The sequence below is a fragment of the Trichoderma evansii genome (genome assembly GCF_050947405.1).
Source record: "Trichoderma evansii strain SZMC 28006 chromosome Unknown GGI43scaffold_5, whole genome shotgun sequence".
Lineage (NCBI taxonomy): Eukaryota > Fungi > Ascomycota > Sordariomycetes > Hypocreales > Hypocreaceae > Trichoderma > Trichoderma evansii.
The window spans coordinates 509959-576171 of record NW_028145201.1 but is presented as its reverse complement, the minus strand read 5'-3'; the positions used below and the strand labels follow the sequence as shown (position 1 = coordinate 576171).

The 66213-nt window shown below is 49.6% G+C and overlaps 16 protein-coding genes across 16 annotated transcripts in view; 5 read left to right on the top strand and 11 right to left on the bottom strand.

Annotated features, from left to right (window-relative positions):
* Positions 1 to 619, bottom strand: part of GGI43DRAFT_399517 (mitochondrial 37S ribosomal protein uS12m) — an 896-nt gene extending 277 nt beyond the window's left edge. The window contains exon 1 of the mRNA XM_083205348.1: positions 23 to 619. Coding sequence (XP_083062583.1) covers positions 23 to 514 — 492 coding nt within the window. The 5' untranslated portion in view covers positions 515 to 619. The remainder of the gene's footprint in view (positions 1 to 22) is intronic.
* A 144-nt stretch (positions 620 to 763) lies between these two features.
* Positions 764 to 2767, top strand: GGI43DRAFT_399516 (acyl-CoA dehydrogenase). Its single transcript, XM_083205347.1, has 3 exons — positions 764 to 1257; positions 1328 to 2503; positions 2569 to 2767. The coding sequence occupies exons 1-3, from the start codon at positions 1151 to 1153 to the stop codon at positions 2612 to 2614; spliced, it is 1329 nt and encodes a 442-aa protein (XP_083062582.1). The 5' UTR covers positions 764 to 1150; the 3' UTR covers positions 2615 to 2767.
* Positions 2768 to 4824: 2057 nt separating this feature from the next.
* Positions 4825 to 6286, bottom strand: GGI43DRAFT_309636 (uncharacterized protein). Its single transcript, XM_083201672.1, has one exon. It carries the CDS (start codon positions 6216 to 6218, stop codon positions 5172 to 5174), a length of 1047 nt encoding a protein of 348 aa, XP_083062581.1. The 5' UTR covers positions 6219 to 6286; the 3' UTR covers positions 4825 to 5171.
* Positions 6287 to 10334: 4048 nt separating this feature from the next.
* On the bottom strand, positions 10335 to 11984 carry GGI43DRAFT_309605 (Mdm33 family-domain-containing protein). Its single transcript, XM_083201670.1, has one exon. The coding sequence runs from the start codon at positions 11843 to 11845 to the stop codon at positions 10535 to 10537; it is 1311 nt and encodes a 436-aa protein (XP_083062580.1). The 5' UTR covers positions 11846 to 11984; the 3' UTR covers positions 10335 to 10534.
* Positions 11985 to 12772: 788 nt separating this feature from the next.
* Positions 12773 to 14199, top strand: GGI43DRAFT_309643 (HAD-like domain-containing protein). Its single transcript, XM_083201673.1, has 3 exons — positions 12773 to 13552; positions 13616 to 13758; positions 13821 to 14199. The coding sequence occupies exons 1-3, from the start codon at positions 13071 to 13073 to the stop codon at positions 13952 to 13954; spliced, it is 759 nt and encodes a 252-aa protein (XP_083062579.1). The 5' UTR covers positions 12773 to 13070; the 3' UTR covers positions 13955 to 14199.
* Position 14200: 1 nt separating this feature from the next.
* Positions 14201 to 16077, bottom strand: GGI43DRAFT_309623 (major facilitator superfamily domain-containing protein). The gene is made up of 2 exons (XM_083201671.1): positions 15455 to 16077; positions 14201 to 15375 (listed from the first exon to the last, which is right to left on the bottom strand). Exons 1-2 carry the CDS (start codon positions 15865 to 15867, stop codon positions 14286 to 14288), a joined length of 1503 nt encoding a protein of 500 aa, XP_083062578.1. The 5' UTR covers positions 15868 to 16077; the 3' UTR covers positions 14201 to 14285.
* Positions 16078 to 16367: 290 nt separating this feature from the next.
* Positions 16368 to 17359, top strand: GGI43DRAFT_309724 (uncharacterized protein). The gene is made up of 2 exons (XM_083201674.1): positions 16368 to 17178; positions 17236 to 17359. The coding sequence occupies exons 1-2, from the start codon at positions 16868 to 16870 to the stop codon at positions 17342 to 17344; spliced, it is 420 nt and encodes a 139-aa protein (XP_083062577.1). The 5' UTR covers positions 16368 to 16867; the 3' UTR covers positions 17345 to 17359.
* Positions 17360 to 17373: 14 nt separating this feature from the next.
* On the bottom strand, positions 17374 to 20507 carry GGI43DRAFT_421520 (dolichyl-P-Man:Man(5)GlcNAc(2)-PP-dolichol alpha-1,3-mannosyltransferase; the record flags this gene model as incomplete). Its single annotated transcript, XM_083207967.1, has 8 exons — positions 17374 to 18279; positions 18333 to 18577; positions 18685 to 18825; positions 18967 to 19054; positions 19350 to 20017; positions 20095 to 20192; positions 20262 to 20399; positions 20479 to 20507. 8 exons carry the CDS (start codon positions 20505 to 20507, stop codon positions 17374 to 17376), a joined length of 2313 nt encoding a protein of 770 aa, XP_083062576.1.
* Positions 20508 to 23676: 3169 nt separating this feature from the next.
* Positions 23677 to 23902, bottom strand: GGI43DRAFT_399503 (uncharacterized protein). The gene has a single exon (XM_083205346.1). It carries the CDS (start codon positions 23882 to 23884, stop codon positions 23699 to 23701), a length of 186 nt encoding a protein of 61 aa, XP_083062575.1. The 5' UTR covers positions 23885 to 23902; the 3' UTR covers positions 23677 to 23698.
* A 764-nt stretch (positions 23903 to 24666) lies between these two features.
* Positions 24667 to 25319, bottom strand: GGI43DRAFT_309483 (uncharacterized protein). The gene has a single exon (XM_083201669.1). The coding sequence runs from the start codon at positions 25161 to 25163 to the stop codon at positions 24834 to 24836; it is 330 nt and encodes a 109-aa protein (XP_083062574.1). The 5' UTR covers positions 25164 to 25319; the 3' UTR covers positions 24667 to 24833.
* A 1335-nt stretch (positions 25320 to 26654) lies between these two features.
* Positions 26655 to 30110, top strand: GGI43DRAFT_309474 (uncharacterized protein). The gene has a single exon (XM_083201668.1). It carries the CDS (start codon positions 27183 to 27185, stop codon positions 29538 to 29540), a length of 2358 nt encoding a protein of 785 aa, XP_083062573.1. The 5' UTR covers positions 26655 to 27182; the 3' UTR covers positions 29541 to 30110.
* Positions 30111 to 30588: 478 nt separating this feature from the next.
* GGI43DRAFT_399486 (HET domain-containing protein) lies at positions 30589 to 33069 on the bottom strand. Its single transcript, XM_083205345.1, has one exon. The coding sequence runs from the start codon at positions 32712 to 32714 to the stop codon at positions 30681 to 30683; it is 2034 nt and encodes a 677-aa protein (XP_083062572.1). The 5' UTR covers positions 32715 to 33069; the 3' UTR covers positions 30589 to 30680.
* On the top strand, positions 33070 to 33972 carry GGI43DRAFT_399485 (thioredoxin-like protein). The gene is made up of 3 exons (XM_083205344.1): positions 33070 to 33404; positions 33478 to 33582; positions 33651 to 33972. The coding sequence occupies exons 1-3, from the start codon at positions 33292 to 33294 to the stop codon at positions 33847 to 33849; spliced, it is 417 nt and encodes a 138-aa protein (XP_083062571.1). The 5' UTR covers positions 33070 to 33291; the 3' UTR covers positions 33850 to 33972.
* Positions 33973 to 36458: 2486 nt separating this feature from the next.
* Positions 36459 to 46248, bottom strand: GGI43DRAFT_399484 (uncharacterized protein). The gene has a single exon (XM_083205343.1). It carries the CDS (start codon positions 46145 to 46147, stop codon positions 36845 to 36847), a length of 9303 nt encoding a protein of 3100 aa, XP_083062570.1. The 5' UTR covers positions 46148 to 46248; the 3' UTR covers positions 36459 to 36844.
* Positions 46249 to 60611: 14363 nt separating this feature from the next.
* Positions 60612 to 61948, bottom strand: GGI43DRAFT_399478 (lysine amidinotransferase). The gene has a single exon (XM_083205342.1). The coding sequence runs from the start codon at positions 61745 to 61747 to the stop codon at positions 60689 to 60691; it is 1059 nt and encodes a 352-aa protein (XP_083062569.1). The 5' UTR covers positions 61748 to 61948; the 3' UTR covers positions 60612 to 60688.
* A 1967-nt stretch (positions 61949 to 63915) lies between these two features.
* GGI43DRAFT_381724 (putative aminotransferase) lies at positions 63916 to 65331 on the bottom strand (the record flags this gene model as incomplete). Its single annotated transcript, XM_083203157.1, has 1 exon — positions 63916 to 65331. One exon carries the CDS (start codon positions 65329 to 65331, stop codon positions 63916 to 63918), a length of 1416 nt encoding a protein of 471 aa, XP_083062568.1.
* Positions 65332 to 66213: the final 882 nt, after the last annotated feature.

Below are 66213 nucleotides of genomic sequence, written 5' to 3'. Positions count from 1 at the left end.
AAAGGGAAATAATGAAGCATACCAGATCCAATGCTCCTCTAACCAAGTGATATCTCACACCGGGACAATCCTGCGCTCTTCCTCCTCTCACAAGCACCACACTGTGCTGCTGGATGTTATGTCCCTCACCAGGGATATACGCCGTAACAACCGCACCAGACGAGAGCTTCACACGGGCCGTCTTTCGTTCTCCAGAGTTGGGCTTCTTTGGCCTCACAACACCGACACGCAGACAGACACCCTTGAGAGCCGGGCAGTGCGTGTTGGACAGCGCGGGGGAGACGGCGTGGCGTGCTCGCTTGCCCTTTCGAATGCCGCGCAGGACTTGGTTGAGGGTGGCTTGAGGGGCGGGAGTCGTTGAGAAGGCGGCGGCAGCGGTGCGGAATGGCGAGAGGATTGATGATGATTGAGGTTGGAGGAGTCGAGAGATGGGCGATATTGAGGCTGATGGGGCGGCTGTGAGGGATTGCCGGATGGCCGGGGAGAAGAAACTGCGGAGGATTGAGGCGACCATGGTGGGCAACGCAATTGGACTGTCGTGAACAGTCCTGACGTTATGCGATGCTGCGATAGATAGTCGCTCTATATCAATATCTCAAGGCCCATCACCAAATCTTCTAACAAGGCAAGTGGGCTGGCCGAGAGAACAGTCACGTGATATCAAAATTCTCGGAGCCGCAGATCTGCCGCCTTCCGAACTCGAGCTGCTCTCTGGACGGACTTTTCTCTCCAGCATGTGATAGTAAAGACCCCGCCATAGATAGGAGCTCCCCATCTCCGGCTAAATCCCGGCTTCCCTTCCCTCGGAATCTCCCCACGTAATCAGTCAATTATCTGCCTTTGTTTCTTACTGTATTTTTTTCGTTTCGGCCCCGCAGGACCAGGCCGGCGGTCCAAGGTCCAGCGGTAAAATGGTTACCCTCGGCTTGATGTGACACTCCACCGGGATAAGAACGCCTGGGGTAGGAAACAAAAGTGTGAAAGACCGACGACAGACCAAGGCTAAGAAATAAAGGGATTGAATTGTGATCCTCCATTTTTTACTCTTCTTCTTCATTTATTTTTTCTCTCTTCGCGCGGTTCTGCTTCTTTGTTACAGCTCGGCTTCTCTTTGTCTTCCGCTTAGAGCTCCTTCACAAGCTACAACATCATGTCATCATCATTTACACGAGCTCTCCGCCCTGCTCTCAGCAGTGGCCGGACCCTCGCCCAGCGAGCCGCAGCTGGCATTGCCCGTCCAGCCATCCGAAGCAATGTGTAAGAACTCATTCAACACAATCTATACATCTACATCTATACAACATCACAGCTAACATGGCCTCAACAGCCCCCTCCGTCACCTCTCCACCACAATCGCCAGACAATCCCCCATCGACATCTCCGACATCCCCCCCACGCCAATCACCCACCTCTCCGAAATCGAAGCCGCCATGACCGAGTCCGTCTCCAAATTCGCCACAGACGTCGTCCTCCCCAAGGCCCGCGAGATGGACGAGGCCGAGGCCATGGACCCCGCCCTGGTCGAGCAGCTCTTTGAGCAGGGCCTCATGGGCATCGAGATCCCCGAGGACTACGGCGGCGCAGGCATGAACTTTACCTCGGCCATCATCGCCATCGAGGAGCTCGCCCGCGCTGATCCCAGTGTAAGTGTCATGGTCGATGTGCACAACACGCTGTGCAACACCGCCATCATGAAATGGGGCTCCGAGCACGTCAAGCGCACCTACTTGCCCCGTCTGGCCACCGACACCGTCGCCTCCTTCTGCCTGTCTGAGCCCGTGTCTGGTTCAGACGCCTTCGCCATGGCCGCCCGCGCCACCGAGACCGCCGACGGCTTCGTCCTCAACGGCTCCAAGATGTGGATCACAAACTCCATGGAGGCCGGCGTCTTCCTCGTCTTTGCCAACCTCGACCCGTCCAAGGGCTACAAGGGCATCACCGCCTTCATCGTCGAGAAGGGCACCGAGGGCTTCTCCATCGCCAAGAAGGAGAAGAAGCTCGGCATCCGCGCCAGCAGCACCTGCGTGCTCAACTTTGACGATGTCCACATCCCCAAGGAGAACATCCTCGGTGAGCGCGGCCAGGGTTACAAGTACGCCATCAGCATCCTCAACGAGGGCCGTATCGGTATTGCCGCCCAGATGACCGGTCTCGCTCTCGGTGCCTGGGAGAACGCCGTCAAGTACTGCTGGAACGACCGCAAGCAGTTCGGCTCTCTCATCGGTGAGTTCCAGGGCATGCAGCACCAGTTCGCTCAGGCCTACACCGAGATTGCCGCCGCTCGTGCTCTGGTCTTCAACGCTGCTCGCAAGAAGGAGGCCGGCGAGGACTTCATCAGGGATGCTGCCATGGCCAAGCTGTACGCTTCTCAGGTTGCCGGCCGTGTAAGTGGCCTTGGCGTTGAGTGGATGGGCGGCATGGGTTTCGTCCGTGAGGGTCTCGCCGAGAAGTTCTTCCGTGACAGCAAGATTGGTGCCATTTACGAGGGAACCAGCAACATTCAGTAAGTTTTCCTTTTTAGCATGAAAAAGATTTTGTAAGATTACATGAGGCTAACATGAGATACAGGCTCAACACCATTGCCAAGCTGCTGCAAAAGGAGTACACCAACTAAAAGAACGGCAAAAACTAATGATGAGAAAAGAAATAAATGAATAAAAAAAAGTAATAAAAGATAGAACGAGAAGGGGTCCTCTATTTTGTAAATATCCTCATATAGATGCCACTCTTACTTTGTACTGTGCAAATATAGCGTCCATTCTCTATACACTCTTTCGAGTTATTTTAAGGGTCCTTGCAGTATTAATTTGGGTATATTCGCACTACCTACTAGGTTGTTCTAATGTCAGGAAACTAGAACCTACACAGTCAAGTTCTGCTGCAATCTAAACATGAGGTAGCTGTAAGCCCCTTTTGGAATAATATCACCTCTGCCAATGCAGAGATGCTTGATTGCGGAGGTGGTTATTTGGTATAAGAGAACAGCAGGAAGAAGAATAGATAAAAGATGGCGTAAATAAAAGGAAAAGGGGGTAGTGACAGGCTCTAAAGCAGTATCAGGAGCTTAAACGTAAAGAAAATATTATAATAGCAGTACTAGATATGTTAATTTAATGTTATATAGAATAAGGATAACACACACACACACACATATATATATATATCTAGCACTGAAAGAAGCTTTCCTAGTCACTTTCGTCAGCGCATGTTGTATAGGAATTATTCTATTCCTGCATTAAGACTTACCTATCTTGAAAAGAAAACACTAAGGATTCCAAGGCCGAAAGAGATGAATGGTTCTGGAACTTGCTGGGTCCACGTATGTACAAGATGCCAAATATGAGATGGTAAAGTGATGGGTAGTTTGTTCGCTCAGATATAACTTTGCAAGCCAGTTGAAAAGTATAATAAGGCGAAGAAACATAAGCAGGAAGCTCTGTTGACTTGCCCATATTTATAGTTATGACAAGTCAAAGGCTGTGGCTCTTAATTGTGCAGCTGGGACAGCTCATAATCGGTCTGACTAGAGGAATCAGTCGATAGTAATACAGCATCTAGTAAGTCAAAGGCTCAGAGACATCGCCAGGGCCAGATAGGGATATATTTCATGCTAGCAGTGGTAGTGTCTCAATTCAGCATGGTTATGATTGGATCCCTTGGGCAACTAAAACCACGCTTTGTTGGCACTTGTGCAAGAGGGCAACGTCATGGTATTTTACCATAATATCAAATTCTCTATTAATAAGTCTGTCTGTATACCTTCTTACGCTGAAAACATCCCCTTTTCTTTTCAATCCCCGCTTTCACATAACAAACTAAAAGCAAGCATATAAAATCAACCGCGACAATCTTTTCAAAAGAAAGTACAGAGAAAAGATATATCCCCAATCCTCCCAAAAGAGATTTGCTTTTTAATAAAAAAAAACAGTCGCTGCTTTAAAAAAGTTGTAGAAGAAACGAATGGCAAAAGGCGCACAAACCGTAGCCTAGAAAGTGGGGGGGTTGTTGATATTATGCCCCCTTCCCAAAAAACAAAGATACTCAAAGCTCGCCAATTTTTCTCTCTCTCTGCCCCATCCTCCAGGTATCACCAATTGACTATCGTATCGTCTCGCAGTCGTAGCTAGTAAAGGAAAAAGTCCACCAGACGCATTTGCCGCGCCATATCCTGCTGGTTGCCCAAATAGCTAGGAGAAAGTGTTACCTTTTATAGAACATCCGTAACCATTAATTGCATCATCGTAGCAGGCTGATCTTGGTCAGCTTCGGTCATTTCTTCTTCCTACTCCAAATCTGCCGTATAACTAAATCCACGGAACTCTTCTTGCATAGCTTGAGACAGCACTGTAGTAGTAACATTGTTAGTAAGCGTAATAGCAAAGAGAAGGGAGTATAAAGTTTGGACTTACCAGACTGAACTGGTGTGAGAACGGGAGTAACGCTCGTAAACTCAGAGTCAAAGTTGCTTGTATCCGTGGCGCTCTTAATCTGCGGCAGGAAAGGTGGCTGCACCCTCTTGTGGTAGATGTCATCCCAGTTGATGTTGCGGAAGAAGGGCTGGCTCATGATTTCCTGGGCATCCGTGGGTCCACTTCCAAGACGCTGGTCAGGCTCTCGGGTGAGGAGTTTCTGCAGAATGGACACCGAATCCCTGGGCATGTGGATGGGGTACAGAGGCTCATCGGCGAGAATGGCATCGTAGATTTCGTCTTCGTCTTCACCTCGGAACGGAGACTGTTGCAAAAGCATCTGGTAGATCAAGACGCCAAATGCCCACCAGTCGACGGCACGGCCGTACTTCTTGTCCAGGAGAATCTAAATTTGTCAATGTAAGCATTTGCCTTGCTAGGAAGAAAAGAATAGAGGCAAGGATCATCTTTGCCTCCATCAGATTTGGTTTGCATACCTCTGGAGCCATAAACTCGGGAGTTCCACAGAAAGTGCTCGTCGTTGATCCGTACCACATGTCCTCTTTGCAGAGACCGTAATCGGCAATCTTGATGTGTCCATCAAGCGTCAACATGATGTTGTCGAGCTTCAGATCACGGTAAATGACACCGTTCTCATGGAAATACTTAAGAGCCAAGCAAACTTCGGCGGCATAAAACCTAGAAAAGATTCGTGTTAGTTCACTCATTCAAAAAAAAACAAAATTGCACTCTGAGTTTGACTTACTGTGCTCGTTTAGTGCCAAACTGGCCGCGCTGAATATGAAGCATAAGATCACCACCGCTGATATACTCCATGACAAAGTAAACACGGGTTTCCGTCTGGAAACAGGCGTGCAAGTTGGTCAAGAATGGATGCCTTTCCCGGTTGGCGATGAGGAAGACTCTCTTCTCCGACTTGATGCTTTCCACCTCGTCGTTTTCAATGATGAACTCCTTCTTGAGTACCTTGATGGCAAACAATCGTCGAGATCGCTTGGTCTCCGCCAACATGACCTTTCCAAAGTTACCCTTTCCAAGAACAGCAAGGAAGTTGAAGTGATCAAGACCAATACGCGCTCCGGTACCAGGGTCGGTAGCAGATGGCAGAGCCTTACGCTGAGCACCTCCGGGCCCTGTGGCAGCTCCCGAGGAAGCAGCCGAAGGAGCAGGGGATTGCGGCTTGGGAGCAGCGGGCTGTTGCTGGTACTGGGGCTGGCTTGGCTGCGGTGGCAGTGCCTGCTGTGGAGGAGGCTGTTGAGGAGGCAGCTGGGGAGGAGGCATCGTCTGCTGCTGCTGCTGCTGCTGCTGCTGCTGCTGTTGAGGTGGAGGTCGTGGCTGAGCAGCCTGCTGGGCAGCAGCGAATCCTTGGTCTACATTGGCATAATCGGCCGGGTTATACTTGTGGTGCGCTGGAGTCTGAGGGCCGCCGCCATATTGTCCTCCTTGAGCATAAGGATCCTGCGGTGCCGAGTCATATCCAGTACGATTCTGAGCGGCGGCCATGGCTGCAGAAGCTGCAGCGGCAGCAGAAAGATCGGAAGGCGCGCGGCCTGGATGGTCTGGCCGCTGAGGCGATGTCTGGTTGGCATACATAAGTCGGGCTGCCTCGGTGGCTTCAGCAGAGGGAGTTCCAGGAGTCGAGCCTGCTCCAGCGCTCGAGAAAGAACCCGACGAAGCGTGGCCGGTAATTGGGCTCTTGCTGGGGCCAGATCGCAGCGTCTTTTCTGACATGCGCTGCTTCTGAACTCTCATGCCCTCGAGAATTTGGTTGGCCACAGCCATGGACATGCCACAGAAATCGGGGACCAAGTGAACACACTGGGCGTGACATGTGAGGCCACATTCTATAAAACAGGTCAGATAAATATGCTTTGAAAGTGAAGAAAAAGTGAATATGACGAGCACGGCGACTTACCTGAGCATTTTCTGCAGTTCTTCTTTCCGAATGGAAGTATGTAACCGCAGTGGCAGCACCAATTAGCCGTGACGTTGGAGAATGGCTGGAACCTGTGCGGAATGCGGTGGTTGATCTTCTCTTCGTCCGGATCGGTTTCGGCGTTGCTCTTGCTGATACACTTGGTGACGACGCTGGGATAGCATTTGTTGTGGCAGGTATACTTGCAGTCTTCGCACTGCATACCAGCAGAGTACTTGAGGAAATCTCCGCAAAGCGCACAGCGCATGATGTTGTAGAACTGGTGCTGGACAAACTTGTGGCCATACATCTCGTGGACTTCCTCCTTGCGCTGTCGAACAGCGCCTTGTCGTCCAAGACCAAGATTCGCCTGTCTCTGTCGGTTTTCCTTGACGAAGCTAAACTCGAGCTGGATCTGTCCAGCGGGCTCAAGGTTGAACCATCCGTCAACGGGACCGGTAACGACCTGCGGCTGAGGGCCCGGATCGCCAAACGGCGCACCTCCTTGACCCTGGCCGCCGCCGGGAGTTTGGGGTGCTCCTCCAAAAGAGCCAGAAGTTGGGCTCATTGGGAATTGAGAACCAGGTCCAGAGCTGCCCATTCTGTCAGCAGACACCCAGCCGGAGCTGTTCATCTCGGCCTCGATCCTCTTGCGACGCATCTCCTCGACAATATCCGATATCCGGACCCACAGCATGGCGATGGGCATGGGGTGCTCGGTGGGCTTGTCGTAGATGGTAAGTTCAATCTCGTTGGCCTTGTCAACATCAATGTTGTGATATTCAGCTTCCCAACGGTCATTTCTCGACGTCCTCGTTCGGGCCATTACAGTGTCCTCGACCTTAACGGCAACGAAAGTTTCTGGGCCTCGAGCAAATCTCCCGGTAGTAGCGTGATCCACGTCCTTGATGGCCACGACACGGATGGAAAGTTGACCGCTTAGGGGCTTGCGGAGGTTGGGAGTGTTGATGGAGTCGTCTGGTGGTAAACTAGTTAGCACGAGGAAACTTGGGTAGAAGGCTCATGAAGTTTCATGTAACAAATGGGCGAAGAATGTGATTATCGCTCTTTGTCATGCGTTACTTACCATCTTGGGCGTCGCTAGAGTCCATGTCAACATGCAGTTCCTCGTATCTCTTCAATGCCTGCTTCAAGAGAAGAATCTTCTGCTTGCTTTCAACTCTACGAGCAGCGGCATCGGCTTTGCTCTTTCGGTCACCCTCCATGCCATAAAGCTGAACCATTTTCTCAACGCCCTTGAGATATTGCTCTTCGACGTTGAGCTTAAACTGGATCTGCGACAGCATGTGCTGGATTCGAGGGCCAAGGTAAGGGGTATCATATTTGATCAAGTCTATGAGCGGGGGAATCAGGTTAGCAAGAGGTTGCTATCTTGTAGGCATGAGGGGAAGATCCAGATGAGGAGAACGCCGGACAGGGGGGCTAAGAGCGAAGGCGGTGGGCTTCATCACGGTAGACATACCTAGCTTGGTGAAGTTGGGACGAGTTTTGGAGGCTGCTCCAGGGCCAGGAGCACCAAACTGGGGATTTGGCGGCTGCAAATCGCTGGGAGGGCCATCTCGACTCGTCGAGCCGTAGCCTTGGTCTCCAAAAGACGACGAGTCCTTTGGCGGCGGAGCAGGAGGGCCATCGTCGCCGCCCAAAGACATGCCCTCGACGCCCTGGCCGACCCTTCGCATCTGGATGTCTCGCAGCTTCTCCTCAAAGAACTGCAGGTTTCGGCGGCCATCGCGCATCTGGGAGTCGAGTCGGGAGCGGACGGCCTCGTTGTTGGTCTGTGAACGCATGGCATTGGCGGCGTTGATCAGAGCCTTCTCCCGCTCAATCTTCTTGGTGATGTTCTGGATTGCCTCGTCCTCATTCATGGTGCCGGTGGTGGGAGCGCGTTGCGTACGCGCAAGACGGTCTTTTGAGTGGTGGAGGTGAGGAGGAGGGAAGGGTTGAAGAAGCCGAAGCTAGATGAGGGGAGGTGAGGAGACGAGCAGAGCTGGCGGAGAGAGAAAAAAACAAGCGGCTCCACGAGTAACGGCTCCACGAGCGTGGCCAGAGAGGCGGGCGATAAGAAGCTGCTGGCGATGCCCGGGAGGCAAAAGGCTGGGGGCGTCTCTGGCGGTGGGAAGAGGGGAGTGCAATAAAATAATAAGAGCCTGTCCGTAGCCAAGAGGTGGTGTTTTGGGGTTGGTGGATGTCGTCAGTGATGGGGGGGGGAGAGTCGCTAGGCCTGTGGCGGGGTTTATTGTTGAATATCGGGTGTTTTGCAGACAAGTAATACAGGCGCTGTAGGTTTAGGGGGCACACGCCCACACTAGCACTAAAGCGCGGCCGTCTCCAGGGCTCTAAAGCCCAGCTCCGATCCTCCAGAGCCAGCCACATGCCACCTGCCACCCACACAGCATCGATGCTGTTAGTACTTTTGCTTTTTTTACGTAGGGATGCGATGCAGTCACAGCGTGGGGTGAGTAGATTTTCAGGATTTGCTGCCGGGATCGTCGTGCAGCTTCTGGGGACTAGGCTAGTGTCCTCCGAGGTCTGTTGATACTGGTGCCTAGTCGGTATGCTACGGGGTATTACTGCATGAATTACGGGAGCTGGAGATGCTGTCAACAGATAAACACCGCTGCAACAGCTTTTAGGCTGGCAGATGGTTAGTAAGAACCTGCCCGTCTTAATCTCACAAGCTTTTGTAGATACGGAGCTCTTGCTCAGTGCTCAATAAGCAGTGAGTCGGAGTTTATGCGTGATTCCACATCATGGATCGTCAGGCGGTGACATCTGCCGCCATATGGACCTACCCTGTATAAGAAACAGGGAGCTGCAATTTCTCTTTATACGAGATTGTTCTGGACGATTCTACAGCAGCTGTAGCCAAGACAGCGAAATTTGTATTCTTTACGTTTCTGATTGGTTGCTAAGCAAATGTTTGGTACTGGGTGGCCTGTTTATACCGTTGTCCAACACCGTATTCGGCTTCATGAGATGATGCTAAACTACATGTACATATACGCAACTCGAAACCATGCCCTGCTCATCAATCTTTACTAATAGATATCACACGGCTATTAAATCCATACGGATGAAAGCCATTCAATACTCGTATTACCTGTATCAATATTAACAGATGGCCAAGTCGGCATCCCATCCTATCCCATCTTCCCAAAGAAGACAACATCTCGTATAAACACGTGCAGCATAAACCACCCACATTCCACACTCACCCATTCCATCTTTCCCCGTGGCTCCCGTCAATAACCCTTACATTCTCCCTCGAACCCAGCCCTAATCAACAGCCGAGACGGGGAGCAAGGGAATCTCGGCTCGTGAGAGACAATAAAGCTTGACTCAAAAGTTTATTTACCCGCTACAACCTCCGGGCCATCGCAAGCAACCAACAAGCAGGCTCCAAACCGGTGGGGGTTGCATTAGACGAGGCCTTTTCCTGTGCGACTGGTTAGCAAGAGCAAGCCTCCTCGGCTCCAGTACCGAATGAAAAGTCCTAGCTTCACATCTTGCCTCGATACTTTGAACAGGTAGCAAAGTCCTAGATCGTAGGGACCCTCCCTTGCAAGGTTGCTAGGGCATGGTTGTACCGGCTGGCTGGAGTGACGTTGCTCCATGGGCCTGTGTGTTTTTTACTTGCTACCTTGTTAATATTAGTGGATTCATTTGATTCAACGCGAGATCCGGAGATCAAGAAATGTGGCTGTGGCTGGAGAATGGCTGTGGCAAGCTCGGGCTTGGTTATGCCGTCGGTGAGCGTAATGAGCATCATCTTTCAAAATAGATGTGGCATTGATGTAGTCTCTGCCACCGCCACCTCCTGAGGCTTGGACAAGCTTCAACTTATGGGTGAAAGAATGAAATGGCTTTGTTGAAATGGTGAACACAGTAAACACAGTGAAACAAAACAAAGTCTAGAAGAGCTCCTCAGGGTCTCAATAGCATTAGACAAAACTCCCCAATCTGAATCATATGTAATATACATAAACTAACTAAAAAAGTAATAATTGTTCTGCCCCGGCATTTTCATTCATCGTGTTATATGCGTCTAATGTTTCTCCTTGTATATCCCTCAAGGTCCAATATGGTACTGTTTAGCTAGTGTCTATATTACATCATAGTCGAATCGTTACAATACATACACGCACGTCTATGTCGCCCTCTCATCAAATCATTTTCGTCCAAACAGCGCGCCCATGCTCCAAGTGATCGCTATGCCAGTGATGAGGCCCTCCAGAACCAGGGCCGATGCGTCTCGCATGCGCAGTTCCAGAGGGCGCACGCTAATCAGGTCCTCGAACCCGGCCTTCCACACCTCGGGGTCGGTGATGAGGGCCTTCCATTGTAAAAAGAGTTGCTTGCATTCTTCAAAGTTGCGGATCCAGGCACCGGAGATGGCAAAGCGCCAAGCCTCCTTGATGCGTTCCACGTTGAAGAGCCTTTCAGCGTCCCGGTCTGGGGTCCTGGCGGCCACGGTGGCGGCGGCCTCGGCCATGACATGTAGGTCAGCCTTGATGAGGGCCATCTCGGCCTGGACCTTTTCTAGGACTCGCTCTTCTTCGGCTACGACGCCCTTGATGAGTCTCTTTCTCCTCCAGGGCTCGGCAACGAATTGGAAGACGACAAAGAGGACAAAATTCATGCCCATCAGGCCCCAGGTGCCCCACGTTGAGGCCCTGCGGATCCGGTCGCTCCAAATCTGCTCTTCATGATACCGTTTCAGAATGCCAGCATTGAGCCTCTGACTGAGCTTCTGCTCGTCTGATTCGGCCTCGGTCAGGTTTTCCTGTGCTGAGACGACCTCGCCCTCTAGGACGTGGTCTGTGCGGTATAATTCTGTGAAGCGTTCTAGATCCAATGGTGTCCATGTGTCCTTGCGGGCGAGCAGCGTAGTCACCTCCCTCTGGGTCGACGCTCGCTTGTTATTCGATGTCTTGTATGCTAGTCTTGCTGACCGGACTCGGGCTTGGGCCGAGGCCAAATCACGCTCCATCTGCTCGTTGTCCATCTTGATGGTTTCGATGCTTGTGTATCCGGTGATCTCGTTGAGCTTCTGCGAGGCATTGAGAATCCTTGACTGCATATTATCCATGACATCGCTAAACTTTTTATTCAAGGCACTTCTTCGTTCCTCTGATATGGATGGCAGCTCCAGCCAGCTCGGCTTGGTCCACGAAGCGGCCGGCTCGGCATTCTCACTTTTCGCAGCGGTTGAGGCCGGCTCGTCGACCTTGGGTTCGGCGACTTTGGGTTCGGATTGAGGCGGGCTGACGGGATTCTCAGCATTGTCTGATGGCGGCTTGGAGGAATAGAAGCGTGCAGGATAGGCAATGGCCTGGATCTGGCATCGGACGCAGGCCGTCGAGGGCCATCGGGCTGCGGCTGTGATGCCGCCGCTTTTCGGTGCTGGCCGCGGCCTCACAGCGGCGAGCTCCAGCCCTATCCTGCCATGCCTCCAGACTGCGCGGCCAAAGGGCTGCATCTCTGCCAGCGCAGGGCCAGACAGCCTCTGCACTGCGGGCGGATGCTGTTGTCAAGGGCCTGAACCGCCGGGCCTGTGCAAAGCGAGCAGCAGCGTCTCGGGGGCTGCGTTTTGCGATGTCGAGGCACAATGGCTACAGTAGATCCAGGTTGTCTCAGCTTGGCCCTGTTTCGTTTGGCACCCGAAGCCGTTGGTCACCTGTAGAGGGAAAAAATAAGCCGGGTCACGCCAGTAGTGCCAATTGACAGCAAAGCCGCCAGCTAGCAAGTGTGAGCGATAATGTACCCGAACCTCCACATTTTTTCACAAAAAAAGAGAGGAAAAAAAGAGCTTCCCCGTCGGTTGAGCCCGGGTCATTGGGCCGATCTCGACGGCATCTTAGTCTCCAGCTACGAGGATTTTTCTAGACGTAGACCGCCTTTGCCAAAATTCGCGCGCTGGCAGAGAGCGGTGCCCGCATCGCATCAGAGCGGCTTAGTGAATACAACATGCGGGTGCCAAAAGTACGGCCGAGGATACTTATATTGGGAGTCACATAGATGTACAATTTGATATAAACATTGACACCATACAGCAATTGGATCTAATTTTACACTTTGCCTCCAATTCTCTGCGAGGCTTGCTGTGGCTGACTTTAGAAAAGTCGACGCTTCATTGTCCTCGGCAAAACGAGACACCACCGCAGTCCAGATTCCAGTCTAACAGCCGCTGAGGCGCCGGTTCTAGTGCTGTGGCGGGGCATGCCGGCCCCTGTTCCCAGGCCGCTGTGGCGGGGCATCTCAGCGAGGTGAAGCCGCCAACGAAAGCGCTTGGGTGACGACACGCCGGTTTCTGGCTCCCTGATCGGCGCCGTGCCAGGCCAGGAGGGATTTTACTCAATGCTTGGCGATTGCGAATCTTTTCCCAATTCAATTCGTGTAATTGGCTACTATTTTCTTCTTTTCCATTCTATCTAAATCTTTAATTAATTAACATTTGGGCATCCAGCCATCTTTTTCATAAGCACTTCTCATTTCGTCTCGTTATCTTATCGCAGTCCCTGGATATTCGGCCTCTCCGTTGTCGCAACTGGATCTTGATCGCCATCGACTTTTGCCCCTCCATCAATCTGCCCCTCCAACAATCTTAATCTTTTTTTTTCCTCGCCCATCTCGAAGAGATACTTTTTTTTTTTTGATACCCTTCAACGCTCAGCGTAACATTTTCAACAGCAACTTCAGTCAAGATGGGATCCGTCGCAAACGACACACCGGCCATGGCCACCAACCCCAAGTTCATCTTCTTCACCGACTTCGACGGCACCATCACCACCGCCGATTCCAATGACTACATGACCGACAACCTGGGCTACGGCGCCGAGAAGCGCAAGCAGGGCAACGCCGACACGCTCTACGGCAGAGTCAACTTCCGCGACTCGTTCCGCGACATGCTGGACAGCATCACCACGCCCTTTGACGAGTGCATCGATATCCTGCTGCAGAACATCAAGCTCGACCCTGGCTTCAGGGATTTCTACAACTGGGCGCAGGACAACAATGTGCCGATTGTGATTCTCAGCGGAGGCATGGAGCCCGTCATCAGGGCGCTGCTGGACAAGCTGCTGGGCAAGGGTTGGGATATCCAGATTGTCAGCAACTTTGTTCGAGCCCGAGAGGGTAAGAGCCTCAACGACAAGGGCGGCTGGGAGATTATCTTCCGCGACGACAGGTAAGCCTTTACACTCTCCGTTACTTTTTCTCTTGATCTTGGCGCACTAACACAACTGCGCAGCATCCACGGCCATGACAAGTCGATTGAGATCCGAAAATACTCTAGCCTTCCCAACAGACCAACCATGTTCTACGCTGGTGACGGTGTCTCAGATCTTTCTGCCGCCAAGGAGACGGATCTGCTATTCGCAAAGGCCGGAAAGGGTAAGCAAGCTCGCTACCCTTGATGTTCTCTTATTGTAATGCTGACTTGATGTGTGCAACAGACCTGGTTACTTGGTGCGAAAACGAAAAGGTCCCCTTTGTTACATTCAACGACTGGACAAGCATCACACAAACAGTCAAGGATATTGCTGCTGGCAAGACTACTGCCCAAGAAGAGGCCAAGGGTCGCATTTAATTTACGATTTACATGACTATGATACACAAAAAGGGGATTATTAGAGACTCACTTGAATAATTGTGGTAAAGAGGCGGGTTAATGGATAATGATAGATCTTGAGACAGTTATTGGGTACCCTCTGGAGAGGTATAGATTTATCTCGAGATATAAAGGCAAAGGGCTGGCTTAGATTCTCTATAGATGCAAAACGGATAGACGAACAAAGCACATTAGACGATTTTTTCTCTTTTCGATTCACGCTATACTTTTCCTTTTCCTATAAATAAAACCAGACCACTAACGCCATTTATATATGATTTTCCCACGCAAATATCCAATAACTCATCAATCACTGCTTCTTCTTCGAATCTGCCGGAATGCCATACCAGCACAACAACATTACCACAAACAACGCAATGACAATCGGGTGAAGCACCCAGGTGCCAACAGCCTGAGCCAACAAACCCGTCACAAACGGCCATACCGCACCGCCCAAGCTGCCAAAAGCACTAATGGCACCCATCCCGCTCAGTGTATCACGATGAGACAAGCCTCTCATGAAAACCGCCGCCGCGCAGGGATAGATAGGCCCCAGGAGCAGTCCAACAATGGATACAGCAACGGCATCTCCCACAACATTGGGCACAAACCATACCAGGAGCTGGAAGGCAATTGCTCCGACGACGAGGCCATACACAAAGACCTTTTCGCCGATTCGCTGGGCCGGGGCTGAAAGGAAGAAGCGGCCGAGCGTGATGCCAGCCCAGAAACCGGCCGAAACGTAACCCACGGATGATGGATCTCCTCCACGAGAGTTGATCAAGAAGGAAATCACCCAGCCAGAGATGGACACTTCGGCACCCTGGTAGGCGAAGATGAAGGTCGACCCGAGAAGGACAATGCGAAGCTTCACAGCAGCAAACATGCCCAAAAAGGTCGAGTTATCAGGTCTCGCTTCCCTCTCCCTCGCCGCCGGACTCTGTTCCTTCTCAAACCCCCAAAACGCCCACAGACCCAGTGCCATTGTCAAGAACGACATGCCCAACGTCAAAGTATAATAATGATTCCACGCCGTATGCGCAACCGTCACCAGCGCCGTGGCAATCAGCGGGCCCGAAGTGCCGCCAATGCCATAACTTCCGTGCAGGAATCCCAGCATGAGCGTGCTGTTCTGCAGGCTGCCGCAAAAGATGTTGCCCATGGCGACGTTGACGGCGATACCGAAGCCGACGAAGAAGAAGGCCGCGACGTCGACGCCAAAGGGCGCGGCGGCGACGATGGGGATGTAGGCGCATGCCATGAGCATCTGGCCGAGGCCGATGAGCTTTGCGCGACCAAGTTTGGCGCGCAGGGAGTCGAGGGCGAAGGCGGCGAAGACGAAGCCGAGGGCTTGGCCGACGAAGATGAGGGAGACGACGGCGTAGCCAATGTCATAGTGTCTGAGAATGTTAGTTTTTTGATCTTTTTCACTGAAGTGTATACTATTGGTGTAAGTGAAAAGAAAGAATAGAGACTCACTTCTCCATATACGGAATCAAAGCACCAGCAGCGCTGTCACTCAACGCATTTCCGAAATTCGACAGGCAAACAGACAGCAATCGGAACCGATTCATGTGCGGTTCCCAAACGCTGGGCACAACTTCTGCGGCCTCGATCTCGAGCACAGGACTGGCCGGGCGGCTTCTCTCAAGATCCGTATCGAGCAATACATCTTCTGTCCGGGGAGTGACTACACCGCCAGAAGCATAGCTATCATCTCGGGGCAGCGATGGCCTTCTCTCGTTGGAGGGTTCTTCTTGGCCTTGGTAAGAGTATGTTCTTTGGTAGGCCTTTTCTGGTGCTGTGAGTGGTCTGAGGGGTGGTCTAGACGGCTCGGTTGGAGAGGGCTGGGATTCAATCTCCACAAGGTTACGCAGGAGGATTGCGTCCATTGTGGGAGAATAGACGTTGTCAATACAAAGTTAATTCGCCAATTGGTAGCAGCAAATTTCAGAGTCAAGTTTTAACTACAAGCGTAACGATACTGTTGAATGAATCATGAATCCAAAGATGAAAGAGAAGACCTGCTTGAATTTTTATATGAGATTCAGGACAGCTCGGCAAAGCTCCGCTACGCTCCATCCCGCCCAGGAACCTAAACATTCCCGTTACCCAAGGCCCAATTTTCCAGGTCTCGTGGACCGATAAGCTTGGACTAGTGGAATATCCAGTTCCGGCTGATGAATAATTAACCATATTGGCATTCGGGAAATGGTGCTTTAATAAGAGAAAAGGTAGAATATGCGGGTCGAGACGATATCGGCTCGTGCCCTCCGTGAGCCGGATCGGCCATGTGAGAGGTTGCTGCTTGTTTAGCCCGCTGAGATCCTAGTATAGAAATTCTCCGCCGACCACTTCCCCACCAAAATGTCCCCGGTGTAGGAGGACGGCTTACACGGGTGGCTTGAGTCTCTAGTTGTGGTGGGTGTGCGTGATCTGGACGAGATTGGCGGTTCACCTGCAGCCATGTTCGGCTGAGCTGTTAGCTCTATCAGCTGGTGAGTCAAGGATTGATAAACGCCAAAATGCCAATTACGCAATAAAAGCCAATCCTGTGAGCAAAAAGGCAGGTTTGCCCGGTATTTCTCCCATTGGGGCGATTAAAAGGATTTCGTATTGAGTAGGTAATTGTCTCTGCCAGCTTATATGGACCCTGAAATCGGTCTCGCCCAATAGGGAAATTCCGCGGCGGATAAAGATGCCCCAAATCCAAAGCGCCCAAAATTTTTGTCCTTATCGCGGGAATCTGCTGTCTTATCGTACATGTTGCCCCTCCATCCCAGCCCCGGTTTATTTCCATCCACCAAATCTAGAAACAATTTTTGATATCAGAGCTGTCAGCTGCCAGCAAGAGATTAGGAAAAAGATCCGCCGAATCGAATTGCAGCCGCCATGGGTAAACCGAAGCGCAACGTCCTCGCCGCCGCGCAAGAGGCGCTTTCTCCACCGGTCGAATTAGAGCCTACTCAGGTCATTGTGCGTGTGGTGAAGCCCGAAGGAAACAACCTGTATACCTGCGAGATGCCAAACAAGAAGCCCGTGGTTCTCGAGCTCGCCCAGCGATTCCGCAACACCATCTGGATCAAGCGCGGCGGATATGTCTTGGCCGAGGGTTATCCCGTGGGAACTCAGGATAGCAGAGCAATTGGAGAAATTATAAATGTCGTACGTGACGAGAAGCTATGGCGAAAGCAGGCGTACTGGTATGAGATGAACTTTTCTATTTCGATATTATACAATGTATTAATGAGATATTCTAGGCCGAAAGAGTTTACCAAAGTAGTCGAGGAATTCAGCGACGAGGAGAGTGATTCCAACGTCGGAAAAATGCCGCCCAGCGACGACGAAGAGGAAGAAGAAGAAGAGTGAATTAGCACGTCTATTGCGACAAACCACGATTACAACTGCTTTGGCTTTGCTGTTCCTTTGGGTTTGTACAAAGTTGGGCTCGTTTTAGAACCAACAAACGCCATGGCAACCGTAATGGCCAAAACACTCACGGCGACGCTTGAACTGAGAGGGGTGCTGGGGAAAACATTCCACGCCCACTCCTGCGCCAACCACAGCGGCACCACGACCAAGAGGTTTGGGCAGGCTGTCCACAAGAGAAAAGGAGTTGTCCATGCCAAATACGCATAAAACTGGTAATGCAGAGACCTGGCAAACAGCAGACCAATCACATTGGCCGACAGGATGGTAGTAAGGACATATCTGGGCGTGACGACGTTGTTGGAGATTTTGGCCTCTTCCTTCTCCGTAAAGGGCGACTGGAATTGGACGACGTAGGTTATGATTCTAAGGAGAGTTTGTTCTTGGAGCTTCAACCACCGAGCCACGATGAAGACTAGGAGGGTGATGACATGGAATGATAGTAGGGTGATGGAGAAGCCCCGGCTGAGGAACGTCTCCTCGCCCATCATGCGCCAATTGACTGTCCATTCAAACTTGAACTGTCTTGATAGCTCGAAAGCTCGGCCTAGATAGCCGGCCCAATTTGTCGTGAGGAATGGAATAGCAAGAACGATTTGAACCTGTGCCATTAGCCATACCAAGCGTAGTGCTCCTTTGAATCCACGGCCGAGGAATAGGATGATGATTACAGCTGGTAGGACAAGGAGTAGTGACATCTTGACTCCCAGACCGAGAGTGTATGCAAGAGCACCGAGAGTCCAAGCCCTGTTCTGGAAACTGTAGATACAGAGCCATAAGAAGAGGGCAGCAAAACAGTCGTTGAAGCATCTCAGAACGAAAACGCTGTGTAGACGTTTTGACAGAATCAAGAGTGGAAAGATGTAGGGTGGAACCTGTACCGCTTGTGTTAGTGAATTGTATCTTTTCATCATGAATTAAAACTCACCTTGGCCTTCCAGTAGCTCAACATGACCACGCCCAGCGTAGCCATATACAAGACCGCAAACAGCTGCTGCGCCAGAAAGATGTCCGTTCCCTTGTTAGTCAGATGATACAACCCTGTATAAATATACACATGAGCAGCCGGATACACCAACGGCCCTGTACCGCCCTCCATCTTGGGATAATCTCGCTCTCCATTGACAAACTGCGTGACTTGCTCCATGTACGCTGTCCAGTCAATCTCAGTATCTAAGATTCCAGTGTCAGCAATAAACAAAAAAAAAAAAAAATGATGACATTTCCTTTTGTAGTTCATTCTTCTTTTCTACAGTGGATCGCATAGAGATTTGACTAACATGGTACTTTCCAGATAACAAGCCCGCAAAGCACAGCATCTGCGAGAAAGAGTCCCAGGGGGATGAGTTTCGACAGCGCACTCCGGCCGTTGGCCACGTCGGATGCGAATTTGATGAGAGAAGCCATGGTTGGCAGGCAAGCTTGAAGCCCTCTGTTTACCGAATAAATGAGTGTTCAAGGTAACCTCTGTAAATTTTTACTTGGCCCCTCGGCGATCGTGACGCATATCGTAGAGTTTTCTCTCTTAAAGACACGTGAAAGCGCCCTTGTTGTGTTTTAACCTGGCGCCATGTGCAACGTGTGAAAAAGTTGGGTGTGAAGCAAGGCCCCGGAAATTGCATAGACCCGCTTATCTGCCTCAAGGACCGCCTTATACCTTCAGTATCATGGAATGCGGCATGAGACATCACCTCAACATAATACTTGTTAAAATGGGATAGTAAAGTAAGAATAGAGACATTTAAATATCGGGTAATAAACTAAACAACTCAGCAATTCAAAATGCCTTCAGCCCTTCCTCTTAATTCTTCCTCTTCTGAATCTCTTCCACCAACTCCACAACCCTCTCAGCACATCCATACGATCCCTGATATCCCCAGCCGGCATGTCCATAGTTATGCACAATACTCGTCCCGTCGCTCAAAGGCTCCTCTTCAATCCTCACTCCTCCCTTTCTATAAGGCCGCAACCCAACGCCATGTCTAATAATGCTCAGTCCCTCAACGCCTTTCCCGCCTGTCAACTCAGGCGCAACCTGCACAGCCCTCTTCATAATTCGAATCGCAATATTCGGATCCGGCGTAGACTCCCAGTTACCCATATCGTATGTTCCTCCCAAAATGGTCCCTCCACCAGCAGCACGCTGCATGATGTAAGCCATTTCCGCCTCGCCGTCATCAGTCCCCGAAGTGGCAACCATAGGAGTGCATTCGTTCCGCACGACAACTACCTGGCCGCGAGCAGGAATCATAGCCTTATCCTCTACACCACCGAGTTTGAAAGATCCCAGGGCAGTGGCGTTGATGATAATGTTCGGCGGTTGGCCTGTGTGGCTTAGCACCCTTGCATCCCAAATATCCGACAAGACAGCTCTCTTGAAGACGACGCCGTTCTTGACACACTGGCCAACAAGCCATGGTAGATAAATAGCCGTGTTAATGCAAACGCTTGTGAATTCGCATCCCGAATCGTGGTCTGGAATGACTTCCTCTTGGCTCAGCTCGCGATAATCCGGAAGCACTGACTTGAACCAGGGATTCGCGTGGAATAGCGGATCAGAAGGATGAAAGCCTGGCGCTATCTCATCTATCTGCCTTCTATAAACACGAGCTTCTATAACGTGAAACAGGAAACAAGTCAGAAATAAGTTATCAAAAGAGAGAAGGGTTAGAAAGACAGGGCGTCAATACTCTGGAAGTGAATTCCAGCTTCGGGAACCTCTTCCGTCAAACGCTTCAACTCTGGCCAAGTGCGGCGTTCCCATCTGCTATTCTCATCGTCGGCCATTCTATTAAACGTTTAGTCGAGTTATGTCCGAGTAAACAAAAAGTATTGAGAAGATGTGAGCTGGACGCACGGTAACACATTGGCTCCAGCCCAAGGAGAGGCATATTCAATGTCATAGTCGCCGGGCATGTGCTTCGCGACCACAGTAATCTTATTGGCCGTGTTTCTCGAAAGTAGGAGCGCCGAAGTGAGGCCACTCACGCCAGCTCTATAAGAAACATATTGTTTGTTAATAAATATGCACAAGGTGGCAGTTGAATGACTTGAGAGTTGATGTATAATCTCACCCTGCAACGACAATTACATTCGCCGCCATAATTAAAGAATCACACAATGAATAGTATAATGTTGATTTGATTTATATCATATCTGAGCAACAAAAAGCTTTAATATCTCGAAACCCTCATGGTAGATATATTTTCTTGTATTCCCCATACAGAGGCAAGGTAGAGTAGTAGTCTGAGCGATTGCGGAGCCGGCGTGACTACGGCCGTTGTCTCCCCGCACTCGTCGAGCCATCGACATGTTTCAATTATTTTAGTCAATATTAGCAATCTGCACAAACTAGAATGTAAATTTTACGTCAAAAATTTGGAGCATTTGGAGCATTTGGCTCCTGGTTTTGTTAGGTCGTGGTAGTGGGAATGAAGCTTCTCTACAAAGTGCATCCGATTTTTGCGTGTAAGTGGACAGCGAATGGTTGCCGTCGATGCAAACGTGGTTTTAGCGGATGCTACTCCTCTTCGTTCTGAGTTCCTTTTTATGGAAAATATTGATAAGAATAGATGAAACAATAAATAAGCAACAGGATGAAAATTCCTACCGCCGTCGGAATTCTAGGTTCAGCCCAACAAATCCTTCCAGCCGTTCCGAGAAGAAGGATTGATCCTGGATCCTTGCATCCCGGGGCACTCTTCCAGATTGCCGCCCTGATGCTAGAACAGATATGGAGAGTCCTTTGATTAGTGAGCTTATTCCGTTTGCAAGCTGTTATCGGGCACCAGCATCTCGACGCAGCAAGATGGAGTTTGTTGCTGAGGGCAGCAGTGACTTCCAGTGTTACAGCCAACCAATTCACGGATCGATGACGCTGTCATGGCAATTAATTTCAACATCCAATTCTGATTGATGGCTTTGCCTTCAATTTGAGGGAATAGCCATTTGCTCAACAGTGCAGCTTATTAACTACTAGTGACATCGTCGATACGGCAAGCACAGATACTTTGTGGCCTCCATTGGGTCTGCTGGGTCGTTGATCCTCTCACTGGTGGCCAACAAAGATAACTTCATAACAGGGAGGTGTAGGACGAAGCCCCTTCAAGAAATCAGATCGTTTCACGAAGCTGTTACACACTCATTATACGCACATGCGCCAATTACATTTGCGGCACACGACGTCCGTTGAAGCAGTCACAAAGCCGATACAGGCTGACACCCCCTTCCGGAATAGAACAGAATTTCCTCTTGGGATTTGAGATTGCCATCATGGAAACAAGATGAAGGAAAAAAGGGGGCAATACTTAACAGATGGTGAATCACCCACGGCTTCTTCCCGTCTCCCGCGTGCTGCAAGACGGGCCTTAGCCTGGCCGGATGGTTGATGTGGCGTCGTCGAGACACAGTTGAGATTAAGTCTGGCCCTAATAAAAAGTCCCATCCCGTCCACGTGGTCATCTATCATCCGCTGAGAAGGTTGCAAGATAGAAATTTTCTTCTCTCCCTGCAAGCCGGGTAGGGAGCATGCAGATTGAATGCTACTCGCCTGAAATTCCCGTATTGTTTGCTGTTCACATCCATGCTTATTAGCGCCAAGGGTGCCCAAAAAAGGCGAGGGACATCGCATCACCGACGCTTGTGCAACGTACTCGTACTTGCGGCAAGTTGCGATAATAACAAATGACAATGGGATGCAGCCGTGTTGGGATGCGGAGGAGAAGTACCTCCATGTACTTTGCGTCTGCATGTGTACCGCTACCACGAGCGTTTGTTGGCCACCTTTGGGGCTAAGCAAATCTCCCGCCTGGACGTTTAACTGGTTACACGACGTTGGGATGACGGGGGCAATTGCATTTACGGCCATTTTGTGGTGGCACTGGCCATCTTCCCGAGCTGCCGCAGCATACAGTAGTCGCAGTAGTATATGAAATCTCGGCCTGGCGACTCAAGGATTGGAGGAGAGCAGCTTGGTTAGGTTGCTTGCATGCTGCTTATCCAAAGCAGGCAAGTAGTGGCTTGCGAAAGCTGCACTCATAGGATAGCTCATAGGATAGCTCATAGGATAGCTCACAGGATGGATATGCACATCGACATTATCAGAATTCTTCGACTTCCGAGCACGGAGGCAAGGTGTAGAGGAAGCGACGCGATGCTTGCTGGGTAGAAGGGCTTGTCACCTACTAGGCACAACATGACACGGGCAGGGCATGTCCAACGTGTCGTCGCACAGCTCAGCACGGAGCAATGCAATGAGGGGAGTTACAGCACCAATGCAGCGATAACTTGTCGCCTGCAAACTCGGAACGTACGTGGACGAGGCTCCCAGGCATTTGCTGTATCGGGTCAAAGTAGTATCGAGTTGTTGCTGTCGGCCGAAGTAACAGAATAGAAACAGACATATCGACGTTGAGCATCATCATAGATGGTAAATATGGATCATGTTCCAAAAGACAAATACACATAGACAACATATGGACTAGCACGTTCTGCAGGGCTCGCTCAGCCTGCGTGGCGAGCCGTCTCAGCTCTCTATCAAGATCCAAGACCAGGCTCGGCCGCGATGACGTCTCTGGCTGGATGCAAAGTCTGGCTGAGGGATTGAGCGTCCGTCGATGAAGCTTGTTTGGGTTGCAAGGCCCGAGAGCTTTATCAAGCCTGAAGGGCCGATCTTGCCAGGTTGCCATCAGGTCATGACGCAAAGACGCCCAAGATATCGAGCAGCAGGGGAAACTTGAACGGCAATCCTTGTCCAAAAAGGAAGCATGCCCTTAACGCTCTCTGTGTGGGTTGGATGGGCGATGGCAAGCTCTCCCGGCCGGAACCTGTTTTCCTTTTCCTTGGTCTAGCTGATGAGTGGGCACTTAGCGTGGGGCGGCCTGTCGCGGGTATATTCTAGTCTCTGGGCGACTCCCAACTGCTCAACGGCATTGTACATGCAAGGTACAAGGACTGGATGGTGATCAGAAGGATCGGCCACAATCGGTGACATTTCCTCGAGGTAATCGATACCTCTTCCAAGCTGGTCTCCCTCTCCTTCCACCTCTCCTTTTGCCTCTTTTTTCTCCTATTTGTTTAGCTTAGATCGGAGAAGTAGCCTCGGGTAGCTATCTCAGTATCGCAGGTAACAACAGCCATCTGACGAATACGAAGTCTACTGCGGGGGCAATTCCTGGTTCCTCAGTGATACGAAGGCACGCGCATAAAGAAGAGACAGACTGGGCATCTCGCAATATCTCCCATGCATGTACATGTAGTCATGCCGTAGCGCACGCAAAGGCCATAGCGAGATATCTAAACCAATATGGAGGTGCGGCGACCGTGCTGGCGATGAGCGGACAGACCACCGGCTTGCATGGAGGCTTGACGACAATGACTAGGGGTTTGCTCCATTGCGGCGTCGAGGTTTGTTTTATCTGGATTCGCAGGCCTGTAGCGTGTACTAGGCAGTAATAGCTCGCCTTCGTCAGCGGGTGGCATTGGAGTTGACACCGTCTGTCAGTCAAACCCCAGAATCACTCAATTAGCCCCAATCCATCGATAGAGCCGAATCAAAGGCGTCAGGGTGATTGCGGCGGTGATATTAATGCGACTTGCCTGAATGCGCGCACGCACACGATACATGATGTATTGAGCATGTAGGCAGCTGCATCTCGGCGTCTGATGATCGGGATGGCGTCGAGATCGGGCTATTATGATGAGTGCGGTACTCTGCGATACCTGGCGTCCCCACTCGGCCAGTACCTGTTCGTCTGGCCTCGACGAGGCCAGACGTCAGTCGAGCCACCAAAGAATGGAACGGATTGAGAGGTGGAGCAAGACCAGACAAGAACATGTCTCATTTGGGGATCGGGACAAGCTATGCCATGTCTCACAAGCGGAGCCAATAGCGGGACGTTGGACAGCGGCACGCCGTCCAATAGTCGTACTTCGAAGCTCGTTCAAAGCAGAACAGCGGACGGCGAATTTGCAGCAGCAAAGCTCCCAGCGGCGGCGCTCAAATTTTTGTGCCGACGCAACACGACCTTGCACGAGACAAGAAGAAGCCTGTGATGTGGTGTGTACGCAATATGAAGGGGGCTGGATCATGGCATGAGACCAGCGCGGAACACGGACTAAGGAGCTGCCGGGTTGATTTTCCGAGCAACTGCACCATCGCCAGTGCTGGGTGCTCCCGCATGTACCCAGTCTATTTGATAGCTTCAATCAACCACATCACCTTACCTCACTTCACTTCGCTCGGAACCAGTGTGGCTGCGCGGTGGCAAGCCTTATGCTGTCCACGGGACTGCTCCTCCATCATGCCCGCAACTTGTACATGTACGCTTCACACCTTTTCTCTTTTTCTCCCAAGCGAGAGCCAAGCGGGCGTCGCTGTGAATGGACAGCTCCAGGCCATATGATTTCTTTTTTTACCTATTCATGCATGCTAGTGGCAGAAATACTCGGCTTGCCGGAGCCATTCGCAGGGCAAGGCCCGGGCATGACCGGCTGTTATTAGCCACTTGCGTTTGGTGGTGACAGGCCAGGCTGGATAGGTACGAATACTTTTGAGACTTGGCAAGGAGCCTGAATGGTGGGCTGGAACTCGACGCGCCACGATGTAGATCAAAGTAAGTAGTGCCTGTACTGGAAGGTAGATATTATTAGGAGCAAAGCACAGCCTGAAGTGATGATGCGGTGAAAACAGAACAGCCAACAACAGGCTGCCTAATAATATCCAAGACGCAATTGATGCTGCTGTTGGGCTAAAAGGCATCAAAATGGAATACGAGCCCAACTGGAGCTGGTCTGGAAGCCTGTCAAAAGTCGCTGCGGCCGCAACGGTCGAGCCACAAAGGCTGCGCGGGTAGGGCAGAAAACTGCACTATAAAATAGCACTGACCCTTCGACCCCCTCTAAGCCCCGGAGCTTTTGGGGTTCTAGGGGGCGATAGGGACAGCACGATAGCTGGGGGTCAAGAGTCGGGGCCTGGCCCGGGCCTATTGTTACGAGCAACAGGGGATTTGGTGTTTGCCTCGCAGCAGTCGAGCAGCCCCTGTCACCCCGCCACATGTCATTGTCTTCTTTTTTTCTCTTTTCTGTCGTTCATTTTCTAATCTGTCCCACTATGAGTGTGGAATACGATGCGCTATTTGGAGCGTATTCATAGTAGAGTCCCGAGTGCTGTGTAAGTAGCTGTACATGTTCCTTTACATGCTAAGAGACGGAAAACCCGACTTCTAGCGGGCTTCTGATTCAGCGGAACTAGCAAGTGACTCAAGCCCGCAACTACGAGACAATTGAATACTTGATACTCCAAATGAGAAAAAAGAGCAATGCAACATTGAAAATGCTACAGGTAACATCAAATATCATCGCTAGCCGCCGCTTCCCAGCACGTGCAGCGCAGATGCACCTAGGCGTCTGTACATGGTACAAGTCGAGTATAGAGCGCTGTAGGCAGTCAGCAGGATCACAGTACATGTCGTGCAGTCTAGGTATATGCAGCAAGCGAGGTACATGTGCGCCAATGCGCTCGTGGCCGGCTGTTGATTGCAGCGCTAATAAAGGATTGACTGGATTGATGGAAATTGCCAGCATCGTGCAGTTTGATGCCAGTACTTGGCCGCAGCATGAATCACCGCCAGCCAGCTTGTACAAGTAATGGAAGTTATGCTGCGCCAGCTGCCGACTTGGCACTGCACAGCGCATACGCACACGCAGACACACACGCAGACACACACGCGGCATGGACAGCGAATACTTGTCTCTTGTACTTGCGCCTCCATGTACACGTGTGGTCGAATGTATGTACTGCAGTACAGCCACCGCCTGTATGCTGCCAAGTACTGTGCTGGTACGGAGTACCAACGCTGGGAAATAGCGCGGTGGGAATGAATGGCGCTGGGGAACGAACCCCATAAGACCATCTCCATCAACCTGGGATGAATCGCTGCCATCTCACGTGCAAGTGCTTTGCTTCTATTCTTATGTATGCACTCGTACTAGTAGCGCTCTGCCGACTTGCCCAACTGGGACCCTCGACTCCGAGTTTTCGTCCAGTGGCGCTAAAACAGGCCCCGGCAGCAAACCAGCGCACAGGCCGGCGGGTGCCACTGCGTACTCCAGGCCCAGGCCATGTACCTGTACCTGGCCCTCTAGCGGCCGGAACAGCGCCCACAGGGACCCTCTGCAAGTGTGTGCCATCCGCTAAATTACGTCGCTGCCACCCACTCTCCTCCCTGCTTTTTTGCTTTTTTTTCAACCCTACCATTTCACATCTTTTTCTTATTTCTTGGTCCCAGTTAATTCTTGCTTGTGCAAAGATGCTGGCCAGGTGCAAAACAATAGTCTGACATTTTCCAGCAAACGAAAAGGAAAAAAACCCACTCATCTTTTCTTCTTTTCATCTCAACTTCATAGTTTCTTAGCCATTAGAGGGAGACGGGCTTCTCTCTTACATACCTAGCTGCGGCGGGTCCGGGATCTCATCTCATTCCAATTCCTCCATCGTCGAATACCACTTGTATTCGTATTAGCCATTCACAGTCACAACAGCCCTGGTCTGTTCTCTTCACAAGTCGCCGCATCTCCACGCCCTCGGTCGACGCGCCTCGCCTCGTGGCATGTGTTTCGCAACCAGACCCCTTACTGCTTCATGCGCATCTGCCGGCGGAGACTTAAACGACCATCATGCTGCTCAACGCCTCACTGGATCTGCACTTAGGGATTAAGACGACTCGCCAGTAAAGCAAAAGGGGGGCATTTCACCCTCGCGGTGAAGCAGCTAGCAAGAATGGCCCTGTGGCCGTTTCGCACCAGGGGCAACGACAAACGCTCTAGCGGCACTGGCGCGGCCCTCTCCGCTGCCGAACACGCTGGAGCACGCAATGCGGCCAGGTCGGCTGCCTCCAGGCCCAGCCGCGATGCTGCCCCGAGATATAGCTTCTCGCCCGATCGCCCAGATGCCATCCAAGTCGGCCGAGCCAATCGGGCGAACCACAACGACCCTCTGACCGAGGGGAGCGCCAATGCGCCAATCCACTCCATGGAAAACCGAGTTCCAACATTACACCACAAACGAAGCGGCAACCAGCCCTCGCGGAGGAAGAGCAGCAAACGGAAGAGGCAGGATCCCACCAGAGAGGCTGAGATCAGGGCCATGACCGTGTTCACCCCAGCACGAGCAACCACCGACACATTGGCCACTGCTCGCAGCGCTAAGCATGACAACAAGCGAGCAAAGACTCTGGGCATTCCCCCCAGAGCACCGTGGGATAGCCCTACTTCCGACGCATCGTTGCCGATGCCCATCCCAATCAACTCCCGCCTCTCGACCGATTCCAATTACTCGTCATACCGAGTAACCGCCCTCGATGCCCTGGCACCGAGGCCGACCCTGAAATATCAGGGCAGCACACGACTGATTCCGTCGCACGCTTCCGTGCCTACACGATCCGAGTCCCAGAAGAAGAGGCTCGATGCCTTCGACGAGGAGACGATCAGAGCGCATAAGCGCATCGATGACCTGGCTGATGATTTCAACGCCGGCGAGCTGCGTGAGCTCATGGAAAGAGACACTAGACGGCGGGAGAGGAACCGGCAACGCGAGCGAGAAAAGGCCGAGAAGAGGCTAGCACGCAAGGCCGAGAAGCAGAGGAGGGAAGAAGAAAATGCGAGGCAAACAGGAACACCGCCGCCAGAAAATCTTGATCGCGGTGTCATGGGGCGAGAGGTTGGTCTAGGCATAGATCCCCCGTCTACTGTAGTGACATCCTCCAAGCAGCGCGTTTCTCCAGAACCAATGTCTGACGTAGAGGAATATTCACAGAAACCTAATAAGGGCAAGCTAAGAGAATCTCCGGAACCTTTGCAGACGTTTCACAGAATCGATACCGCACCGCGCGAAGCAGAGCCGTCCATAACTTTTGGAAAACAACCCCTGGCTTCTCGCAAGTCAGAGGAGCGTGTTCCAGCTGTTCCACCCGCTGTTAAACTCGAAGGCAACTTTGTGCCAAAGACATCGACATCCGGGTCGACTTTTGATTCGGACAAGGAAAAGACATCTTCTGCCATGGAAGATGACAGCACAACGCGTAAAGATTCCGAGTCCAGCAACAAGTCTAACCGTATCTCTTTCTCTACCTTGCTTAGATGGGGAAAGAGTCGCCGCTCGCCTGGCGGCGGGCCATCCTCGTTCGCAAACACTTCGCGTGAAGAAATGTCTGCAGTACAGGCGCAAGCTAGAAGCACCACCGACTCGCCTGTTCCGTCATTTACAGGCAACTACCTATCCAAACCGGGCTCCGGCCCACCGAAGCGAATGCGATCTCGCTTCCGAGAAGACCTACCAGAACTCCCATTATCACCACCCGAATCCCGCGTTCAGTCGCCCGAAGCAAACGCCTCGCTACCCAGCGTGGCAGAGTACAGATCTGCCAGCGCAGAACCCAGTACCAATCCTCCAACTCTACGAGACGATACACCAACTTCAGGCCATCGTTCAATAGACATTCCTCAAAATCGTGCGTCCCGAGACATGTACGGTAGCAACTCAGCCGAGCCACACCTTTCAATGTCTTTAGCATCTGTCGATTCGGAAGGATCTTGGCTTTCAGGAAGAGTTAACAGCCAGCGAAGCAAGCGGATGTCATCTATCCGCGACAGGGCCCGATCTCGACAACAAGATCACGAACGCAGGGCGGATTCTCCCAGTAATAGCGCTCACGACGATCTTGAAATTACCGAAGACGACTACATGTCACGCCTCAGCCCTGACCCACACACTCTACACTTCAACACTCGCCTTTCAGGCGAGGGCCGTCCAAGCAGCGATGAGGACGAGCTAATGCGTGAAGGAGAGGTCAGGTGGGGTGCCGTTGGCGCCCAAGCGCAGTTTGTTTCACACAACAACAACCGCGATACTATCCGCAGCCGCGAAGGCCTGCTCAATATCGACTCGGGAGATGAGGAAGACTTAGAGCCTCCCATTTCTCCCATTTCTCAGATTGCTCCGAGCATTGAGAAGGCCGATTTGCAGCGTGCCTCGAGCGTGCGTGTAAATCGCCCGTCAAGCGTAAAGTTGCTGAAGATTCAGCCGCGGACATCTACCGATGAGGCAAGGAAGAGCCAAGAGAACCAGAACAGTGTATAAGTTTAACCCATGATTGATACTACGATTACAATAGTCGAGAGAGCCCCCGAACATAAAAAAAACGAAGAAAAGGAAAATTAAAAGGAGCATTTTTCGTGGTCTATAGCCGCGATGGTGCTTTATTGACGAATTTCCTTTGTTTTAGCCAACCGAAACTGACCCGAGTCACTCATTTATTTCATTATCACTCTCCTTAACATGATGACGGAAAATCGACACAAAAGCCACAAAAAGCTATAAAAAAATCGAAACTAATACCTACAAGGTATACGAATAACAAAAAGCGAAAAAGAAACAAAGAATATCGCAAAAATAACGACTAAATCGGGAGGCTCTTTTGACTTTGTAACACTGGAATCTAATGCGGCGGACCACGCCCCTTTTGGACTTTGCTCTCTCTCGGCAAACGTCTTTGTTGTATATTACAAACTTTTGACGAACATGATTGGCGTTGGATTGATTGATTTTCTTTTTGATTCCCCAGAGTAAATTTTTACTCTTATTTTGTTACAGGCACATATACCAGATTTGATACCCACTCTGTGAAAGGAGTCTTGACCTCTTTCGGAGCTTGTCTTGTGTGTTTCAGGGAGGAGAAGGTTGCATCGTACCGGAATTCTTTTTCGGTATCTGGGCGAAGGGGATGGATGATCATTTAAAAAGAAAAAGAGGACGATTTTTGAGAGGCATGGGTGATCTTTTTGCTTTTTGCTTATTCTTCTGGCTTGAGGCTGAAGTTAGAGTGAGAGAAGAGATTTTGTTCTTGATTTAATCGTTGGTGAAGGAGGGGAAAACCTGATTTCAAAAAGAAAAGAAAAAAGAGAGTTTTAACTTATAGAGGCTTCATTCTGTGGCGCAGGGTTTGATATTATTTGCTCTTTTATCAAATTCTTTTGCCCTGCATCTTTGGAATCTGGAGATTTCAGAGTTTGACAGAGTTTGACAGAGTTTGACAGAGTTTGTATATAGTTTAATGTCATTGTTGATCATATGGCAACAGAAGAAGGGTGAAAAGTAACACGGTGAAATAATATTGTTGTGCCTTAATTCTGAACTTTCCTCTTTCCGCTTTGTGTCTAAGTGTTATATCCAAACGTACATCTACATGTATATATATATTCCCAAGACGTCTCACTGCGTCTATTCAAGTGTAATCGTAGTCCCACCATCTCCAGCGTCTTTAATCACTTCTCCCTTCATAATTCCCGGAACCACCGCCGGTCCAATAACTTGATATCTCAACGCCTTTCCCTCCTCCTTCTTCGGCCTCATCATAAGTGGCATCCGACACCCAAACAAGATCCAAATCTCATCACCAATTCGAATCTCACTCGTTCTTGCCATGCTGCCCACGCGCGCACCCTCAGTACCAAATAGCACCACGGCATTGCTCTCTACATGCAACGGGTGACACTCCTCGCGCACGTCTGCCGGGATGATATTCGTGGGCGTGTATCCACCGCGGATGATGTCGCCCGTCGAGATGACCTGATGAGCCTTTTGAGCGGCGGTGATGAGGCTGCGGATGAGGTGGACGCGGCGCTGAGGATCGGGCTTGTTGAGCTTCCACATGTTTTTGTAGCGTTTGGGGCTGAGCCAGGGGAACATTAAGGATGTGACGTCGTCTCTTTCATATAAAGGAGTTGAGGCATCTGCATCGGGCCATGTTTTGCGGCAGAAGGATTCCATTTGGTCCAGCCATTCGGTGATGGGGGCCCAGCCACGGCCGTCGCCGCTGATATGTTCGATGTGCTTTATGGCATCGACTTTGATGCCTTGTGCGTGAAGAAAGAGAGTTTCCAAGTCGATAGAGACAATGCGAGGAATTGTGAGCTTGTCGCCGCATGCTCTGCTCGCGTTGACGGAGCTCCAGCAGACGTCAGCGTGAGGCATCCAGCTGGGAAACCCTTCACGGGAGATGTAGCTGCCCCTGGAGTTGCTTTTATTGAAGCAAAGGAAGCTTAGGCTTTTGTAGCGGTGGATGAAGTGGTGGAAGACTTGGGCGTAGACCCAAACAGGGGAGGCATCGTAGTTGATTTCGAGACCAGGGCCTTGGGCTATGTCTGTCGCGAGACCGAGAATACCGTAGAGTCGATCACGAGGATCGGTCATCCTGACACTGCAAGATTGGAGAAAGAGATTAAGGAGGGAGCAGGCGAGCAGACCTCTGGTGATTTTGAAGCCGTTGGGGTTAGATGGAGATTGGCTGTCTGATGAAGGCGATGGTGTCGAAGAAGATGATGATAGCGATAATGTGTAGGCTTCCTGGGCGTCTCGTCCTTCGCGCAGGTTAATTCTCGCCTGGATGACACCTCCACCAAAAATCTCCGGTGTAGCATCAGCAGTGGTATTCCCATCAATATACCGCGAAAGCACAAACTCAGGCCCGCCCAGCCTCGTGCGCTGCGACTTGACCAAATTGACCTTTTGCTGGAACTCCAACAGCTGTTCCCCAGAAAAGACATCTCGGTGACAATATATATCCACTTTGGCCGCAAGAATGAGCTCCTGCTGAATCCACAACCTGCGCCAGTACTCGTTCCGAAAGATGTCCGCCACGGGATACCAATACGACGGGTCATGAAAGTCATCCAGCTCTACCCCCTTGCCGAGATTCTCCAGGTCGTCAAAGACGGGGGTTTTTGGTTGGACGTTGTGGTCGAGCCAGGCGCAGACGACGTTGGCGCGCGTGTAGATTTGGTGCATGAGCTGGATCTGGTAGCCCTTTTCGACAATGTCCTTTTGGTTGATGCAGATGGCGTCGTTCCAGATGAGGCGGGAGCGGTCTTGGTGGCGGAGGTCGTCAAGGGCTTTTCTGAGATTGCGGCCGACGGTGAATGAGTATATGGATTCATCTGGCTGATCCTCATTGTTTTCAGTGTTGTTGCTGTTGTTGTTGTTGACGTGGATGAAGATATCGTACGAGGGCTTAGGGGGTCCCCAGCAGTAGCTCAAGGCCTCATATTCGGGATTGTCGTTGAGCGAGACGGTGAGTAGTTTGATGGCTATGCGACTGCCGGGTTTTCCTGGTAGCAGTTCTACCAGTCTTATTTGTTGCTTTAAGTGTTCTAGAGGCTGGTAGTGATGAAATTTAGTGATCTTTTTGGCCTTTTTGATGTGGTTTGGCTGAGATGAGGCTGTCGCCGGTGAGCGGCGCTTTTTCACTGCGGTCATGGCGTATTTCACAGATTCAAATTAGTGGTTCGATGGTAGTATACAATATGGAACAAAATTCAGATTTCGCCAATGATGACACATGGTATGTCTAGAAAGTCAAAGTCAACAGCAAGCATAATCTGTAACAGATCCAATGATATATATAGCTTCATGGCCCCTGTCGGTGTTGCAGCCTTGCAAGGCCTCCAAAATAGGCCGGCGGCTGAAGGAACGCTGACTGCGCCACTACCGGCATGGGTGCAGCCAATAAGCATGAAAATAAATCGATGGCTACAGAAGATTTCACAATATGACGGAAGCATATTACAGAATAGCTCTTTTTGATATGTTAATAGCTCTGGTGTTGTGAGTAAGTTGGATGAGGACCTTAGTCATGAGGTCAATTAAGCCGTGGCTGGCCTCGGTGCATTTTATCGATACAGCGATGCCGGCTTACCTCATATAGCGACCCAGAATATTTTACTCATCTAGATCGCCGCTAACAATTCAAACACAGCTTCATCTTATAAATCACCATATTCAGCGCTCTCTCACTCATTATATACAGGTATTAAGTGACGTTAATTCTATAAAAATGCTGTCAACACGCACATTCCGCCCGGCCCTCTCAATCGCCCGCCAAGGCGTCGCATCCCAGCGTCTCTTCCACGCCAGCCGCGCCGCTCAAGCCATTCACTACGTCAAGACGTGAGTTGCGCCTCCCTTGGGAATTCACTCCAGCTATACGAACAAAACACATGCTAATAGAATAAAAATGAAGTGCTGAGGAGTATAAGCAAGTCATCAAGGCGCAAGACAAGGTTATCGTGGACTGCTTCGCGACCTGGTGCGGACCATGCAAGGCCATTGCTCCCATCCTGGAACAGTGCGTTTAACTACCTATTATAGAAAATGAAAATTATCAAGTCACTAATGAAAGATGTAAAAATACAGAGCCTCTGAACAAGCAGAGTTCAAGGACAAGGTCCACTTTGTCAAGTTTGACGTGGATGAGCTGCCAGAGCTGAGCCAGGAGCTGGGCATCCGTGCCATGCCGACGTTTTTGTTCTACAAGAATGGACAAAAGGTTGACGAGATGGTTGGCGCGAACCCGCCTATGCTGCTGCAGAATTTGAAGAAACTCAATGTCTAGAGATTAAGAATGCATTAAAACGATAATGGAGGCAGTTTAGATGTGTGTACAATATGATGACTATGCTAGAACTGGTATACAGAAGGATACGCTTGGATGAATCAATATAAGCGGAATTCCAAATTTTGTGGATCCCATCTCTCTTCGTGTCATAGTACATGTGGTATCTTGCTTTTCAAGCTTTTTTTAGAGCCTTATAAATACACGTCCTTTTGCAGGATAGGCATATGTCGCGCATTTAGCGGATACGTTTAATACATGGACAGTACATATGTCATCCCATATGAGCTCTCATCACTCTAAAGTGTTCTCTCCCTCATCATTTCATCAACAAGACCTTGAAGAGTATTATACCAAGATAAAACACAAATGATATGCAGAAATACTATAAATAGTCTCCCAGAATCTTCACTTTGCAGAGTTATCAAAAAAAAGAGAGAAAAAGACGCGTTATCGTTACATTTATAACGCGGAATATGGCCCCGAGCCTGACATCCTAAGTACCACCACTCTCCCTAAACGACCCCCTAGAGCTAGAGCTGAGTCTGTTAACGGCACCTGTAGCGACGTAGAAGATGGTGTATAATGATGCCATACAGCTCGCCTGACAGGCCGGTAATCGGGCGGAAGCCACAATATATTATGTCTATTCCAGGTGATCCAACATTATCTGTGCTTAGGCTATAGCTAACATGGTTTGCCTTCTCGAAATCATTAGCAATGAGTCGGCGTTGATCTTGATCCTGAACCTGATCTGAAGCCTGATCTGAAGCTCGAGATAGAATTTGAGCTATCATCGTAGACTGATTTTTACTTCGATATTCTATTCCTAAATTAAAAGAGCTGATTTCGGTATGTAGGTATAAGGCCGTATCATCGAAGGATATAGTATATATTGCGGTGTTAACCTTAATTGTTTGAAGCGGGATGCCCGCCGTCGTATCCCAGATCTTAATAGTCTTATCGCTTAATAAAGCCAAGGTCTTCAGCGCCGAAATAACCAGCGCACTCTCAGCGGCGAAAATCACTGCGAGATTCCTTGAAACACAGCCCCCCAGCCCCCACACGGCCACACATTACTTCTTAGACAGCCAAGCAGTGGTGTCAGGCCTGCTAAAAGATAACCCCAGACCATTCGTAGGAGAAATTCCTAGCATTCAAGGACCTAGCGAAGAAGGCCGCCCAGAAAAGCTGCTAAACTTTTGCGGTATGGGTACACGGACAAAAGAATATAGAGAGAAACGAGGCAGCTAATGCCCTTGCAAAGTAACATTGGCTCTAAACTAACTGCTCCCTCTGCAAAGCCAGCCTTCACACACCTGTTACATATCAACAGGCATCAGAGGCTTAATGATAACTACCACGGCTGCAAGCTCCCCCGGCTAAACAGCCCTGGGGAACTCCAGCTTCCCCGCCCCACGCTGCACCGGCTGCTCGTCAAAGGTGCACTCCCGTATGAAGGGCTGGTCCCAGCTAGCCCGGCCCCGAGCCCACCCCCGAGGAACCAACCCACAGACCCACTAACGCCGGAACCCCCGGGGCCGGAATCACCCAGCTGACGGAGGAGCCTGACGACCAACCAGCAGCAAACCAACATTGAACCCATTACAGGGACTGGAAACCCTATAATACCAGTTACAGAAGGGCAAGCCTCCCGAGCTAGCTACCACGTCAGGGTAGCAAGCCAACCCCCAAAGGAACACAGGGACCCGAAGCCCCAGAGCAGGCCGCTACGTCTGGGCACACAGCAGCCGGCACGACAACCGATAGAGAGATACAGGGACCGAAGCCCTCGAGCTGACTGCTGCAGCAGAGCTTACAGCAGCCGGTAAGCCAAAACGTTCAACTCACTTAGGGGCCCGAGGGACCCCGGGCCCTGAAGCATCAACCATTGCGGCGTCCGCTACAGGCAGGTTTCCCCTGCTACCCTACACTATCCGACCAAGTCAGAGGCGTAAGGCCCATCCGGAAACGAATTTCCAAGTAACCTCCGTACGGTTAGTACCCTGGGACACAACTTTCAGAAGGGTTTGGCAGAGGTTACGTACCGACCGCTAGCGAGGCCGGAGCCTACAAGCCTGTTCAGAAGGACGCAATAACCACTGCCGGTAAGATAAGGTACAGAAGGTAAGGTAAAGCCCGCTAGGCAACTTGCCCTAGGCCTTTCTAGCCCGGGCCGGCTGCCTCGCATCTGCTCTTCCTTACTGGTTCTCCGGGCAGCAGGGCGGGCTAGGCTGCCGCTTTTGGGCTCGTGGTCCAATTCCTATTTTCCGCAAAATTAATTTGTATGCAAAAACGGCCAAATCGACTCACGGCCATACAAAAAATAACCAAGTAGCTAGATTTTGTGAATCGGCTTGGAGAAAAAAGGAGTAAAAACGGGCTACCCTGGAGCTACCCTGGAGTTCTGCCCGCAACCTACCCTATAGCTATTCTGCGAATTCCTTCGCAGCTTACCATAATGTAAATTAATGACTTAGCCTTATAATCTGTTATAGTGACCTTTGGAGTAGTTTACGGCAGAAAGTTAAGCACTGTAGCTGTATTTTTTACACATCGTAATTGATCACTAGGACTTGGTATTCGTTGTTGTTTAGCCTGTCAAGAACTTGAGGCTAGGAAATGAATGTTATATATAATGCAGAAACGCTAATGTAAGAAAAGAGTAATTACGGGCCGCTTTAATTTATAATTTATACAAGCAAGGGCGCGTTTTTAATGTATGAATTGGAAAAGCAAAAGCGCGATTTCAATCTATAATTAAAGAACGCGCCTCGTTAATCTATCTAAGCTAACAAAAAAAAATTTTTTATAAAAAAAGGGTTATAAAGTCATCCGTCCGTAAGATCATGCGTCCGTATTTAAACTATCATGCATCCCAATTAGTTGCCTTTAAAAATTACATACTTCTTTATAGCTGATATGCCACCACACTGAACGGGACGCGAACGACCTCGGCGTTATGAAACATTCATGGCTGTGTGTATCGAGGCTATCAAACTGCTCTCGACCCAGCCAATGATCGTGAAAATGCCTGCATGCCCGTTGCCCGTTTTACATCTTCGGGTGTGGCTGGAGAATGGGGTATAAATCCAACTCTCCCCAGGAATTCGACGTTTTTCCTTACAGCCAACTTGAGTCTTTCAGGCGTATTGCCCATCTCGAGCGAGCTATCCGGTGTCCCCTTGGAAGTCTCGCCCTCGGTATCTAGCATGTACGCAACTGGCCATAGCGGATGCTTCTCCCTGCTAATTTCAATATCCTCACGAACCGCGGCCAGCCACTCTGCAGCGCAATAGCCCTGAAGCTGATAGCCCATCTCTTGGATGATTGCCCAAAACTCGCCCCAGGTCATGCCATCTCGAGACTTTGTTATGAGTGCTGCGGTCGGATCCAGTGCTGTGTCAATAATCATCGTCGCCATGGCCGCCACATCTGACATCGGAAGCCACTCGTCAGAATCGTCGGCATTGTACGAGCGCGTCCTAATGCAGGCTGCCACCAGTCGCCAGATGTAATCGTCGGCGTTTGGGACACCCTCTGCAGGCGTACCAATGACAAGGCCCGGAGCCGCAACAGCAAGACGGCTTTGTCCCGATGGGCAGCGAAGGGCAGCGCGCCTCACCACTGACTCGGCGACAAACTTGGTTTGGCCATAACCGTCGGCATCGGCAGCGCCAGCAGTCACGAGCTCTCTTGCCACATCTTCCTCCCGTTCATCCTCCATAACGCTCATTCGGCCTCCAGTGACGTAAACAAATCTTGCGTTGGGAGACCCTACAGCTAAATGGAGTAGCTGCACCGTCGACTTCACGTTGGCATCCATTAGAGCCGCGTAGCTCCTCCCCCAATGCACGACGGCGGCATTATGAATGAAGATATCGACCGTCTTGCCATCGGCAAGAATGCCCCAATGCGTAGGGTCGAGACCTAGATTCGGCAACGACAGGTCGCCTGACCAAACCACCAGCTTTTCCTCATGAGCGTCAGTCCACCAAAGAGCTCGCTTTGCAGAGTCAATCGTTCGGCTTCTTGCCGCACTTGTGTTTTGGCCGCGTACAATGGCGATGACGGAGCCGACGTGATGATGCTCGAGGAGCTGACGAAGGATTTGTGTGCCGATGAAGCCGCTCGCGCCGGTGAGGAGGACAGCCAATGGCTTATTGTCTCTAGAAGTAGGCTTAGGATTAGCATGGGCGAGGCTTAGACCCTCTCTCTGAGCGGTAACAATGCTGGCGTCGTGTCTATCAATCTCTGCGATGAGATTGAGTGAGGCGGACGGCTGAGCGAGAGGAGTCTGCCCAGATGAACCAAGCCGGAGATCTGATATGAATCGAGCCAGGGACCGAATGCTTGTTGTTGGGTCCAGCAGGAGCTGCATACCAACTTTTACCTGGAACTGCTGTGATATAAAGTATATAAGCGTCATCATGTTCACTGAGTCGAGACCAGAGTAGAGCAGAAGCACATCGTCGAAAGTCGTTTCGTACTTTTTGGACGCTAGGCCACATTGATGCCAAGATGGGATCATTTTGAAGATTTTCTGGGCCAATTCATAAGCCGGTTGCTCGGTGCTTGGTATAGGACCGCCACTGGCTGCGACAAGACTGCCCAGTGCATCGGAAGATTGCTCTACGGCGGCCCATGATAAGGAGCCGCCCAACTCGCGTATACCTCTCCGATTAATCTTTCCGGTAGCTGTCATGGGTAGCTGTGGACAGAGCAGGAATGTTTCTGGGATCATATATTTCGGTAGATACAAGGCCAGTTGCCGCTTGACCTCCATTGCGTCAGGGAGTATGTGAATATCGGGAGAGTTGAGCGTAGGCTTGGCTGCCTCTGGGACGCGGTCTACGCGGACAAAAGCCGCCAACGCAGGACCTGAGTTCTCGCCTTGTGGCAGGATTATCTCGACCACTGCCTGCCTGGCCTCGGGTATAAACTTCAGCACAGCGCTCTCGACTTCGCCCAGCTCCACACGCTGGCCGCGGATCTTGACTTGGGTATCCTTGCGACTGACAAAAATCAAGTTTCCATCTTCGTCATACCGCACCAAGTCGCCAGTCTTGTATACCCGACCGTGTCGACCTGGTCGGCTCGGCGAGCCTTGTAGTAGCCATACCGGATCGTGGATGAAGGATGCGGCCGTCTTTTCCGGTTCGTTGAGATAACCACGGCCAACAAGGGGGCCTTCCAGCAGAAGCTCCCCGACGCATCCCGGCGGCATCAGAGAATCATGGTCCTCGGGATCGACAATCCAAGTCACCAATCCGAGTCCTTTGCCTATGTGAATAGCCTCTTCTGGAGCGGATTGTTTCGAGTTGAGCGTGCTAACATTACACTCGGCAGGCCCATAAGCATTAACAATCTGAACCTTGCCCCACCATCGCGTCACATCGTTGATAGAGACGGCCTCTCCGGCCAGGACTAGGGTTTGAAGCTGCGGGACATCGGTCGGGTTGATAAGACGTGCGACCGATGATGTTAGGTTAACGAGCGTGGCTCCCATAGCCGCCATTGACATGCTAAGGTTATCTATGCGATCTCTTTCTGACGGTATACATAAACATCCTCCCATGACGAGCGTAGAGAAGATGTTATGAAGAGAGATATCGAACGCATATGATGCGAAATCGTATACTCTTGAATGGCTCCTGAAGCCAAAAAGCTCTGACTGGTATTCTAGGGCGGAACAATAGGTCCTGTGTTCCTGAACGACTCCTTTAGGCGTCCCTGTGCTACCCGATGTGAAGATGGCAAACATGATTGCCGCTGGCGAGACTTGGACTTGGACTTGGGAAGATTCAAAGACTTCAATTGACCCTGGTCCGAGTTCAACGACCTTTTCTAATAGTCGTGAACTTAGAGATAGCTTAGAGGTAGAAGACAAGATAAAAGGAGGATTAATCTGTTGGATAATGGTTTGAAGGCGATGCTCTGGCAAGGAGGACTCTAGTAAGACAAATCCTCCACCTGCCTTTAGCACTCCCAAGACAGCGACAATCGTCCACATGGATTTCTCAAAACATAACGGCACCAGGGTGTCTGGCTTCACACCTAGGTGAATGAGCCGACCTACCAATCGTGATGACAATTGATCCAACTCTTGATAGGTTAGCTCGCCATCCCAAGCGCATACGGCGGGAGCAGTGGGCCGCGTCCGAGTCTGCTCAGCGATCATCTCGTGGGCACATTTCTCGATAGATATCGGAACCGTACCATTCCATCCCCATATCTGTTCCAAGTCACTCGGCGCAACCATGGTGATGTCCTTTAGTAATTTCTGCGTACCGCGTACATCATCGAGCTGATGCATTACAAATTCAAGCTGCTTTAGCAACCTATCCACAACCGACGGTTCGAGGACTCTAGTATCGAAACGAGCCTCAATGGTAACATGTTCCTCGCCAAGGTGTATCTCAAGTATCAAGGCATATGTGTTGAGTGCTTGCTGACTATTATTCCGCCATGTGCCAAGTGAGCTATAGCTACTATCATCCATAATGCTGCGCTCTTTCGGTTGAATAACGAGCAGCGTTTGAAACGCACTTGCTTTTTGGCTATCGAGAGATATATTCGAGATCTGGTGTAATCCTATCTGCTCAAACGGGATCATATCTACTGCTTGTTGCTGCACCATCTCTAGATAGTCCGTGGCTCGCTGCGTGCTGGATAGCTTGACACGAACCGGCACTGTTGCAAACGTGGGTGCCGCGATCGCCTCGATCCCAACCACGGGCGCGTTTCTTCCAGATACGGTGGCGCCAAACACAACATCTTCTGAGCCACCCATGTGGCCAGAGACTAGGGCCCAGGCGGCACGGACGAGGTTCGGAGTTGTGATGTCTTTAAATCGTCGGTGCTGTGTGATTTCGTACCGAGTTTCTTTATCCAATACTGGTTGATCGACGGATGGAGGCAAGATAGGAAATGGGAGATGATCATAGTTGGCAAGAGAGTTCCTCCAATAGTTTTCGACGCTCTCGGTGCCTTGATTTCTGATATACTGAATAAAGGATTGGAACTGGGGCCCTTCATTCACCTGTTGACCCATAAAGGCTCGATGTGCCGCATCTATAAGTAAATTCATTGACCATCCGTCATAGAGCGAGTGATGAATTGTCCATACGAGCCACTTCTGCGTTCCTGTGTCATCTTGAACGAGTGCGTAACGTGTAAGCGGATCTCCAAGGTCCATCGGCTGGGTGATATCGGCCTCAAGGTATGCGTCTAGATTGGTAGCACTGATCCAACAGATAGGTTCGTCTAACACCACCTGCATGAGCCCCATCTCGCTATGCTGGACGAACCTCGTGCGTAAGATGGGCATGGCACGTGAAACCTGCTCCCAAGCCAAGCGTAGATCGCTGGCGTTAACAGAGGGTAAAAACTCGAGAACAATCTGTGTAATGTAATCTCCCGGTCGCTTAGAGGTTAAAGATATTAACCCTTCTTGAAGCGGCGTGCATGGATATGCGTCGCTTATCATGGTCGGATCTAACTTGTAGAGACTGGAAATATTCTGAAGGAAAGAATAAAGATTGACATTTTTCGTCACGAGGGCAAACCGTGCAAGTTCCTCCACTTTCTGGCTGCTATTATTTGCTGTATAGATGCACCGGCTTGCGAGATCCTCCAACAGTGGATATTGGAAGACATCCGAGACGGCCAGCTTGACACCGGCTTTCCGGGCCTCAGCAACTACCTTCATTGCGGTAATAGAGTCGCCTCCAACATGGAAGAAGCTGTCGTCGAGTCCGATTGTAGACTGCGCGATATGGAGCACTTGACTCCATATCCTCTGTAGCTGGCATTCCGCCTGTGAATTGAGCCGCCGTTTCGGTCCCTGACCTGCCGTCCGCATCTCGGCGAGCTGCTCAGCAGAAAATGAGGATGCAATTTCGCGTAAGAATCTCCGGTCCAGTTTTCCGGTTGCTCTTACTGGTAGCTCTTTCATGGTGAAGAACGTTGTTGGCACCATATGTCGCGGCAAACACTGAGCCAGCCTGTCTTCCACGCTCTTGGGGATTGTTAACACCTTGGCTGCGGCAGCCTCTGTCTCATTTGCCTCTATAATCTCGCCGTTCATCTCAAGGAAGGCCACGAGCATCTGGCTTGAATCATCCTCTCGTGGGATGATAATTTCTGCTGCGACTCGAGTGACATCTGGTATACAATTTTGGACCCAATACTCGACTTCTCCAAGCTCTACTCTTTGGCCGCGGATCTTCACTTGGCTATCTTTTCGACCAATAATCGTCAAGCTTCCATTTTCATTATACTGCACCAAATCGCCCGTCTTATATAAAAGGCCATGTCGACCTGCTGCCCGACCCGGCATGCCTTGAAGTAGCCAGTCCGGGTCATTGATAAATACTGCCGCAGTCTTTTCCTCGTCGTGAAGATAACCACGGCCAACGAGAGGGCCTTCAAGTAGCAGCTCACCAATACACCCCGGCGGGAGTAGCTCATTATGGTTCTCTGGATCAACGATCCACGTTAAAAGTCCTGCGCCACTTCCGATCTGCAAAACCTCCTCTGGAGTGGATGCATTGTGATTAATTGTGCTGTTTTGAGTGCACTCGCTTGATCCATACTCGTGTATCACCCGCGCTTTACCCCACCAGCGCTTTATCTCTGAGAGACGCAAAGCTTCGCCGCCAAAGATTACAAGTTGGACCCCGGTTAGATTGGCTGGAGTCAATAGCTGGGCAACTGATGGGGTTATGTCAATGGTATTTGCTCGTAGAGATATTATGCTTTGCTCGATATTATTGCTCCGGTCTTCATCGCTCGGTACACAGAGGCAACCACCAGCCGCTAAGATGGTTAAAACATTGCTAATGGATACGTCGACGCTGTACGAAGCGAGATCGAATGTTCTCGATTCTGGTGTTAAACCTAGGCGTTCCACATGATAGCGGAGTGCGGAAGCCGCATTTTGGTAGGTAATCATAGCTCCCTTTGGCGTGCCTGTGCTGCCTGATGTAAAGACTATATAGAGAATCGAGGATGGGCAGATGTTCTTGTCGATATGTCGACCACCTTCAGCTTTTGGAGCCTCAAACATGCTCTGGTCAATAATCATTTCTTTTCCTAGTCGAGAACCTAATTGTTGAGTAGAGCGGGAGCATAGAATCAGGCTACCTTCAACCTGCTGGGCAATGGCTTTCAGACGTTGCTCTGGTAGAGATGGGTCCAGCAAGACAAAGCCGCCGCCCGTCTTGATCACGGCAAGTATTGCAACCGTTGTCCACATGGATTTCTCAAAGCATAACGGGACTAGAATATTTGGCCCAATCCCAGCGTCAAGAAGCCTGCCTGCTAGTAGAGTAGAGAGCTCATCTAGCTTTCCGTAGGTAAGCTCGCCATCCCAGGAACAAATAGCTGGAGCTTCAGGTCGAGCTTGTACTTGCTCTGCGATAATTTGATAAACGCTTTGCTCGGCCGGCGGCGGAACGATGGCGTTCCAGTTCCAGATCGTACCAAGATCCTCTTGCGTAGTAATCTGAATGTCAGCTAGCGTTCTTTGCTCGATATCAATGCTGTCCAGCTGCCGTAGAACAAAGTCAAGTCTTTGTAATAGATTTTGGACCATCCACGGCTCGATTACCCTTGAGTCAAAGATAGCTGAAGTTTTGATTTCATCTGTGCCAAGCCAAAATTCAAGCGTCAAAGAGTACGAGCTGAACCAATGTCGCTGGCCATTATCCTGGTACTTTCCGAGAAGTGACCGATCCTCGCCGTTATCTTGCGGCTGAACAATGAGAAGAGTCTGGAACATGCATGCTGTTTGAGTATCTGTGGAAATTTTGGCGATTCGTCGCAAACCAGTCTGCTCAAAAGGAATCATCTCTGTTGATTGCCGCTGTAGATGGTGTAAATACTCCAATATTGTCTGGCCCTTGTCTAGCTGCACTCGAACTGGAACTGTGGCAATAGTTGGTCCAATCATCTTATCAAGGTCAATAACAGGGGCACTTCGACCGGACACCGTGACGCCAAAAGTAATATCGTCCGAGGCAATCGTGCGCCCGGCGACCAAGGCCCATGCAGCGCGGATTAGCATGGATGGAGTGACGCATAAGCGCCTGTTCTGGGGGTATGGGAGAGAATATTCGATAATCCCATCTGTGATAGGCTGACCTAAGGACGATGGTGGGTTGGGAAATGGCGGACATTTATAATCCACGAGGTACTTTTGCCAATAGTCTGAGACAGTCTGATGGTCTTGGTCTTGGACATATCGTATGAATGATTGGAATTGAGCATCCGGCTCGATTGACTCGCCCTTATATGCTCGATTTACCAACTCTTGGATCAAGGGCATCGACCACCCATCGTAAAGAGCGTGATGTATAGTCCATACAAACGACTTGATGGTTCCAGAAGAATCTTTCACAAGCGCAAAGCGTGTAAACGGCGCGCCAAGTTCCATCGGCCGTTGGCTGTCAGCCTTGAGATACTCATCGAGGTCAGTAGCATCGATCCAGGGGATACGCTCGTCCAAAACTACCTGCACAAGGCCTAACTCGCTGTGCGGAATAAACCTAGTGCGCAAGATGGGAGTCGCGCGAAAGACTCTTTCCCATGCCATCTGAAGGTCAGTGGGTTTGACATCAGGAAATATATCAAAAACGCTTTGTACGATATAATCCCCGGATTGTTTGGACGTCAATGATACTAGACCCTCTTGAAGTGGCGTACATGGGTACGCATCAATTATCTTGGCTGAGCCCAGTTGATAATGGGCTGAAGTGTCTTGAAGGAAGCAGTCGACATCGATTTTCTCTCTGACAAGGTCAAACGGCTGGATTACTCCCAAGTCGTTATTGTGCAGATTAACACTGTGGTTCGCAAGATCATGCAGCAATGGACGGCGGAAAACATCCGCTACAGATAATTGAATGCCTATTTTGCGTGCTTCTCCCACAGTCTTCATTGCGACTATGGAGTTACCTCCAAGCTGAAAGAAATTATCATCTAGCCCAATCTTCGTTTCCTTGATTCCAAGAACGAGGCTCCATATTCTCTGTAGCTGACGTTCCATCCGCGAAGTAGGTTGCCGCTTTAGCCCCTGTTTCGCGGTCCACGTTTCGGCCAGCTGCTCGGCAGAGAACAGGGAACCTATTTCACGAAGCTGCTTCCGGTTTATCTTTCCAGTTGCTGTCACTGGTAGCTCCTGCATGGAGAGAAACGCCGATGGTACCATATATCGCGGCAAATATTGAGCTAGCTTATTTTCTGTTTCCACGGGGATAGAATATATCGTTGCCGCAGTAGCCTCCGGCCTATTTGCGTTTGAGAAACTGATGTCATCGTCGCCATCATTATTCAGTATATTCGCCTCTCCAAACCTGCTATCGATTTGAAGAAATGCGGTTAGAGTTGGAGCCGAACCCTCACCTGAAGGTGAGATAACCTCGACTATAACGCGGGTTGCCTCTGGCATACACACCTGGACCCAGTGTTCGACGTCTCCAAGCTCCACTCTTTGGCCATTGATCTTAACTTGTATATCTTTTCGGCCGATAAAAGCCAAGCTTCCATCTTTGTTATATCGCACCAGGTCTCCCGTCTTATATAATCGCCCAGATCGCCCTGGATGACCTAGTGCCCCTTCAAGTAACCAGGCGGGATCCTTGATAAACGCCGTTGCAGTCTTGTCCGGATCGTTAAGATAACCGCGGGCGATAAGAGGACCTTCAAGTAGTAGCTCGCCGACGCATCCCGGAGGGAGTAACTTGTTATGGTCCTCAGGGCTTACAATCCAAGCTACTAACCCTATAGCCTTTCCAATACTAGTGACCTCTTCAGGAGCTGATTGTTTTAAGTTGATAACACTGAGGTTGCAGCATTCCCCGGGTCCATAGCCGTTGATGATATGAACCTTACTCCACCACTGTGTTATGTCATCAATAACAACAGCCTCGCCCGCTAGGATTAGGGTTTGAAGTTGTGGAACTTCAGCTGGGTTGATAAGACGTGCGACTGAAGGTGTTAGATTCGCAAGGGTAACTCGCATTTCTGCCATGGCCTTGGTGATGTTATTTTGACGATCATCCTCAGATGGAACACATAGACATCCTCCCATAGATAATGTAGCGAAGAGATTTTGGATCGAAATGTCAAATGTATATGACGCAAAATCGAATACCCGAGACTCTGCTGTAAAGCCAAGAAGCTGCGGCTGGTATTCAAGGCTGGAGCTATAACTTGTGTGGGATATTATAACTCCCTTAGGGTTTCCTGTACTGCCTGATGTAAAGATCGCATACATTGCAGCCGCGGGAGACATTTGAACCAATGGAGTTGAATTGCTGCATGGTTCAGAGGAAGTGGTTATTGATGTTGGGCCGACTTCAATAACCACTTTGGATAAACGTGAGCTCAAATGCATATTGGAAGTGGATGATATAATTAACTTTGAGTCTAGTTGCTGGGTGATTGTTTCAAGTCGTTGCACTGGGAGAGTTGAGTCAAGCAGGACAAAAGCACTGCCTGCTTTAAGAACACCGAATATTGCAACTGATGTCCACACGGATTTCTCAAAGCACAGAGGAATTAAGATATCCGGCCCGACACCATGGCTAATTAGTTTTCTTGCCAGTGCCGAAGACAGCGTATCTAATTCGCCGTATGTAAGCTCACCATCCCAGGCACAGATCGCAGGAGCCAGAGGCTGAGCCAGCATGCGCTCCTGCACCACCTCATGGACGCATCGTTCAACCGGCATTGGAACAGTATCATTCCATGTCCATATCTGTTCCAGGTCTTGCTGGGTGACAATTTCTATATCTGTTAAGAGCGTTTCAGTGTCGCCAGCAGCATCCAATGCTTGTATTACAAACTCCAGTCTGTCAAGCAGCTTGTATACAACCCATTGCTCGAGGACACTTGCATCAAAAGTAGCCCGGACTTTAAAGGTCTTTTTGCTAGGCTGTATCTCAAGCATAAGCGCATATGTGCTAAACCACTGTTGTTGGTTATCGTTATGCCACTTCCCAAGTACCCTCTCAGCGCTGCGCGTATCATCTGTCTCCTGAGGTTGGACAACGAGTAGCGTCTGGAACATGCACGCCTTTTCGCTGTTAGGCGATAGACTAGCAATTAGAGGCAGACCCGCCTGCTCGAAAGGAATCATGCTGATGGCTTGCTGTTGTACCGTTTCTAGAAAGTTTGCAACCTTCTGGCCAGGGGTTAATTGAACTCGCACCGGAACTGTTGCGAATGTTGGGGCCGCTATCGCCTCAACTCCTTCCACTGGCGCATGTCTGCCAGAGACAGTCGCACCAAAAACAACATCCTCTGAGCTGGCCATGCGACCAATCACCATAGCCCATGCGGCACGGATTAGGGTCGACGTCGTGATATTCTTGAAGCGTCGATCGGGTTGCGTGATCTCACACCGTATCACATTGCCCATCGGCGGCGGCCGAACCCTAAGAGATGGCGGTTGGGCTGGGAACTGTATCTGGTCATAATTGGCCAGATACTTTTCCCAGAAACTAGCTATGGTTGCGTTATCTTGGCTGTTAATATACTTGAGAAACAATTGGAACTGAGCGCCTGGTTGGGTCAATTTGCCCTGCCATGCCTTGTGTACTGTATCTAAAATAAGATCCATGGACCAACCATCGTAAAGAGCGTGATGTATTGTCCATACAAACCATTTGGTCTCTCCAGAGTCGTTTTTAATAAGTGCAAAACGTACGAGAGGACCCCCAAGATCCATTGGTTGTATCCTGTCGGTTTCAAGGTACTTGTCCAGATTCGCGGCAACGGCCCAATGGATATCTTCGTCTAGTACTAATTGAACAAGGCCTACATCGCTGTGTTGGATAAATCTCGTGCGTAAGATGGGCATAGTGCGAGCTGCTTGCTCCCACGCTTTGCAGAAATCATCGATTGTAATATCAGGAGACAGTTCAAGAACATTTTGTGCAATGTAGTCTCCCGGTCGCTTCGATGACAGTGATATAAGGCCTTCTTGAAGGGGCGTACATGGGTATGCATCGCGTACTCTAGCTGGGTCTAATTGATAGTAGCTTGATACATTTTGAAGAAAAGAACTAATATCCACCTTATCGCGTAGAAGTGCAAATGGCTCAATTTCCTCTAAAGTGTCTGTTTTCCCAACTGTATTACCGGTGCAGCTCGCGAGATCATGCAGTACGGGATGGCGGAAAATGTCTGCCACGGATAACTTAATGCTCACTTTGCGAGCCTCCGCGACGACTTTCATTGCAGTGATAGAATTTCCTCCGAGCTGGAAGAAACTATCGTCTAGCCCGATCCTCTCTGCCTTGATCTCAAGCACCTGGGACCAGATGCTTTGCAAGCTCTGCTCGATCTCTGAAGTGGGCTGTCGCTTTGGGCCTTGTTGGGCTATCTGATTTTGCGCCATCTTGGTTAGGGTTCGTCGATCAACCTTGCCACTTACATTAAGTGGCATTTTGTTCAAGATCATAATCTCCTGCGGAACCATATAAGAAGGTAGATTAGCCTGTAGTATATTTTTCAGCTGCTGTTTTATCTTTAATTGGAGATCGTGTTGAAGCGGCTGGCTGCTAAAGGAATAACTCGGCCGGCCCTCATAGTCGGACGGGAACCGAAATAAGACCCTATTTTCACCGTGAACGGGTTCATACCGGTGAAAGATTGCGTCAAAACCACCCCTCTGAGAGTATTGTCGAGCCCAACTCAGTTCTACCCGATAACCCTCTTGTTTGGCCAATTCAACCAGATCAATGGGAGACAACGAAGAGACGGTCTGTGATTTATGACGAATAGACGAGAGCCAGTTGCGTTCATTGAGTGCGTCATCATTCGAATTATTAAGTGATTCAATAATGTGTCTCTCGAGAATAGTTTTACTATAAGGAATATTGCCGACGGCAATAACAGATGAGCCTGCATTGCCTTGTAAAATCTGCGAGAGACTTTGACGATTTAGTCTTTGCGCGACAAAGTCGATCCATTCAGCTGGGTGGATCTCGCGAATGAGTTTCTGGCTCTGGCCACGAGCTCTAAGATGAATAACTGCTGCATACCGATAGCAGCTAAGTTCGTTGGTCGCATGCATCCGCTTGGGAAGGATCTCGATATGATCAATCTGGTCGGGTAAACGAGCGGCCAAGGCAGTGAAAAATGCTGGGTCTACAAGCAATTCAGTCTCTGCCCGCTCTATATCAGCCATTATCCGTTGGAATTTATCCCTAGTAGGATATTCACTAGTGATTTTCAGTGTTTCTGCAGCCAGGAAGTCTTGATGCAAAGCATAAGATCGGATGTCCCCAATGAACAATTTTGTCACGCTTTCTATTTTAATAAGTTCCTGCACGACCTTGAAAAGGTAGGCTTGACTAGGGAAATATTGAATAACCGAGTTTATGATTGCAAGGCTTGACGAAATGTCGATACTTAGATGATTCAAATCGAGAGCAGAAGCTTTGAACATCTTGACCTTATCCGCCAAGGCAGGATCTGATTTGGCAGCCTTGACAACAAAATCTACGGCTCGTGCGGACGGCTCAAGACCGATATAGCTTTGTAATCCTTCTGTCATGTTAAAGAGAATCATGCCGGATCCAGTCCCAATCTCCAGAATTTCGCCGGGAGAACCTCCATTGAGAATCGTGTCCATAGTGTCATCCAGCCACTCATTCATTTCTCCTTTATCGATCTCAATTCCGTTATACATAGTAGTCCATCCGACGAAGTCTCGTCCAGTCAAATCAGGTTGAATATCATCAATCGATATATAGGTTTCCACATCAAATTGTTTCTCCCATAATTCAACCAGCTGCATTTCGCTGTTTTCTGGAGGCACATACGAGGTGATATAGTCATTACATACCGTAACGAACCCAATAATGTGGTTATTTCTTCCATTTGCGCATTGCAATATGGTAGCGGCATTATCCACGTAATCGTTATCACGCAGTACGTGTTCAATCTCTCCGAGCTCAATACGCTGTCCTCGTATCTTAATCTGTGAATCCTTCCGGCCAATAAAAGTCAAGCTACCGTCCTCACAGTAATGCACCAAGTCTCCCGTTTTATATAATCGGCCACGTCGACCTGGCCTGCCTGGTGCTCCTTTTAGCAGCCAAATAGGATCCTCGATAAATGCCGCCGCAGTCTTTTCAGCATCATTAAGATAGCCGCGACCAACCAAAGGGCCTTCAAGCAGCAACTCGCCAATGCATCCCAGTGATAGCAGCTCATCGTGGTTTCCCGGATCAACTATCCAAGTCACCAGACCGACGCCTTTTCCAATACTAACAGCCTCTTCCAAGCTGCTCGCATCGCAGTTAATCGTGCTTGTTGGGGTGCACTCGCTTGGTCCATACTCGTTAACGACCCGTGCCTTTCCCCACCAGCGCTTTAGGTCTGGTAAATGTACAGCTTCTCCACCGAAAATAAGCATCTGTATTCCAGGTATATCTGCCGGAGATAGAAGATTTGCGACTGACGGAGTGACCTCAATGACATTAGCCCGCAATGATTGTATGGTCTGGGCGAGGTTATTTCTTCGATCGTCATCACTGGGGATACACAGACAGCCTCCAGCTACCAGAGTTGTGAAAATATTGCTAATGGATACATCAAAGCTATATGATGCGAAATCATAGAGCCTTAATTCAGATGTTAAGCCCAGATGTCTTACACGGCAGAGAAAAGCTGACGCGACGTTGGAATAGGTTATCATAACCCCTTTCGGCATGCCTGTGCTACCAGATGTAAAAACAGTGTATAAAATTGAGGACGGAGAAGGCTCGTGGACATGTACACTCGGCTGATGGTCCAGATTCGTGAACAGGTCCCAATTAATGGTGAGAGTTCCTGGAGCAAGCTGCGAGCTTACGTCTTGGGTGACGGAAGAACATAGGACGAGACAACTTTTAGCTTGCTGCGCAATAGTGCTAAGACGTTGTCTAGGAAGAGAGGGCTCGAGTAAGATAAAGCTTCCGCCCGCCTTAATCACCCCAAGTATTGCGACTACTGTCCACATAGATTTCTCAAAACAGAGAAGAACTGACTTATCTGGTTTGACCCCAAGTGTGATAAGTCTGCCCGCTAGCATAGTGGAAAGCTGATCAAGCCTACCATATGAAAGCTCGCCATCCCAAGAACAAATAGCAGGGGCATTAGGTTGAGCTTTCACCTCCCCGGCGAAAATCTGATAAATATTTTGTTCAGCTGGCAAGGGGACAGTCTGGTTCCAACCCCATATCTTATCAAGATCGTGTTCTGTCATGACTTTGATATCAGCTAACTTTTGATTATCAGCGTGGCTAAGCTGCTGTAAGATAAAATCAAGCCGTTGCAACAAGGTCTTAACTATCCATGGCTTGATTACCCTCGAGTCAAATACAGCCGACGCCGTAATCTTATCATCTTCAAGGAATAGCTCAAGGGCAAAGGCATAAGTGCTAAACCTATGCTTTTGTTGGCCATCCTGCCACTTTCCAAGTAGGCCCCCATGGTTGTTTTTATATTTTTGCTGAATAACAATATGCGACTGAAACATGCAAGCTAATTCGCCTTCGGGGCAACTCTGTGCAATTCTATGGAGACCGGCCTGCTCAAATGGAATCATCGCCGTCGCCTGCTGCTGCATTGATTCAAGGTATTCTCGCACCGTTTGATCCTTGTCTAGCTGCACTCGCACTGGGATAGTAGCAATCGTTGGGCCCGCCATTTTATCAAGGTCGACAACAGGCGCATTTCGACCGAACACTGTGGTGCCAAAAACGACATCATCCGAGTTAGTCATGTATCCAGCAACTAGCGCCCATGCAGCGCGAAGCATTATAGATGTTGTAATGCCCAGATTGTTCGTTTGAGGATAAGGAAGGCAATATTCCAGAACTGTATCCGTGGCTGGCTGCTCGATAGATGCCGGTAAGATCGGAAATGGTATACATTCACAGCCCTTTAAGGCTTTTCTCCAGTAATCCAAGACTGCTTCATCATCTTGATTTTTAATGTATTCGATGAATAAGGAGAATTCAGCGCCTAGCTTAATTGATTCACCTAAAAGTGAGCGACACACGGCGTCTAACATCAGGTCCAACGACCATCCATCATAGAGCGCATGATGTATGGTCCATACAAGCCATTTGACCTTTCCAGAGTCATCTTTCACAAATGCATATCGTGTAAGCGGATCGCCAAGGTCCATTGGTAGTAATATATCGCTCTGGAGATACTCATCTAGGTTCGTGGCATCGATCCAATTAATGCTTTCAACTTTTAATACCAACTGCACAAGTCCAATATCGCTGTGCTGGACAAACCTAGTCCGCAGTAAAGACGTAGCTCGAACCACTCGTTCCAACGCCAGGCGTAGATTATCGACTGTAATATCAGGAGATAATTCAAGAACATTTTGTGAGATATAATCCCCAGATCGCTTATACGTCAAGGCTAATAAACCTTCCTGAAGCGGCGTACATGGGTATGCGTCGAGTATGTCTGCTGGATCGAAATGGTAATGGTGTGAGATGGCCTGAAGGAATGAATGAGCATCATGTTGAAGAAGAGCAAATGGCTGAACACTGTCTCGGCCATTGCGTGGCGTATGAATGCTATGGCTAGCCATGTCAGCCAACACTGGATAGCGAAAGATATCCTCCATGGTTAACTGAATGCCTGTTTTATAGGCCTCACTAATAATCTTCATTGCAGTTATAGAGTCTCCGCCAAGTCGAAAGAAGCTATCATAGAGCCCTATGTTAACTTCTTCAATGCCAAGGACAGAACCCCATATTATCTGTAACTGGCGTTCGACTTCTGAATTAGGCTGCTGCTTTGGCTCTTGTCCTATCTGTATCTGGGCTAGCTGCTCAGTAGTAAACAAACAGCCCATTTCGTGAAGTCGCTTCCGGTTTATCTTTCCGGTGGCTGTAGTAGGTATCTCTTGTATTGAGAAAAATACTGTTGGTATCATGTATCGCGGCAAATATTGAGCCAGTTGGTCTTCCAAAACTATAGAGATAGGGAAAATTTCAAGCGTAGTGGCTTCTGGCGCCTTCACTCCTATCGATTTGTCTTTGGTTTGAAGAAATACAGCTAAAGTCGGCTTTGGGTTCGCCCCCTGAGGCATAATGACTTCGGCAACAGCGGAGGCGACATCTGGTAAGCATTTCTGGACCCAATATTCAACTTCTCCAAGTTCTATACGCTGTCCTCGTATCTTAGCCTGTGAGTCTTTCCGGCCAATGAAGGTCAAGCTTCCATCCTCATTATATTGCACTAGGTCGCCCGTTTTATATAATCGGCCGCGTCGACCTAGCCTGCTTGCTACTCCTTTCAGCCAAATAGGATCCTCGATGAATGATGCCGCAGTCTTTTCAGCATCATTAAGATAACCGCAACTCACTAAGGGGCCTTCAAGCATCAACTCGCCAATGCAGCCTAGTGGCATAAGCTGATTATGATTTCCTGGATCAACTACCCAAGTCACCAGACCGGCGCCTTTTCCAATGTAGGCAGCCTCTTCAGGGGTTGATTGACTCCGGTTGATTGTACTGAAATTGCAGCATTCACAAGGTCCGTAAGCGTTAATGATATGTACCTTGCCCCACCACTGCTCTATGTCCTTGCTAGAGATAGCTTCTCCAGCTAGAATAAGTGTTTGAAGCTGTGGGACATTAGTTGGTTCAATCAGGCGTGCAACGGAAGCTGTTAAGTTAGCAAGTGTCACCTGCATATCTACCATAGAGTTGGTAAGATTATTTCGGCGATCTTGCTCTGATGGGATGCATAGGCATCCTCCAACAGAAAGGGTTGCAATAATATTATGGATTGAATTATCAAACGCATATGATGCAAAATCAAACACTCTAGAATTTTTATTAAATCCTAGCTCTTGTATCTGGTACTTGAGGCTGGAAGCATAGTTGGCATGTGAAATCGTGACTCCCTTGGGTACTCCTGTACTGCCTGAAGTAAAAACGCCATACATCAAATCAGCCGGAGAGCATTGGACTGGCGAGGTTGGATTTATGGCTGATGCGAGGCTATCAACTGCAGCTTGACTAATTTCGATGACGTTCGGCAATAACCGAGAACTCAGATCCAAGTTAGTGGTGGAAGATAGGATAAATTCTGAGCCCAGCTGTTGTACGATGGTCTGAAGACGATGCTCCGGCAAAGAAGGGTCGAGTAGAACAAAAGCGCCTCCAGCTTTCAGCACTCCCATTACCGCAACAGGTGTCCACATTGACTTCTCGAAGCATAACGGCACTAAGGTGTTTGGCCGAACGCCGAGATCAAGAAGAGGACCTACCAGAGACGTAGAGAGCCGGTCTAATTCCCCATATGTAAGCTTGCCGTCCCAGGCACAAATAGCAGGGGCATCTGGCCGAGTTTGTATTTGTTCTGCAATAATCTGGGAAACATTTTGTTTGACGGTTAAGGGAATGTTCTTATTCCAAGTCCAGATTTTTTCAAGCTCTTGCTGTGTTAAAACCTCGATCTTGGCTAATGTTTGCTTAGCATCTGTGCAGCTAAGCTGTTGCAAGACAAAGTCAAGCCGCTGCAATAAAGTCTTAACTATCCATGGCTTGATTACAAAAGAGTTAAATACAGCTGTCGCTGTAATTTGATCATCTTCAAGCTGTAACTCGAGCGTTAAAGGATATGTGGTAAAGCGATGCTTCTCACTGTTATCTCGCCACTCACCAAGCGGACTCCGGATATGGCTCTGATCTTGCGGTTGGATAATGAGAAGAGTCTGAAATAGAACTTGATTTTCAAGGCAAATCTTGGCGATTTGGTGTAAACCGGTTTGTTCAAACGTAATCATCGCCGTTGCCTGCTGCTGTATTGATTCAAGATATTCCCGCACCGTCTGATCCTTATTGATTTGTACTCGTACCGGGATGGTGGCAATCGTTGGACCAGTCAGCTCGTCAAGGCCGATAACAGGCGCGTTTCGACCAAAGACGGCTGCGCCAAATATAACATCTTCTGAACTTGTCATACGTCCGGCCACCAAGGCCCATGCAGCGCGGATAAGGTTTGATATTGTGATGTCTAGGCGGCCATTGGGATATGGAAAGCAATGTTCCAGAACCGAATCAGTAGCAGATTGCCCCAGGGATGGTAGTGAGGTGGGAAATGGAATGCATTCGCAATCTTTCAATGCTTCTTTCCAAAAAGTTAAGACGGCCTCGTTATCTTGATCTTTGATATATTTAATGAATGACGAAAAAGAGGGCCCCTTGGTTATTATCTCTCCTTGATACGCTCGCCATACCGCTTCTCTGATGAGTGACATGGACCAACCATCGAAGAGGGCATGATGCACTGTCCATATAAACCACTTTGGCGTCCCATCTTCGTCGCTCACAATTGCATAGCGTATCAATGGCTGACCTAGGCCCATTGATCGTTTCCTGTCTGCCTCTTTGTATTGGTCCAATTCGGTTACGCTGACCCAATTGATCGGTTCATCTAGGACAATCTGAACAAGAGACAGGTCGTTTAACTGGACGATCCTCGTGCGCAGAATTGGCATGGCATGGGATACCACTTCCCAGGCGATGCGAAATTGGTCAACATTAATAGCCGGAGAAAGTTCAAGAGCAGACTGCATAATATAATCACCAGGTCGCTTCAATGTCAGCGACATGAGACCCTCTTGGAGTGGTGTGCACGGATATGCGTCCCTAATGTCATTGGGGTTCAGCTGGTAGTTGTTGGATACCTCTTGGAAGAACGAGGTGACGTCAATTCCATCACTTAACAGACTAAAAGGCCTAATATCCTCTACAGAATCGTCAGAGATGGCATGACACTGCCTGCTGAGACTTCGAAGGTCTGGATGGTTGAAGATATCTTCCACGGTCAGCTCTATGCCGGATTTGCGAGCTTCACGAATCAGCTTCATCGCAGAGAGAGAGTCGCCACCTAACAAGAAAAAATTATCGCCTAAGCCGATCGTCTTGAAATCGATGGTAAGCACGCGTGCCCAGATATTCTGCATCCGCTTCTCCATTTCCGAGTTTGGCTGCTCTTTGGGACCCTCAGCAGCTGTCAGTATGTCAGCTAGCTGTTGCATGGTGACGGATCTGCCGAGACTACGCAGTTTTCTACGATCAGTCTTTCCCGTGGCAGTCTTGGGTAAGTCTTTCATGGAAAAAAGCACCTTCGGTATCATGTAGCTCGGCAAGTGTTCGGCCAGCTTGGCCTTCACTTCTGCGTCTATGGGCATTATATTGGCCGTGGCACAATCGGTCTCCTCCGTATTGCCATCTAGCTGCTGCATGAAGATGGCTAGAATTTGGCTTGAATTGTCACCTGCAGGCTGGATGGCCTCAACTACCATCTCTGCTGCCGGGACACACTCGCCGAAATAGTGCTCAATCTCGCCAAGCTCAACTCGCTGCCCGTGGATCTTGACCTGGGTATCTTTCCGCCCAATGTAGGTTAAGCTGCCGTCCTCGTTATAGTAGGCCAGATCACCAGTCTTGTAGAGTCGCTCATGCCGGCTCTGTCGGCCTGGTGCACCTTGCAATAACCATTCTGGGTCATTGATGAATACCGTCGTAGTCTTTCCAGGGTCATTCAGATAGCCACGACTGACGAGCGGACCTTCAAGTAGCAGCTCTCCGACGCATCCAGGCGGCAGCAAAAGATTGTGGTCCTCTGGATCAACAATCCAGGTCACCAGCCCAGCCCCCTTTCCTATACGAGAAGCGTATTCAGGGCTGGATGCGTTACTGTTGATCGTAGAAGCTGCAGCGCATTCGCTAACACCATAGCGATTGATGACCCGCGCCTTATCCCACCAGCGCTTGGCGTCCGTAACGCGTAAGGCTTCGCCGACGAAAGTAATGGACTTGATCCCTGGTAATTCCTCTGGAGAGAGGAACTGAGCGACCGAGGGGGTGAGCGCCACAGCATTAACCCTTAATAATTCTATGCATTCTTTCAAGTTGCTCTTACGATCTTGGTCGCTGGGCACGCATAAACAGCCGCCTGTCGCAAGAGTCATCAGAGCGTAGTTGGCGGATATGTCAAAACTGTATGATGAAAAATCCAAAAATCTGGAAGTATCTGTAAGCCCCAGAATGCCTGCTTGATGATGGAGTGCTGATGCAATGTTTGTATGGGTCATGTTTATTGCTTTTGGCAATCCCGTACTGCCCGATGTAAAGACGGCGTATATAGTAGATGCAGGGTCAGAAGGGCTAAAGTGCTGCGCTCTCTCATCGCCGTTGATTCTCTCATCACCGTTGGTTCTCTCATCACCGCTGGCTGCAAAGAGGCCGCGGTCAACTATGAGTACCCTCTGAGCTAGCTGTGAGCTTAGCTCATAATGGCTGGCAGAAGACAGCACCAGGCTCGCATGAACCTGTTGGGCGATGGTCCGAAGGCGTTGTTCGGGGAGAGAGGGATCGAGTAACGTAAAAGCCCCGCCAGCTTTCAGCACCGCAAGCATAGCAACCGTCGTCCACATCGATTTCTCGAAACATAGAGGCACTATGGTCTTCGGCCCAATGCTACCCATGTCGACAAGTCTGGCGGCCAGTTTCGTCGCCAATGAATCCAGTTTACTATACGTCAGCTCGCCATCCCAAGCGCAGATGGCAGGAGAATCAGGCTGTGCTTGAGCTCTGTCTTTGATGGTTTCATGAACGCAGCGCTCCATTGAGGTTGGAACGGCGCTGTTCCATCCCCAGATCTGTTCCAAATCTTCTGGTGTAGCCATCTCGATCTTGGACAGCGGCAGATCTGGTTTCGCTTGATCTAGCTGAGCCATCACGTAACGGAGGCGGCTTAGTAGCGTTCGCGCTACCTGTTCGTTCACCACATCCGATCTAAAGGAACTAGAAAGCGTGACATGGCCCGCTTGCACGTCTGCGTGGAGCAGCAGACCATATGCTGCGACTCGCTGGTCCTGGACGCCATTTTGTGCTATAGGAGTCTTCTTGCCTGCCTCCGGCGATTGGATAATGAGCAATGTTCGGAACTTATATCCTTGATACTGGATCAGGGATAGGTCGAGCATTGATTCCGATTCGCCTAGCTGGAATTCCCTTTCATCTGCCACTTGCGTCTTTGTGTCGTCCAGATATTCTCGGATCGTTTGATCTATGGGAATCTGGAATCGAACTGGAATGGCTTCAATCACTGGAAGGTCCAATTCACCTTGGTCCGCGATAGACAAATCCCCAACCATAGCCACATCAAACACAACATCCTTCGAATTCATCACTCGGCCCACTACCAAGGCCCATGCCGCGTGGATAATAGCCAATGGTAGAGTGGGCTCGGTCTGTCCTTTGGCACATAGTAGCTGCTGGCGGAAAGTTCGTATCGCAGACCGGTGCTCCCCAGACAGCGAGGTTAGCGGACCTGCGCAGCACGCTGGATCGTTTTGCCCAGCTTCAGCCATTTTGAGGTCAAATAAAAGGAATCCAAACACTGTCCGGATCCAAGTATAGAATGAATATCTGAGACCCTGACAATCGTGGTGTTAGTGAGGTACCGTGTTGCCAGTGGGATCAGCAGAACGAAGAGCGTTCAACGCTATGAATAACGAATAGTTCAGGCTTTCTTGTCAAAAGTCAATATGAGTATTTCCTCGCCTTCATTGTCATAGAAAATAAAAGCTACTTATATACTACACGGTAAGGGATCCGCTATATTATGTTAGACATATACGGTGGGGTATTAAAAGTCGCTTGTGGATGCCAGGTTTACACCAAAAGGTACTCCACAATATTAAAATTTTACCATCTAATACTAATAATATAATTAAAATTGAGATGTACAAGAGCCTTTTGACGCCTCACTGTACATGTCTCTGCTGCTCGGAGCTCTATTTATCCAAAATGATTGGTCTGCTCTGGAATGGGTTGGAAGTGTAGACTTCCTTTTGACCCTAACGTCAAAAAATAAGCAAATCTCTGCAAGTGCTAGATATTCTTGTAGAATAGGGGAATAAATCGACGAAAAGCTGGTACCGGTGTTCTCGACCGTGAAATTAGATAATATGCGGCTTCAAGGGGCTTAACATACGAATTTAGCTATATTATACAGACAGGGGCCAAAAGTCTGGGACAGCCCATAGTCGTATACACTACAACATTTTGTCTTTAAGTAGCTGCAATAAATTGTATAAAAATATTAAATATATATATATATATATATATAATGGCATAATTTAATGCAGGAATTTATATATTAATAATCAGTTTTTCTTTTATTAATAATTATTCTTCTTCTATTAATTCTCGTTCTTCTTTATATTACTTATTAAAATTTCGTAATAAAGCCTGAAATAATTATAAATACATTAAGAATTAATTAAAATATACAGTGATCTATTATAACATATAAAGCTTTATCAAAACCGTAATTCTTTTGATCCTTCCTATTATTGTAATTTACATGTTAAGTAATTGAAATATATTACCAAGGTGCCACACCGTCAGTTCTTTCCGGACTGTTGGACGACTATACTAACTGTATGGATCCTACACAAATGCAGGCAGCTCAGCTGTCGCGCTAATTCAATGCTCAGCTTTCCTGTCTGCCGTCCTCTCCAACAATGACGTGTAGGGGGTTGCCTTATGAATAATGCGGAGCGAGCTTCTGAGCTTTGGCCTGACGCCTCTGCATTCTAGGTTTCCGGTACGTACTTCGTATGGTATCATCGCATTGTGGCTGGCTGATCCTTGCGTTAGTTCATTTTTAGGTCTCGGATAGGTGGATAGGTGAGTACCCTGTCCTTGGCAGTAGTAAGCCAGCAACCATGCACCGCGATCTGCCTTAAGATGGGCCTTAGTCAGATCGATTTATGGTTACTTTGCAGTAGAGCTAGACATTGTCTTATTCGTGTCAGTACCTGGGTCGCTTCTGACCAGCCCAATACAAGTTCTTAGGCGCATGTTCTAGATCGGTGTTGCAAGGGCGGCGAAGCATTACGTTGGGCTGAGTGTTTTATGCGTGTAAGTCAACTTCTCCACGATTGCGACCCGAGCTATAGCGTGGTGGGTGCGTGTCCGAACGTAAGTGTTTTACAACCACACCAGAGATGTTAGACAGATGATTTCATATATGCGAGAAATATCCATTTACAGACAAATACAGGCTACGGCCCATAGAAACGAGAGCATCCAACACTGTCTTATTTGTCCGGTCAGCAGGGAGCAAGACGTGGATCATTAATTTACCGCCAAGTAGTTGGGCAGCTACCCGTGGTCAGGTAACGCCAGCTGCATACTCCGTAATATTGCATGGCTTACTATAGCCGCCAGTGTCATTTGTATCCAGTTTTCCAGTCTTGCGTTACTTCATTATCTTTAAGTGTTGCCGACCATCCTAATTTAGACTAAAGCCTCCATTAACCGGGTAAAGTGTCTCAACTTGGTGAAAGAAGGGCTGTCGAGGAGACAGCCCGTTTACTATGTGGCTATGACGACATCCGTGGCGAATCTTGATGGTCAAGCACGGAGAGTTAATCACGAAGGAGAGCACGCATTAGGGGTTCTATCTACGCTACATCTCAAGCATCACTACATCTCAAACATCACTATAGGCTACTCTGGTATGGTAGTACAATCCTTTAGCAGATCTCTGACGTGTGCATCATTTTTCTCCCAGCATAAAACTCCACGTAGGGCGTATGTTGTCAGGTTTACAGCGAAATATAGTGGCCCAGCTAAGTAGGAGCGGAAAGTGGCACAGCAACCAACATATATTTCAAATACATAACACAGTGGTAAGGGAGATGGAGGTTTCGTGCGTTCAGATACTATATTGATGCAGCTAACGACAGTATGTAGATAGGTTCTTACGAACATTGGCCCGCAATTCAGGACGATCTAACTAGGTCAACAGTGGCACAGTGAAACGAGCCACCTAGGCTGTTCACATGCTGGAAAGGCAGCATGATGGGCTCCATATTGAATTTTTCCCGAACCCACTCCGCGAATTGCGTATTTTTCTCCTCCACGAATATCCGCCGCTCGTCCAGGCTCAAGGCATTGAGAACCAACCAGGCTGAGCAGGTATAAGCGGGCGGACCTGAGGGGTCATTCTTCGGCGTGAATGGATAAGCGTGTAGCTCCCAATCCCGAAACACCTCATGTCGGCGGAGGCTTTCCTCAGTGACCCAGATTGGGCAGTACACCAACACCCCATGACGAAGCGGCAAGATGGTAGTGTCGATGTGCATCTTGCCGGTGCGTTCTGTGGTCTCCAAAAGCTCGAGGGTGTAGCCTTTGGGCAGTTTCTGTCGCACATATTCCACTCCCTTCTCGTTGGTGACATGACTGAGCTGCCCAATAATTGTCTTGCCAAAGCGCATGAAATCAGCTGTATCAAAGGCTACCCGAGTGTTATTGATAGAATCCTGATCAGTAATACCGGCTTTTCCCTTCAGGGGTCGATCGTCATAGATGGTATCGCGGCCGGTGATGACAGGGGCCCGATGAATTGTTGCCGAACCTCGGCTGCTGAGTTCGTCCAGAATATCCGCATAAGCTAGCTGGACTTCATTACGACGGCTCTGGAAGGCATAGGCCGACTCGATAATGGTATCGCCCACACTCATCAAAGCATCGCGCGCCATAGAGCCTGTATAGCCATGGGCTTTGACCCAGTCTACTTCTCTCGGACGATAGACGCGGACGCCATGCTGCTCCAGGACGTTGGAGAAGTTGTCAAGCTCCTCCTGGGCCATTTTCACGAGCTCGGGCGGGAAGGGATTTTGGGGCTTAAATTCATCCCAGTGTCCCTTGGGCATGATTGCCTCTATCACATGAGGTGGCTCGGCCGGGAAAGCTGAGTGATCTGCCCGCCCAACAATGACGGCCTTTAGGGGAGACCATTCATTGTCGGCTGAGACGAGCACAAGGTCATCCGTAGTCATATTGGTGTTTGCGCCAAATGATAGGGTTTGAATGTTAGGGTTTGGATACTATATTTTGAGTGAATTCTGCGAAGAAAACTTTGTGAAGATCAACAAAAGCTGTTAGAATCGCCGCTTTATATGTATGCAGTTTCAAACTTAGGTAGTGCTATAGGATGTATTAAGCCTAAAGAGTTCCGAATCCAAAGAATGAAAGAAAGAAACCACATCATCACTGTCTTTACTAATATTATTTACAGGCCATAATATCGCATATGTATCACTAACTGCAAGGGATGGCTGCTAGGCACTGTTTCGCTTGTTACGTTTATTAGCGTATGCCGAGCGGCAAATGTGCACATAAACTAGATAGATACATGCACCTTTAGTTGTTTGAACCCCCCCTTACATTATGGTAATAGCAGAGACTAAGTTTTCGTGTTCTCCACATCGGTCTAGATTTAACATGTCTTGGATGATCAAAATAGCGTCAGACCGCCGCTTCAACGTAGGTGGCTTAGGCTTCCTTGGATTTGGCGGCATGCTTACTCCGATAATGACAATTTTTCTTAATGGAAGATAGTACTAAGCATCCAAGTACCTTTACTTTCCGTAGTGACAAAATTTATTTACTACCTTGCTCGAGACGAAAACCACGTACTGGGCCGTTTCTGCATCCTAAGATCACTTATCCGAGCCCCAGTTACAGAGCACATATAGTATGTAGGCCTGATCACATCGACTGTGGCTAGCTGAATACATTGAAGTGACACTAAGAGGGGAGAGGGAGGTGCAGGTGTCTTGCTCGAGTAATTTGGGCGCCTAGGACAATTGGGAGCGAATATATCAACTCGTACAAGTAAGACCTGCAGCTCAATCTTAATCCTTTGCTCCCTTCGGCACTTGCTCAATCCTAGGTACAGCCTTACTCAGATGGCGGCGTACAATCTGAGTAATACCCAGTATATAGGGCTTAGTGTAAAAGATAAAGGAGGGATGGGTGACGTCAAGTGCCATTCTCCCCTGCTCCCCTTGATCCTAATTAGTGCAGCGGTCGTGGCGGGGAAGAGAAAAAGAGATCTACTCCATACTCTAATACTACTCTATTGCTACTACTGCTGCATAGTATTTAGTATTATGGAGCACTGCATATAGTAGTACCCACTCATACTACGAGCTATTTCATGCCTCCCGACATTATTGTTTGCTCCATATTTCCGTCCTGCTTCCGACTGTCTAACTTTACCTCCGGCGGAAGCAGTTTGAAAGTAGATGTGGTGTAACCTCGTATATGCACAAGGAGCGTGGCGGCAGGTTTCGTCTGTGCTTGTGCCTTTTCTCCTTGCATATCCACTAAGAACGTGGCAAAAGCGTAGGTGATTTCGCTCGCTACTGGGTGTATGCAGGTGGCGGATGTGGAACAAGTGAGAGGGCGCGAATGCAAAGTATTACTTGTACAAGGCACTTATTTCTTAGGTAGGTAGAGAAAGCCTCAATTTTTTTTTCAAAGTTGCTGCTGTATTGCCAACACAGAGCGGCCCCGAGCCAAAGGCGCACCTTACACCGTTTAGAGACAAGACAACAGCAAGGGAGAGTGGTTACATGTAGGCAGCTCAACATGAACAGCAGTCTTGCGTGCTTCTACCTCTCTGTATCCTTGTTTGTTCATCACACATGTCTAAGTGAAAGGGGAGTATGCAGTTGAGCTGGCGATCAAACTAGGAGCCCAATAAAGAAGCGCGCGGGAGTTGGTGGCCAATAGGAAGCAATCAATGCGCCTTGGGCGGCTTGGGCCGTAATGCACCGTAATAGGCCCCATTGAATTAGCTAGTGGCGGCGGGAGGAGCCGAGTATTATGTCCGTCATCTGCTACAATCCAAAGACAAGCCAAAGTAAGCCCTTCTTCACAGCCGATTTCTCTTTTTTAGTACAGCTCCTGCAGTGAAAAACTTAAAGTATTTTCTACGGAATAGTACCGGGATGCTCTGTAATCCCGCTTAGGAATAGCGTACAGGTAAGTCATAGCAAAAGGCATAGAATGTAAGTCACCGCAAGAGGCGTAGAAGGTAAGTTACAGTAAGAGGAATAATATTTGGCTCCTGGCTACGAAGTACGAAGTACCTGTATACATGAATATTCCATGATTTAGCTGACATAATCACAAGATCTTGATGCTTCCGATACCCAATTCACTTGGTGATGGTCGCACCTGATGCGCTCAATCCTCTCTCGACTACATCATACGTTTCCTTCAACAACCTCACCATCTCCTCAAGCTCCTCGTCTGAAGCGTTATACGGCGGCGCAATGATGATGTGGTCTCCTATCACTCCATCTGCCGTCCCCGCACCCGGATAGATAGACAAGCCGCGCCGAAAAGCCTCGTCAACCATCCTCCAAGTGAGGCGCATCTCGGGTTCAAACGGCTCCTTGGTCGCCTTATTCTTGACAAATTCAAGGGCCCAAAACAGGCCCCTGCCACGAATATCGCCAACATGCTTGGACTCTCCAAAGGTAGACTTGAGCACGGCCTCTAGCCATTGGCCCTTGGTTGCGCATCGCGAGATGAGGTCGTCCTGGCGGAGCACCTTCTGCACAGCGAGGGCAGCGGCGCAACTCACACCGTGAGCCTGGTATGTGTGGGAATGAATAAATGTGCCACTGCCTCTTTCCAGAACACTCACGACCTTCTCGTGGGCCAGAACTCCCGCCATAGGAGCATAGCCTCCACCCAGGCCTTTTCCCAGCGTAAGCAAGTCCGGGTAGACGCCATCGCCCTCCTGCTCAAAGGCAAAGTACGTGCCCGTCCTACCGCTGCCGCACATGACCTCGTCGAGGATGAGGAGGATGCCGTATTTGTCACATAGCTTGCGCACTCCTTGGTAGTAGCCCTTTGGCGCCGTAAGGCATCCCGCCGTCGCGCCGCCCACAGGCTCAGAGATGAAGCCGATGACCGTTTCTGGGCCAAGAGATTGAAACTCATCGTCTAGCTCCTTGACAAGCCTCGCGGCATAGGCTTCCTCAGCCTCGCCCTCCAATTGGTCGCGATAGGCATACGTAGGACTCACGTAGCTTACATTATCCATGAGCAAGGCATCCTCATAGGGCGCCCGTCTCGCGACGTGGCTTCCCACGCTCAATGACCCAATTGTAGCCCCGTGATATGACCGTTTTCTGGCCACGATCTGCTTTCTCTGTGGTTGGCCGTTCTCGACGTGGTACTGCCGCGCGAGCTTAAGGGCCGAATCCGTCGCTTCACTTCCCGAGCAAACGAAGAAGGCCCTGCTTAACCCGTACGGCTTTCCTTCCAGAAGTACATCGGCTAAATCTTCGGCAATGTGCGTTGTGAAGGCCACCGTGTGCGTGTAGCATACTTTGGTCATTTGCTCCGAAACAGCCTCTTGCACCTGAGGGTTCCCGTGGCCGATTATGGCCACGGCGGCGCCAGTACAGGCATCGAGGACACGGTGGCCCGAAGAGAAAGTAATGTAGGAACCCAAGGCCGTGGCGACGATTGGGGGACGCGAGAGAAGAGAGTTATGGAGAACGCGCGATGTGCAATCTGCCTCTCTGTCACAAGCAGTGGACGTGGTGATGCTCTCCATGGTGCTGTGATGCTTGGTAAATGTTCCTGAAGTAAAACCAAATGTTTTGGGAATAGATCTGCCGATGGAATTTCTCCGAGGCTTAAGCAACATGCGATTAGCAATATATAATCATGTGGCTAACCTTTGAGTCGAAGCCGTCGGGGCCAAAGCCACCAGTCTGCCGCGGCTGGACATTTGAGACAAACGACCTGATAACCAATCTTTGGGAACACCACCCGGCATACTGTAGAGAGCCGAAAGAGATGATCTGCAGTACATCACAAAAAGCAAATCTTAGACATTCTTACTCAGGCAAACCTCTCCCCACGTCAGCTCGTCAACTGGAATCGGCCTGGTCCTAGTAGAGGGTCTAAGTAGTGGAGTGAGTGTCCATTATATTATAGGTTCACGGTACACTTTGATTCAGCTCCTTCATTTGTCTTTCAACTTGGACCTGATGACGTATGTAAGACAATATTTGATTTATGTGTCCCCCCGAAGCACCTTCGGAAAAGAGTAAGAACGGAGCCATCTTCCCTGCCCACATGGAGGGGTGCGTTCTCGATGTTGGATCCAACACTTGTAAGAATGGGGGGTTATTGGGGGCGATGGCCCGGGCTGTCTGCCGTACTACGCCTTTAGTTCGACCCGATTGCGATTGAGCTTACGGTAGATGTTATGCGCCCTATGTTCGCCCTTGCAGCGATGCAGCCTCCCTACTCGTGTATCGTCCCATCGCAGGATTGTCATGAGTGTCTCATATGATATTACTCAGACCGCCTCGATGCCCCCTAAAAGCCTCGTTCTCATTCCAGTATAGCTAGCGAAGTCTTTGACTCTCTTTCTCCAGGTATCCCAGCCTTCTAGTTCTCGATGTGAAGATGTTTGTCTCATTCTTGC

Coding starts and splice junctions, on each gene's coding strand:
- GGI43DRAFT_399516 (XM_083205347.1), top strand. CDS start 1,151: ATGTCATCATCATTTACACGAGCTCTCCGCCCTGCTCTCAGCAGTGGC. Junction 1,258..1,327: donor CCAGCCATCCGAAGCAATGT/GTAAGAACTCAT, acceptor TGGCCTCAACAG/CCCCCTCCGTCACCTCTCCA. Junction 2,504..2,568: donor GAGGGAACCAGCAACATTCA/GTAAGTTTTCCT, acceptor CATGAGATACAG/GCTCAACACCATTGCCAAGC.
- GGI43DRAFT_309636 (XM_083201672.1), bottom strand. CDS start 6,218: ATGTCCATGGCTGTGGCCAACCAAATTCTCGAGGGCATGAGAGTTCAG.
- GGI43DRAFT_309605 (XM_083201670.1), bottom strand. CDS start 11,845: ATGCAGCCCTTTGGCCGCGCAGTCTGGAGGCATGGCAGGATAGGGCTG.
- GGI43DRAFT_309643 (XM_083201673.1), top strand. CDS start 13,071: ATGGGATCCGTCGCAAACGACACACCGGCCATGGCCACCAACCCCAAG. Junction 13,553..13,615: donor ATTATCTTCCGCGACGACAG/GTAAGCCTTTAC, acceptor ACAACTGCGCAG/CATCCACGGCCATGACAAGT. Junction 13,759..13,820: donor ATTCGCAAAGGCCGGAAAGG/GTAAGCAAGCTC, acceptor TGTGTGCAACAG/ACCTGGTTACTTGGTGCGAA.
- GGI43DRAFT_309623 (XM_083201671.1), bottom strand. CDS start 15,867: ATGGACGCAATCCTCCTGCGTAACCTTGTGGAGATTGAATCCCAGCCC. Junction 15,376..15,454: donor TTGATTCCGTATATGGAGAA/GTGAGTCTCTAT, acceptor TAACATTCTCAG/ACACTATGACATTGGCTACG.
- GGI43DRAFT_309724 (XM_083201674.1), top strand. CDS start 16,868: ATGGGTAAACCGAAGCGCAACGTCCTCGCCGCCGCGCAAGAGGCGCTT. Junction 17,179..17,235: donor TGGCGAAAGCAGGCGTACTG/GTATGAGATGAA, acceptor GAGATATTCTAG/GCCGAAAGAGTTTACCAAAG.
- GGI43DRAFT_399503 (XM_083205346.1), bottom strand. CDS start 23,884: ATGCCACCCGCTGACGAAGGCGAGCTATTACTGCCTAGTACACGCTAC.
- GGI43DRAFT_309483 (XM_083201669.1), bottom strand. CDS start 25,163: ATGCCTTTTAGCCCAACAGCAGCATCAATTGCGTCTTGGATATTATTA.
- GGI43DRAFT_309474 (XM_083201668.1), top strand. CDS start 27,183: ATGGCCCTGTGGCCGTTTCGCACCAGGGGCAACGACAAACGCTCTAGC.
- GGI43DRAFT_399486 (XM_083205345.1), bottom strand. CDS start 32,714: ATGACCGCAGTGAAAAAGCGCCGCTCACCGGCGACAGCCTCATCTCAG.
- GGI43DRAFT_399485 (XM_083205344.1), top strand. CDS start 33,292: ATGCTGTCAACACGCACATTCCGCCCGGCCCTCTCAATCGCCCGCCAA. Junction 33,405..33,477: donor GCCATTCACTACGTCAAGAC/GTGAGTTGCGCC, acceptor ATAAAAATGAAG/TGCTGAGGAGTATAAGCAAG. Junction 33,583..33,650: donor ATTGCTCCCATCCTGGAACA/GTGCGTTTAACT, acceptor GTAAAAATACAG/AGCCTCTGAACAAGCAGAGT.
- GGI43DRAFT_399484 (XM_083205343.1), bottom strand. CDS start 46,147: ATGTCTCCCGCGGCTGCAATGTATGCGATCTTTACATCAGGCAGTACA.
- GGI43DRAFT_399478 (XM_083205342.1), bottom strand. CDS start 61,747: ATGACTACGGATGACCTTGTGCTCGTCTCAGCCGACAATGAATGGTCT.